The following is a 72,089-nucleotide window of genomic DNA, read 5'->3' as shown; positions in this document are numbered from 1 at the left end:
ATGAACAAGACTTACCCTCCCCTCCCAGCCACTGGCCTGAGGCAGGGGTGCAGGCTTTTGTTCTCAAAAAGGAGTGGGGGATGTTTTAAAGAGACAGAAAATATTTTTGCCCTTTTTTCCAGGCCATTCCCTATGTTACACATTCCCCACTCTCAATATTTCCCTTCCATGTCTATGGGAGGAGGGGTGACTACTCTGTTATAGTGTCAAACTCCTAGACTCAAGCAACCTGAGCCACCATGCCCTGCCTGATATTAATCTAATCTAATCTAATCTCTCATTTGTGTACACAAGGTTATATACACAAGGAAATTCATTCCAGCATTGTTTGTAATAGGGAGAAACTAAAAGTAACCCAAAGGCAATAGTTGATTGGTGAATATATTACAGAACAGCCATACTTAGTAAAAGTATGCAGAAATTTAAAAAGAAAGAATGGGAGCCAGGTGTGGTGGCACATACCACTATTCCCAGCTACTTGGCAGGTTTAGAAGGGAGGATCTCTGGGAGAAAAATTGGATGAGAGAAAGGAGGTGGAGGAAAGGGAACTTTCATTTTTAACCCCATAGACTTCTGCAAAAAAGTATAAGTTGTGAATTTTCAATAATTAAAATTAAAGAAAAGACATACTATTTAAAACTTAGGGCATGGCCAGGTGTGGTGGCTCATGCCTGTAATCCTAGTACTCTGGGAGGTTGAGGTGGGAGGATCGCTTAAGGTCAGAAGTTTGAGACCAGCCTGAGCAAGAGCGAGATCCCTTCTCTACTGAAAATAGAAAGAAATTAGGTGGGCAACTAAAAATAGAAAATATTAGCTGGGCATGGTGGTGTGCGCCTGTAGTCCCAGCTACCCTGGAGGCTGAGGCAGGAGGATCACTTGAGCCCAGGAGTTTGAGGTTGCAGTCAGCTATGATGATGCCACGGCAATCTAGCCAGGGCAACAGAGCAAGACTCTGTCTCAAAAAAGAAAAAAAAAAAAGACTTAGAGCACAATGGAAATTTTGTTATTTTATATTATCTGGTATTTACTTACTAACATATAGCATGTTCCACAGATTTAAGTTGAGAAAATTTCAGTAAAATAGGTATAGCAGAGGGATTGGCATGGGTCTTTGAGTGTCAAAAACTTTCTTTCTTTCTGAGTTGGGTTTTGTTAAACTAAATAAAAAAAAAAAATAAAGAAAAAAAAATAAAAACTGTCTTTCTACATGCAACAATCTGGGGCAATAGTCACAGAGCTAGCTCTGCAGGAGCCTGTGCCATAACATTCCACAGCAACAGCATCAACCCTGGACAGGCTGGCCTCAGGCACGGAAGGAAGAATGTGACTCTGCATGGAAATGTAATTTAGGGTATAGCCAGAAAATTGTGCAAACACTTCCATACTCATGGATTTGACTACTCAGTAAGGTGTAGAGTAATTTTCCTTATTATTTTAAGACTCTAGCTTATCTTACCCCCACTGCTTGTCTAGACTGCATAATCTCTCACATAGCTCTCAATTTATATCATTACAGAAAACACCGTTCAAGTCCTCCATTTACTGGTCAGTCAGAACCTAGGAGAAAATATGTGTCATTAAGCTGCCAGAGAATATGATTGGTCCACCAACCTTGCCTTCAGAAATCCCACAGAATAATTCATTTCTCTACCAAGAGTATACTATACTGTAGAAGCTCTGGCTCTATACTAGCAACTTGCTCATATTATCACAAACCCAGCAGGAACCACAGAGCCTCCACCAACTTTTTTGTTTGTTTGTTTTTGAAACAGCGTCTCACTATCATTTAGGCTGGAGTGCAACGGCATAATCATAACTCACTGTAATCTCAAACTCCTGGGCTCAAGTGATCCTCCCACCTCAGCCTCCTAATAGCTGGGACTATAGAAGCGCGCCACTACACTCGGCTAATTTTTTAAAACATTTTTTCTTTTTTCACAATAGGACTAAAGCTCTAGTTAAAACATTTTTTGTAGAGACAGGATCTCGCTGTGTGGTCCAGGCTGGTCTCAAATTCCTGGCAATCTCGAAGTCCTTAAGTGATCCTCTTGCCTCTGCCTCCCAAAGTGCTGGGATTATTACAGGTGAGCCACCATGCCTAGCCTGAGCTAGCACATCCAGCCCCAACTTTTAGAAGATGCTTGATATGTTGTAGCACAAAATAAAAGCATCAGGCACCAAGAGATGATCTAAGCTAGAGACATTGACTGGTTTGCTTCTTGATATGTCCCTCCTATCTATTCCAGCCCAAATAGAAAAAAACTGCCCCTTTTCTTTTTTTAAAAATGCTACTTAAGGTGATATAGGTACTAAACTCTTTGGATTCTTCTTTTCAACAACCTCTCTCTAATCAGATATCCCCTTCCTGGCTCTTCTCGTCCACAAACCAGCATCCAGCCCCAGTAAAGGTGAGAAAAAGAGTAGGTACTTGAGGAAGTACTGGCTTTCCTCTATCTCCTTGGCTGTCTCTGACACTTGATGCAGGGGGAAGGGCATGTGACTCAAAGGAAGGTTCTGGGCATTTGCACTCTAGAGCTGGGTGCACAAGAGTTACTTCATTCCATGTGGGTATTCATGTTCAGGGGTGATGTCTGCTTTATTCCTGCATCTGTAAATAATAACAACTCACTAACACATGCATCCACATCCTGGCTAATAAAGACAATCACCAAATATTGCCAATGCCTGCCCCCAAACAGGACACACAAGATCATGGTGGCAAAGGGGGCCAGGAAAGAGGGGAGAGTCCAAATCGGGGCCCACAAATGGCGCTCCTTCGGACTCACCCCCTGTTCTTCTGGATTCCACTCCATATCCTGACCTAATAGACCAGGAGTGGAATCCGCCTCCTCCTTATAACCCTGCTGCAGCCCCCCAGCCCCAGCTGCTGCAGCTCCTCCAGTGGACGGCCCGGTGGACGGGACCGGCAGCGGGCCGCTAGGACGCCAGACCCAAAACCAGTAATGGTTCTCCCCCTGCGTGCAATAGGGCCCCCGAGAGCAGATGGGGAGCAGGCTTACCAATATTGGCCATTCTTGACTAGTGATCTCTATAACTAGAAGTCTCAAAACGCCAACTTCTCGGAAAACCCTAAAGATCTGATTAACCTCTTAGATTCTATTTTGTTCACTCACCAGCCCACCTGGGACGATTGTCAACAACTACTGAAAATTCTTTTGACCACTGAAGAAAGGGAAAGAATACAGGGGGAAACACGGAAACTGGTTCCAGGAGATGACGGCAGACCCACCACTAACCCAGGGATCATAGACCAAGCGTTTCCACTCGAACGACCCCCCTGGGACTACAACGAGGCTGAAGGTTGTAGGAGCGTCTCCGGATCTACCGCCAGACTCTAATGGCTGGTCTCCGGGCTGCGGCACGAAAGCCGACAAATTTGCCTAAGGTAAAAAATATTCGCCAGGGGCCGAAGGAGAGCCTGGTGGCCTATTTAAAAAGGCTAATAGAAACTTTTAGGCAGTATATGCCTATGGATCCCACTGTGGATGAGAGCAAGGCGGCAGTAATAATGGCCTTTATAAACCAGGCAGCCCCCTATATAAAAAAAAAAAAGTACAGAAGATAGATAAGTTATGTAAAAAGACACTGCAGGATCTATTAGAGGTGGCTGAGAAGGTCTACAATAATAGAGAGACCCTGGAAAAAAGGCTAAAAAAAATTAGATAAGAAAATAAAAAATTCCAGGCTGAGAAAGCTAAAAAAGCCAACAAAGAAATGGCCAAGATTCTTCTGGCAGCTACAGGGAGCACGTTAAAAAAAAAAAAAAAAAAAAAAATTCGGCGAAGAAGGGCCGCCCCCATAGGGGAAGGGGAAGGCTAGAAAAAAATCAGTGTGCATGTTACAAGGAAAGGGGACATTGGGCTAAAAAATGCCCCCCAAAAAGGGGGGGCCCAGGGAGGAGAACATCGCCTAAGAGAGTCTTACTAGCAGGGCAAGGAGAACATAACAAATAAAAAAGATGGGGTTCAGACCCCCTCCCCGAGCCCAAGGTAACCTTAGATGAGGAGGGGAGCCCAGTCAGTTTCCTGATAGACACAAGGGCAGAACATTCAGTAATTACTGAAACCACTGCAAAATTGTCCAACAAGACTAGTTGGGTTCAGGGGACAACCAGAACCAGGCTCTACCGATGGACTACCCAGCGAAAGTTAGACCTGAGCTCAGGGCAAGTGAGCCATGCCTTTATGGTCATTCCGGAGTGTCCCACCCCCTTGTTAAAAAGAGACATACTCACAAAACTAAGAGCCCGTATCTATTTTTTTTTTCTTTTTTTCTTTTTTTTTCCCCAAGGCTATTCCATTCAGAAGAGCCCGTATCTATTTAAAATAATAATAATAATAATAACCGATGCTAAGGGGAACCTTATCAGCAGCCCTCGGGTTACTCAAGTCCTGACCCTGGCCCAGGCAGATAAATACCGACTATATCAGCCCATCAGGAAAAAGAGATAGACCACTGGCTTCGAGTTTCCTAAAGCCTGGGCTGAGACAGGGGGAGCAAGATGGGCAAAACATTGGCCTCCTCTCTACATTAAACTGAAACCAGGCGCTGAACCAGCCCGAGTCAGGCAGTACCCCATGCCCCAAGAAGCTAGAGTGGGAATAACGCCCCACATTCGAAGGCTCCTAGATGCCGGGATTCTCCGGAGGTGCCAGTCAGCCTGGAATACTCCCCTGCTGCCAGTGAGGAAACCGGGTGGAAAGGATTATCGGCCTGTGCAAGACCTCAGGGAGGTCAATGCGTGTGTCCTAGACATCCACCCTACGGTTCCCGACCCCTACACCCTACTAAGCTCCCTTTCTCTGACACAAACCTGGTATACCGTCCTAGATTTAAAAGATACTTTTTTCAACCTGGCAGTGGCCCTGCGCAGCCAGGAGATATTTGTCTTTGAGTGGCAGGACGAGGAGAGGGAAATCCAGGGGCAGTTGACATGGACAAGACTACCCCAGGGGTTTAAAAACTCACCCACCTTGTTCAACGAGGCCCTCCACGACAACTTGGGTGAGTACCGTGCCAGCCATCCGGAGGTGACCCTGTTACAATATGTAAATAATCTACTACTAGCTGCCCCAACCCCACAGACCTGCTTAGAGAGCACCAAAGACTTACTCGGGGTGCTGGGGGAGATGGGGTACTGAGCTAATACTACGAAGGCCCAAATCTGCAAGAAAAAAGTCACCTCTCTAAGATATAAAATAAAAAACAGTCAAAGATGACTAACCAAGACAATAAAACAGACTGTGTTAGAGATACCCACTCCTGGCCGAGACCCAGATGGCCCGGAGGGACCTACAAGACCGCCCCCTTGTGAACAGCAACCTGACCTGATTCACGGACAGGAGCAACTTTGTCCGGGACGGACACAGGTACGCAGGGGCGGCCATAGTAAATGGACAAGGCAAACTTATCTGGGCTACACGCCTTCCACAGGGAACATCTGCCCAGAAGGCTGAGCTGGTCACATTGACGGAAGCCCTTCGCCGGGCCCAAAGAAAGAGACTGACAATGTATACGGACAGCTGCTATGCCTTCGGGGCAGTACATATACACGGAGCCCTCTATAAAAAAAGAGGCTTCATCACGGCAGAGGGCAAAAAAATCAAACATAAGCCTAAAATACTTCAATTACTAAAAGCCATCCTGTTACCAAAGACAGTGGCTGTAGTCCACACTCCGGGGCACCAGAAGGGGGACTCCCTAAAAACTCGAGACAACCGGGCCGCGGACACCAAGGCCAAGAGGGCTGTAGAAAGACCTACGCTGACAGATGTCCTACACTTGAGCCTGCCATCCCCAGGGATGGGAGAGATACCCACTCAACCGGACTATTCCAGTACACACATGAACTGGGCCAGAAAAAAACTGCGGGTGACATAAGATAAGGATGGCTAGTTCCAAGATGGAGAGCACCACCTAATAGTTCCTGAAGCCTTGGGGAACCACCTACTGGGACACTTGTACCAGACAACACATCTCGACAAAAAAAAAATGTTACAACTGCTGGACACTACACAACTCAGATTCAAATCACAAGAAAAAATAGCAGAAAACATTGTCAAGAACTGTCGTGTCTGCCAGGTTATGCAGCCGGGAAAAATCTGAAGGACCCATGCAGGTACCAGGGAGCAGGGGAGGCAGCCAGGATTATTTTGAAAAATAAATTTTACGGAGATAAGACCGGGAAAATACAGATACAAGTACTTGCTGGTTATAATAGACACCTTCTGAGGGTGAGTAAAGACTTTTCCTATAAAAAAAAAAAACAAAACAAAAACCCTACTTTCATAGTGACAAAGAAAATGTTTAAAAAAATAATTCCCAGGTACAGACTGCCAGAGAACATAGGGTCTGACAACGGGCCAGCCTTCACAAGTCAAGTTAGTCAAGGGCTCGCCCGGCCTCTGGGGGCAGATTAAAAATTACATTGTGCATATAATCCCCAGGGCTCAGGGCAGATAAAAAAAATTAACAGAACCCTAAAAAAGACTTTGACTAAATTTGTTCTAGAGACTGGCGGGGACTGGGTGACCCTTCTTCCCTTCGCCCTGTTCCAAGCCTGGAACACCCCCTACCATTTAGGCCTAACCCCCTTTAAGATAATATACGGTGCTCTTCCACCTGTGATACCAAAAATAAAATCTGGGGCTCTGCCTAAAAACCCTAAAAAAGTGTTACAGGCTGTACAAGCCCTACAACGGGTTCAGAGCCAGATCTGGCCTGCCCTCCGAGCCATTTATCAAGTCACCCGACAGGAGGGAAAAAAGGTTAACGGACATCCCTACCAGCCGGGAGATTAAATAGAAATAAAACGGCATAATAACAAAACCCTAAAGCCCAGGTAAAAGAAACCTTTTCAGACTATTCTTGTTACCCTCACTGCCCTAAAAATTGACGGAGTAGCGACCTGGGTACACCACTCCCACGTAAGACCTGCCAACAAGGATGAGCAAGAACAGCAGCAAGTTCAGTGGAGAGCCTCGGCGGATCTAGAAAATCCGCTAAAGACCAGACTGACTCTCGTGACAACCAGACCGCCACAGGACCAATGATAAAGACATACGGAATAAAATTACTTGTGGTGACTGTTATATTCATAACCCTTATGAAAAAAACAATGACTGACCCAAATCCCCACATGCCCCATAACCTCACCTAGAAAATCACTAACTTAACAAGCCATAAAGTTTATAATAAGACTTCAAGAATGGCCCCACTAAACACTTGGTGGCCAGACCTATATTTTAATTTAAAAAAAATTAGCCCTCTAAAAAATAAGTAAATAAATAAAGACAAAACCAGAGACAAATATCCATGAGCCGGAATAAGTTTTATGCATGTCCAAGGTTTAAAACAGGGAAAATAAGACTCGCGTGTGGGGAGATCAAGTCTCTCTACTGTGCAGCCTAAAAGTGTGTGACCACCAATGACGAAAAATAAAAATGACAGGTACAACCTCTTTTCATCAAAATATCTTATGTCCGGCCATGCTCGCCAACCAGGTATGCCGCTGACTATAACCTGATACATGTAAAGTTCACAGATAAAAAAAAAAAAAAAAAAAAAGACAGACGGTAAATCTCGGGATTATCCTGAAAAATATATCTCTATCAGCGCCCATATTTTGACACTATGATACAGCTTAAACTAAGAGTTTCTCCCATCTCGGACGCTGTGAGACCCAATCCAGTGCTGAAAAAAACCAAAATAGCCCACGCCCAACGATCGCCCCACTTTCACTTTCAAGGACCCCAGTGGCGGAGGCGACAACACAAGTAACACTCAGAGCAAAGAAGTCAGGAGATCCCTTATAAAAAAATGCTGACGGCAGCATATGAGACATTAAACCGCTCCGACCCCAATGCTACGAAAACTTGTTAGTTATACTATAATATCAGACCCCCTTTCTATAAAACAGTAAAAATAGATGCCCCTTTCAACCGTTGGGGAAAAGAGGCCCCCAGGTCCTACATGTGAGACCGCAAAGGCTCAGGCAGTCACCGGAAATGGAACTTACATAAAAAAAGTGCCCCCTAGCCATACACAGTGTTGTGCCGAAGTCCACCCGTCTGTAAACCAGACTAAAAAAACAAAATGGGTGGTTCCGGCGCTCAATAAATTTATTCTAAAACAGGCCTGACTCCATGCCTCAGCCTGTCTGTCTTTAATGAGTCAGAAAAATTCTACATCATGGTGCTAGTGTTCCCTAAGGTTATTTACCACCAAAAAAATACAATATGTGATACATAGATAAAAGGCACAAAAGACGCAGGGTTGACTAAAAAAAAAAAAAAAAAAAGAACCCTTTACAACAATAACCTTAGCCACCCTTTTTGGCCTGGGCGCAATAACAACAGGGAGAGATATCTCATCCTTAGCGGTACAGCACAAGGAGTTCAATAGTCTAAGGGCCGCCATAGATAAAAATATAGCCAAAAATCAAAAAATCCATCTCCCATTTAAAAAAGTCACTAACCTCACTGTCTGAGGTGCTGCTGCAGAACCAGAGGGGACTAGACCTAATATTCCTCCAACAGGGGGCGCTATGTGCGGCCCTAGGGAAAAAGTGCTACTTCTACACTAACCATAGGGGGATAATAAAAATGTCCATGACTAAAGTCAGGAAAGGACTGACAAAGCAGAGGCGAGAGCATGCATAAACAAACAAACAAACAAACAATAGCTTAAGTCATAGTTCAATAGCTCCCCTTGACAGACTACCTTACTTTCCACTTTATTAAGACCCCTAATTATACTTCTGCTCATCCTCACTTTCGGACCATATATTCTAACTAAATTAATTACCTTTATTAAAAAACAAGCCAATACCGTGCAATTGATGATACTGCAACACCGGTACCAAAGGCTGAGCCGCGATTCCTGCTCAAGAATAAAAAAATACTAGACCCCATATACGAGCAAGAGTGCTCATAAAAACAAAAAAAAAGAGAAAAATATAAAACAAGAAAGAGAGCAGGGGTCTGAAATAGGCCTAATTTCGGTCTCCCTGAGGCGGGTCCTCCCCTTCCCGGAAATGACTCTAATAACAACTAAGAGGTCCTGAGACTCGGAACCAACCAATCAGAGCCAACACGACCTTAGAGCCAACCAATCAGGAGCCAACATGATCAGCCACTCTTAAAGGAACAAATAAACTAAGAGAGGGAGGGGGATAGTGTGCCCAGCGTATATAACCTACTGAAAAATAGAAAAGCTTAATTTTTACCCTAGTGTGGGGTCCTGGTTCACAGAGAAGCCACTGCGTTGGTACTCTGGGCCTTGGATCCTAGCTCCAGCTAGCCAATAAACTCCTTTGCCTTTTGCAGCCTCGGTGACTCTGCCTCTCTGTCCCTGGGCCGAGGAAAACCGGTTCTAACACAGCAAGCAGGGTCTGTGTCGTTCAGGATGGAGGGACCGAAGAGGCACCCCTTTGGCCATCGGTAAGCGGCATCCAACAGGGAACTTGCGGAAAAAAATGGGGAATTCCTCCTCAGCGCCAGAGCATAAATATCGAAAGCTAATTTAGGGACTTTTGCACTCTGTAGGGGTGGAAGTGAAGGAAAGTACTTTAAAACAATTATTTGCTCTGGTGCAGCAGCATTGTTATTGGTTTCAATGTCAGTCAGAAGTGCAACTAAATCTTCATAGCTGGCAGCAAGTAATTAAGGCCTTTCATGTCGCCCACCAGCAAGGTGAGACTATTGACTTAAAAATTTGGACAGTCTGCAGCGCGATCACTCAGGCATTACGTTTGTTGCAGACCGAATCAGAAAAAGCTTATGTGGGTGAAGAACCTGAAAAGGAGCCCTTGCCATCCCGGGCCCCTTCCCCTGAAGAGTTCGGGGATGGGGAGGAGCTACCAGATAAGGATCCTCCCGATGAATTGCCCACTCGTGCAGATATACGAGAATTAATTTCTTTGCTTAAAAAGAGTAAGGTGACTCCAGGCCCTTCACCTTCACCTTCTTTTTCAGCTTATCCAGTTCGGCCTTCTGCCCCTCCAGTGGGACGAAACTTTAGAATTCCTTTTACCCAAGGGCCAGATGATGATTTCCCCCTTCCCCCTGACTTTGATGATCATCCTCTGAAACCAGATCCTAACGTTATTCCCCGATCCTTTGCCTTTCCCATTACTCGTCAAGAAGTGCCTCCCGGCCAAGATCCTAATCTCCCTAATGGAGGATGGAATGTACAATATCAGGCTTTGCAATACAAATTTTTAAAGGATCTCAAACAGGCTGTTCAAGCATATGGACCTCAGTCCCCTTTTGTTACTGGCTTGATTGATGCTTATTCCGGTGCTAATATTTTGTTGGCTATAGATTGGGAACAGCTGGGACAATGGTTTTGGAAAGCCCACAGTGGCTACAATTATGTAGCTGGTGGATGGAAGGGGCCAGAGTACAGGCTCACCTTAACTCGCAGCAGCTGCCTCCGGGGCCCACGGAGGAGCAGCTCGCTGGGACAGGACAGTATGCTAACTTAGAAGCCCAGGCAGCCTTGGGTGATCCAGCCATAAATCAGATTAAATTGATTTTCTTAAAGGTTTGGAGAAAAATTGAGACCTCTGGCTCTTTGGCCCCGTCCTTTGCTAAAACTATACAAAGACCCGCTGAACCTTATACTGATTTCTTGTCACGGATAAGACGCTGTTCAGTGCAGTGTCAGCTCCACCAAAGCAGCTTCTCTTATAATTCAGTCCTTAGCTGTAGAAAATGCCAGTCCAGGTTGTCAGAAAATTTTATGCCCTCTAAAGGCTAGCGGGGCTTCCTTAGATGAATATGTCCGCGCTTGTGCCGTGTTGGTGGCGCTGTTTATCACGCTGCCTTGCTGGCGGGAGCTATTCAGAAAGGCAACAGTAAACTCACCTGTTTTAACTGTGGAAAGGTTGGGCATATAAGGAAAGAATGTAGGCAAGGAGGACATCATAATTCTGGTCCTTGCCCACGAGCCCCTAAACTGTGTGGCAGATGTGGAAAAGGACATCATTGGACTAATGAATGTCGGTCAAAATTTGATAAGGATGGCAATCTGCTCCCACCCATTACTGGGACAAACGGTGGCATGCAGTCGGGAAACTCCCCAAGGGGCCCCTGGCCTCAGGGCCCCAACAACAACCATATGAGACTGCAATTCCAACAATACCCAGTGAGCGATGGGACTGCCCATCAACTGAGCAATCTTTAAAAGTAACTCAGTTATACGCTGCCATGTCTGGTAGTGCAGCTGCTGATCTTTCTGTTGCACAAACCTATACTCTAACCCCTGCTGGTGGCGTTCATAAGTTATCTACACAAGTCTTCGGGCCTTTGCCTGAGGGAAAAGTTGGATTGGTCATAGGGCAGAGCAGCTGCACAGTAAAGGGAATATTTGTCCATTTAGGAGTCATTGATTCAGATTATACTGGTGAAATCCAGATCATGGTCTCTGTTTCCCATACTACTCAGGTTTTTGCTGGCACTCGTATAGCCCAACTTTTGCTGCTCCCATATGTCTCCTTCCCTACCTGTAACATTGAGCGAAAAGGGGGTTTCAGCAATACTGGAACTAAAGTTTTTTGGGAGACTCTTATTCAAGATCCTTGACCTTTTCTCTCTCTCACCATTGGTGGCCGTACTTTTAAGGGTTTAGTGGGGCTGGCGTTTCTATCATATGTTCTGCTCAGTGGCCCCCTGACTGACCCAAAGTTGCGGTTCCTACTGTGCTGTCTGGATTGGGACAGGCTCAATGCGTGTTCCGCAGTAAAGATGCCTGTGATTGTTTAGGACCTAAAGGCCAACAAGCTTCTTTACAGTTTTATATTACTGATATTGCTGTGAATTTACGGGGTCGAGATCTGTTACATCAGTTTAGGACATTTGTAACCATCCCTCACTTATCACCTAATGTTAAAAATATGATGCTAAAGATGGGTTACAACCCCATCCAACATCCTGATGCACAGGATTCTTTAATCGCCACTGCTCAAGAAATTCCTCGAGCCCTCCCCCTGCGGTAGAATACAGATAAGCCTGTAAGGATTGAGCAGTGGCCTCTTGCAAAAGAAAAGCTCCAGGCGTTAAAGTCTTTAGTAGCTGAGCAGCTTGCTGCCGGTCATATTGAACCCTCCACCTCTCCTTGGAATTCTCCTGTTTTTGTTATCAAGAAGAAATCTAGAAAATGGCGATTTCTCACAGATCTTCGGGAAATTAACAAATGTATCCAACCTATGGGCCATTTATAGCCCGGTTTGCCTCTGCCCTCTATGATTCCCACTGGCTGGTCTTTGATGGTCATTGATCTTAAAGATTGCTTTTTTACCATTCCTTTGCAGTCTTCAGATTATGAGCGTTTTGCTTTTACCATCCCAGAATATAATAATGGCCACCCTACTGAGCATTATCAGTGTAGGGTGCTTCCTCAGGGGATGTTAAACAGTCCTACGCTATGTCAGGAATTTGTTGATTGTGCCGTTAATCCCGTTTGTGGCGGCACCCACAAATTGTACTCTATCATTATATGGATGATATTCTTCTTGCAGCACCCTCTTGAGAGATACAGGATACAGCCTTTGTAGATCTTAAGGAGAGTCTCAAACTTTATAATTTAATAATTGCCCCTAAAAAGGTTCAGGACACTCCACCTTTCAACTTCTTAGGGTATTGTCTCTCAGAATCCCAAATACAGCCACAAAAGTTACAAATACGGAGGGATAATTTAAAAATGCTAAGTGACTTTCAAAAACTGTTAGGAGATATTAATTGGCTTCGGCCCTCACTTGGTATACCCACTTATGCTTTACAACATTTGTTTGCTATTTTAGAGGACGATTCTGCTCTCGACAACCCTCGTTGTCTCAACCCTCAGGCTGAAGCTGAGTTGCAATTTGTGGAGCAACGCTTGAGCTCTGGTTTCCTTACGTTTCTTAAACCCTCTCTCCCCATAACTCTTTTTCTTTTCTATACGTCTCATTCCCCTTCAGGTTGTTTGGGGCAGTCCCATGGAATTCTTGAGTGGATATTTCTCCCTAACCAACAAAACAAAAGGCTTTTGCTTTATGTGGACAAACTAGCACAACTAATTACTCAGGGACGTTGGAGCTGTCAACTCTCAGGAATAGACCCTTGCCGAATTGTTACTAATTTGAGTTCTAAGGATATTCAAACTAAGTTTGATTTTTCCACTGCTTGGCAGGTGGCCTGCGCAAATTACGTTGGGACTTTTGACAATCATTACCCCCCACATAAATTATATTCCTTTCTGCAAACTCACTCAGTTCTTCCTGTTTCTCCCATTGTTTCTAGCCCTCTACAAGAAGCCACCTTTTTTACTGACACTTCGAGTTCTTATAAGGCCAGTTATTGGAGCACAGTGAGCCAAAAGGTTGTTATTTCTCCTTTTCCATCGGTGCAGCAGAGTGAGCTTTATGCTATCTGCCTTGTTTTACAAGATTTTTCCGCTGAACCCATTAACATTGTTAGTGACTCACAGTGTGCTGTTTATGTTACCTCTCGCCTTCCTACTGCCTCATTGCCTCTTAATCCCCAAACTACGTTACAACGTTTGTTTACCCATTTTCAGGCACTTTTTCATATGCATCATCATCCTGTTTTCATTGTTCACATTTGATCACATTCCAGACTCCCTGGACCTTTGTCCAAGGGCAACAAAAACATCGACTCTTTACTCATAGCCTCTATTCAACAGGCGTCACAAGAACACGACCTCCATCACACTAACGCACACGCCGTTTTTCTCTTCCGCGTAACCAAGCTCGTGCTATCGTGCGTTCTTGTGCTTCTTGTGTGCCCTTAACTCTTCCTTCTTTACCACCAGGTTATAATCCACGAGGCTTAAAGGGTAATCATATTTGGCAGATGGATGTTACTTATGTTACATTTTTTGGCCGTCTTCGTTATGTTCACCATACTGTTGATTACTCATTCTCACTTTCAGTGGGCCACTGCTCAAAGTTCTGAAAAAGCTGATGCTGTTATCACTCGTCTATATTCATGTTTTACAGTAATGGGCCTTCCGGCTATACTCAAAACAGACAATGCCCCCGCCTATACCTCTAATAAACTTGCTACCTTCCTTCAGCTATATTCCATACGCCATGTTACTGGAATCCCCTTTAACAGTCAGGGTCAAGCCATCATTGAACGGGCCAATCGCACCCTAAAGCTTCATTTACAAAAGCAAAAAGGGGGAGTCCCTGAGTCTCCTCATCGTCATCTCTTACGAGCACTCTTTACCCTTAATTTTTTAAATCATTGGCAGACTTTGAATTCCTCTGCAGCAGAACGTCATTTCACGGCCTCGTCCTCTCCCCCGCTTAACGTTTGTGATCCTGTGTATGTGTCCACACCGAATGGAGAATGGAAGGAGGGAGAGGTTCTACAGTGGGGTCGGGGCTATGCTTATGTATCCACAGGACAGGGCTGTGAGTGGGTCCCCACTCGTCGTCTTAAGTGGTGGTATGGCAAAGAGGACCAGGACCGAGGACTTCCTGAAGGAATTCGAGAATCTGAATGCGCAAGCCAGGGGACCGACGCCCGGAACGATAAGTGCGGTTCCACCGACGTGGGGCCAACTCAAAAAGCTGACTCAGGAAGCTGAGACAGTCATCTCCCAGGCTAAACAACCACGTAACCCGAGTACTCTGTTTTTGGCTATGTTAGCTATTGTCACCTGTCAGGTAGGGTCTATGAACTCTTCACATGTTTATTGGACTTATGTGCCATATCCTCCCTTGTTTAAAGCTGTCTCTTGGGGGGACCCTGAAGTTCTAGTCTATACTAATGACTCCACCTGGATGCCGGCACCATATCAGGCAGGTTTCGCCCATCCAAATGAGGAGGGCTGCCTGGTTAGTAACTATTCTGTTAGTGCAGAAGGCTTTCCCATTTGTTTTGGATATGGTCGTCATTGCTTAAACATTTCCCATGAGGCATGGGGCTTGCAATAGAGTACTTCAACCTTTGCGGCCTTCACCGTATTGTTGTCAGTCAGAGGGCTTAAAGGTAAACCTACTACTTGGTCTGAGGGACAGCCTCAAATACCTCATTGTTCTATGCCTCATGTTGGTCCTTCCCTGTCTCGTTTGGAATGGAAATGGTGCCGGGGATTGACTCCTAAACAAACACATGATCACCCTCAGATTGTAGATTAGAGCCCTTGTGGTGATTTTCATGAAAAATTTACCAACCACTCTTTACGATGGCATCGCCAGGGGAACTGTCTAAGTGCCAATGCTAATGAAACCATTATATGGTCTGACAAGGGTCTAGCCCCCCCCCCCCCCCGACCTCATCTTTTGGGAACGTCACATGTTCAGGGTCATCTATGGAAACTATTAACAGCTGGGGAGTTAGTTAATGTATGGATTGCTAATATGTCACTTAACCATTCAGCCTCTGCTCCCTTTCAGGTTAGTCTTCATATTAATGTCTCTTGGCCTTTATTGGCCTGTGTGTCCTATCCTTATTTGCTACTGCTAGGTTCTGTTCGGTGGGATGAGTCCACAAGAAATATCTCCTGTCTTGGTAATTGCTCTTTATATACTTGCCTGAACCGCTCTTCATGGGCTAACTTCAATGCTAGTTCACAAAGTTTATATGTTTTAAGGGCTGGGACAGAGCTTTGGATTCCAGTTAATTTATCCCGGCCTTGGAGTGAATCTGCCTTAATCACCACCTTTTTAAACAAAATAACTTCCTTGAGCCACCGAGTTAAGAGAGCTATCGGTTTTATAATCGCCGTTGTGGCTGGGTTAATATCTATAGCTGCCACGGCGCTACAACAGGAGTAGCGTTGCAACAGTCTGTTCAAACCGCTGACTTCATCCATAAGTGGCATGAAGACTCCAACCGACTGTGGCAACACCAACAGGAAATTGATAGCCGCTTAGAAAGAGAAATCTTACACTTAGAAAATATTGTCCAATGGCTGGGAGATCCAATTCAAGTCCTCACGGCCGGGCGCGGTGGCTCACGCCTGTAATCCTAGCTCTCTGGGAGGCCGAGGTGGGCGGATCGTTTGAGCTCAGGAGTTCGAGACCAGCCTGAGCAAGAGCGAGACCCCATCTCTACTAAAAATAGAAAGAAATTATATGGACAGCTAAAAATATATAGAGAAAAAATTAGCCGGGCATGGTGGTGCATGCCTGTAGTCCCAGCTACTCGGGAGGCTGAGACAGGAGGATCACTTGAGCCCAGGAGTTTGAGGTTGCTGTGAGCTAGGCTGACGCCACGGCACTCACTCTAGCCCGGGCAACAAAGTGAGACTCTGTCTCAAAAAAAAAAAAAAAAAAAAAAAAAAAAAGTCCTCACTACTCAGTCATTTTTGCGTTGAGATTGGAATTCTTCCAGGTTTTGTGTCACGCCTATTCCTTTTAACAGTAGCAAACATTGGTGAGTTCTACGCCAACTGCTAACTGGAGGGCACAACCTGACGGCTGATTTACAAAGCCTAGAACAAGAAATAACCAGTACATTCCAGGAGAATTTGCCAGAATTTAATGAACAAGATTTCTTTCAAGGTTTGGCAAATGGCCTGTCATAAGCTAATACTTTAACTCCTTTTAAATCTTTCCTTAATAGCATAGGAACAAATGTTGAAATTTTAATTGTTTTTATTCTTTGCCTGTTTTTAGTCTACAGATGCTGGCCCTACCGAAAAATAAAAATCAACCAACGTAATCAAAATATCATGACGGTCTTTGAGCATATTCCATCTCAAACTTAAAAGAAAAGGGGGAGATGTAGGGACTGTCCCTGGGCAGGAATTGGCTTTTGCCCAGAGTCAGCGAAGCTGGACGTGCTTCTTGTGGCCAGAGGTCAACAGGTCCCAACTCGGCCTGTTGAAAAAAAAAAAAAACTGTTCCCTATGGCAGATAGCCAAGGGCCTGAGGTCTTGCACACAAGCCAAGGTGTCTCATTGTCCTGCACACGGTGAAGAGGTTAAGATGCAAACATCCGCCTCCCTTGAGCAATTGTCCAGAAGGAATGGAACACGTTTCCTCAGGGCTCTAAAGATAGTCATGTACCAGGAAGTAGCTGCTGGACAAAAAGAGTATAAAAATAAAATGACTGGTGCTTTCAGCACTGCAGTCTTGTACCATCTCTGTGTGTCTGTATGTTTCTTTCTGTGTTCATCCCCTGTTCTGCTATCGGGCCGCAACACAGAAAGTTGTAGCATGCTCGGAATTTATGAACCTCAATTTGAAAAACACTGCTTTAGCCAGTTTCAGAAGATGCCTGTTCTCAGCAAGTACAGGGTCTCGGTGAAGCTAAGATTATCGTTAACATTGGACACACAAATGGCACCTTCTTATTACACAGTGTAAGCAGTGTGGACTTTCTCTAGGCGGGTCAAAACCCATCACCCAAGTCCATACACAGGTGCACCCATCTCTGTGTTCACTTACACTGAGGTATAGGGGACAAAGAGGTAGGTATTCAGGAAATGACTCAAGTTTATTTGTTCCTCTGTCCCCAGGTCCTGTTGTATTTGTTGACTCTTTAGCAACCAAGCAGGGAAGCAGGGTTGTTCAGGCTGACAGAGATTTCTCTGTCCCAGGGAATTCATTTTACGCTTTTTTTTTTTTTTTGAGACAGAGTCTCACTCTGCTGCCCGGGCTAGAGTGCTGTGGCATCAGCCTAGCTCACAGCAACCTCAAACTCCTGGGCTTAAGCAATCCTTCTGCCTCAGCCTCCCCAGTAGCTAGGACTACCGGCATGCACCACCATGCCCGGCTAATTTTTTCTATATATTTTAGTTGTTCAGCTAATTTCTTTCTATTTTTAGTAGAGATGGAGTCTCGCTCTTGCTCAGGCTGGTCTCAAACTCCTGACCTTGAGTGATCCTCCTGCCTTGGCCTCCCAGAGTACTAGGATTACAGGCGTGAGCCACCGCGCCTGGCCCAAGGGATATTTTTGAATCGTAAAATCTGGAGGAAAATAGATCTCATATGTAAAGAAAGTTGTAAAAAAATGCTCTTTTTATCACAAAAGACTGCTTCCTCTTTAGTGAGGCAGTATAGTGGTGTGAGAAAGAACTTAAGCTCTGAAGGCAGAATGGCGTAAGACTTAGTAGCTACATGCCCTTGGTCAAAGCATTTGAAACTTTGTCTCAGTTTTCTCATTTATATCTTTTTATTTATTTATTTATTTATTTATATTTAGAGACAGGGTCTCACTATGTTGCCCAGGCTGGAGTACGGTGGCTATTCAGAGGTCAATCACAGTGCACTGCGGCCTCAAACTCCTGGGCTAAAGCGATCCTCCCACCTCAACCTCCTGAATAGCTGGGACTGTAGGCTTGAGTCACTGCACCTGACCAGTTTTTTTATGTATAAAATGGGGATAATAATAGTAATGGGGATAATAATAGTACTTACCTGATGGGGCAGTTGTTAAGATCATATGAGTTCCCATATAGAAAACACTTCGTACCTGGTACATGATTGGTATCATATATGTGTTTGCTGATTTTACTGTTTCTCCCATTCAACTCAGTACATATAATCATGTATATACAAAACTTAATTGTTCCTATTTGTTTAGAAGTTTCCCTCCACTGATTACACTGAGAGTACCTTGTAGGTTTCCCAAGCATTCATGACACATTTGGAGGAAAAACCACTTAATCTGTAACTTTGTTGCTCTGGGAAAAGGGGAGAAAAAAACCTTCCAGATTAGAGACATAGCTCTGGAATGATGAATAATAATAGCTATCATTTATTGAGTGCTTCTTATATTCCAGGCAGTTCTAAAGCTTTATATGTATTATCTAATTTGATTCTCACTACAACCCAATGGTGTATTTTATAGAGGAGGGAACTGGTGCACAGACAGGTGAAGTAACTGCGCAAGGTCACACAAGCAGGAAGTCACAGAGCTAGGATCTGAGCAGCCCCTCGGCTCCAGTCTGTTCACTTAACTACCGGAGTGTGCTGAAAGACGTCGTTAAACTATCAGAATACTTATGTGTTATAGGTTGGACTGATACTCAGCCAGTACGACAGAGTGTGAGCAGACTGGCTGTCTACCTGCTTGATACCTGTTCTGATTTAGGTGATGCTCAGATGACACTGCCAAGGCAGCTTCTGGAGGCTGCAGGCCTTCCTTGGCGCAGCTCCAGTCTCTGCCTCCATCCTCACCAGCCTTCTCCTCGGCATGTCTGTGATGCTTGCCAGTTCTTGACCCTAAAAACACTCTTCCACACTGCTTCAATGCTCCCCCTACCCCCATGCTGGCTCAGTGTGGAGAATTCAGTAGAGGACTCCAAGGCCTGACATTCCCACCCAACTTGCATTAAACTGCAATGAGAGCAGGAAATAAATCTGTTTTGTGTTAAGCTACTCAAATTTTGGAGTTAATGTCATTGCAACAATAAATCATCCTGTAAATTCTGATGAATAAATCATCTATTAAATCTTATGATGTTCTAATTCAGAAATAAAAATAAATGATACCTTGTCCTTTGTTGTTTTTCTAGCTGTGTTCTTAGAAATTGGTTCCATGTACTTTTTTGTCCTGAAAACACAGAGAAAGTCCCTACAGGGAACATTCTAGATGGCTTCCAGTGATTCTCATGTCCTGAGATTCAGGTCCTTGTGTATAGTTCCCTCCTGCAGAGTCATGGCTGGCCTCAGTGACCAATAGAATACTGTAGAAGAAATGAGATATGATTCCAAGACTAAGTCATTACAGGCATGGAAATTTCCACTTTGGTCTCTCTTAGACCACCTGCCCTGTAGGAAGCCAGCTGCCCTGTCCTGAGGACATTTAAGCAGGCCTGTGGAGAGGCTGACGTGGCAAGAAACTGAGACCTTCCACCAGCCACTAGCACCAACTTGGCAGCCATGTCAGTGAGCTACCTGGGAAGCACATTCTCTAGCCTCAGTCAAGCCTTCAAATGACTACGAACCTGGCTGACATCTTTTTTTCTTTTTTCTTTTTAAAGACACAGTCTCACTCTGTCACCCAGGCTGGAGTGTGGTGGTGCAATCCTAGCTCACTGAAGCTTCAGCCTCCTGAGTAACTGGGACTACAGGCGTGCACCACCACGCCCAACTCTTGGCTGACATCTTGACTGCAACTACATGGGAGACACCGAGCCAGGAACACACAGATAAGTTTCTCCTAAATTCCCAACCCACAGAAACTGTGAGAGATAATAAATATTTATTGTTGTTTTAAGCTACAAAGTTTTGGGGTAATTTGTGAACATTTCTAGATTCTTAATGGCATTCACTCTTTAGTGGGTCACCATGGTTTGTGCTTGAGACAGTACAGGCAAGGAATCATTCGATTCATCTCCAAGTCACAGAAGGCTGAATCAACCCTGTGGCTAAAAGGATGTGGGGGGGAATCGTTTGGTAATGGCAATTTTGAAGAGTAAGTCTGAAAAACGTAAGCTGATTTTGACATCTTCTTGAAATCTTTAAGCAGGGTGGAAGACTCTGGAATAAAAGAGGATTATATTTAATTCTTAGGATAAATACTTTAATTAATACTATTACTACCATGAACATTTAAAATGTCAATTGGAAGACCACTGAACTACTTTCAAGAGACTCCAAATGAGACACCTGCATTTCTTCAATAAGATGACACATACCAATAAGGGAGAGGACAATATTTGAAATACTATAGAGCCTTGTGTGTTGTAGTAACAACAGTTATAATGATAAAATGGAATAAATGAGGGATCCACATATATCTGAGACAAGTTTACGCAATTCCCGTTTCCCACTTATTTCCCACAAAGAGATTATCTTGTTCTCAAGTTTTCTTAAGATGGACCAAGTAGTTAAATAACTCAATCTCAATATAAATGGCCAAAAGATAATGAAAAGAATATATCTCAAAATTCTCAGGAAAGAATTTTGGCAGGGTGCGGTGGCTCATGCCTGTAATCCTAGCACTCTGGGAGGCTGAGGTGGGAGGATCCTCAAACTCCAGGAGTTTGAGGTTGCTGTGAGTGAGGCTGATGCCACAGCATTCTAACCCAGGCAACAGAGCAAGACTCTGTCTCAAAAAAAAAAAAAAAAAAAAAGATTGGGTACGGTGGCTCAGGCCTATAATCCTAACACTTTGGGAGACCAAGGCAGGAGGATCACTTGAGGCCAGAAGGGTAAGGCCAGCCTGGGCAACATAGTGAAAACCCATCTCAACAAAAAGCAAAAAAAAATACTGGGGCGTGATGGTGAGCACCTGTAGTTCCAGCTACTTGGGACGCTGAGCCAAGAGGATTGCTTGAGCCCAGAAGTTGGAGGCTACAGTGAGCTGTGATTACGCCACTGCACTCCAGCCTGGGTGACAGAGCGAGACCCAGTCTCAATAAAAACCAAAAAACAAAAACTTTGAAGAAGGATGCCTCTTTTTGCATTAGAATCTTTTCCCCTTAAAGTAACTTACCAGGATTACGCAATGCAGTTCCAGTGCATACAGCATCACCCACAGAGGTGGGTATGTTGGACAGGAAGCTTCTTTCCCAGGTGGGTAGTTGACAAAATTCCTCCAGCAGTGACAATACTCTAAGGAAACACAAATCTGGATCATTCGTAAGCACAATGGTTAAATTACTTAAAGAGAGCCCCAACGTGAAAGTGTACCATACATAAAACCTCTGACCTATTTGCCGCTGGAGCTGGGCTAGACTCCCTAAAAAGAATGGAGCAGTTCATGTGAAGATGGCTGAGAGGCCACAGTGGCAAGACTGAAGAAAGGAGTTGTTATTTTCAATACTATCCTTGCCAGGGATTTCAGACCTAGTCCTTTCTCACATTATTCCAGACTTTTATTTCTGAGACTTCCCATCTGAGGTAACCAATCTTCTGGCCTACAAACAGCTCCTACCTCCACAGTGTCTCATGAACAATTAAGGTTCTTTGTGTACTGTTTTTACCTGAGACTCTCATAATCTGGACAGTGACCCCACTGTTGATGAGGTCCCTGAGTCCTTGCCGGTTTTGTTGATCCATGTGCCAAAAAAGACGTGCTACGTAAATAACCAGAGTCACACTAGGGTGTTGGCTCAGAAATTCTCTAATAGCCTTGGAACATTCCCAACAGGGACTCCAGGACAAGAACCAGGTGATGGAGCAGCTGATGGGAGAGTCAGAACGTCTTTCTGAGGTAAATTTTTCTATAAAGTTTACTTCAACGTGAGTGGTGGTGCTTTTGCCTGTGTTTCTCCAGATCTTGTGGCTTGCGCCCCACTTGATTTCGTAAAGCAGACAGGCCTCTTTACGCAGTTCTCTGGGGTCAAAGAAGGCTTCAAATTCCCAGGGCTCAATTCTTCTCCTGAAATATAAAAAGTACCTCCACGTTGTCACACAATCCTTCGGGGGACCTTAGACATCATTTCCTAGTCCCTCCCCTCTTCTATCAGGCAGATCTGAAACATGACATCGCAGGCAACGTTTTTTTCTCTTCTATGCCTCAAAGTTAGCTAGAATTATCAGATTTTCTCCTACAAACACAGTGAAGAGGTCTTTTTCCTAGTCATGTTATTTGGAGACCACTCTCTAATACCATTGCATTTTAGTCTTGAATTCAGGCATAAGTGTATCCTAGTTTCTCTTTTAAAGCTGTCTTCGTTAAATTCTAATCTCTTTTTTTATTTTGTTTTTGAGACAAGGTCTTGCTATGTTGCCCAGGCTGGCCTTGAATTCCTAGGCTCAAAGGATCCTCCTACCTTAGCCCCTTGGGTAATTGAGACTACAGGCACGTGCCACCACACCTAGCTATACTCTAATCTTTCTATTTCATACCGACAGGTACCATGTCCTAATTCTTATCTTTGCTATTGCTCAATGATGGGCTCTACTCAGATTTTTTTTTCTTTTCTTTTCTTTTTTGAGCCAGAGTTGCAATCTGTCACCCAGGCTAGAGTACAGTGGCATCATCATAGCTCACTGCAACTTCAAACTCCTGGGCTCAAGGGATCCCTCCTGCCTCAGCCTCCCGAGAAGCTGGGACTACAGTCAAGGGCCAACACACCTGGCTAATTTTTCTATTTCCAGTAGAGACGAGGGTTTTGCTCTTGCTCAGGCTTGTCTCGAATTCCTGACCTCAAGCAATCCTCTAGCCTCAGCCTCCCAAAGTGCTAGGATTATAAATGTGAGCCACCATACCCGGCTTTAACCAGATTTTAACTGTTGAGACTTCAAATTGCTGACAAGATCCCATTGTTGAGTCTAAGCAAAGAGTAATTTGGCCTCAAGATTCTTCTACATTAGAATTCTGGATACTAATTCCTCATAAGAAAGAAATTCAAATGGCTGTCAATGGTATCTTTAGATTTAACACTATCCATGTCTGTGACTCAAGGCAAACAGGATTGTGCTGAGGACTCCTCTTTGGAATGTGGTTAAGTTGTAAGCTCATTACATCCTAATAGTTCCCACTGTCTCTAAAGTATCACATTCATTTATCACATAGCTCAGTCCTTCCACTTCTCATGAGATAACACATTCCTTAACGTGATCTCCCGTTATAATGATACGTCTGGAAAATGGGCAGATAGTATGAAAAGAAGTCAAAGTCACAAATGAGTTCCCAAGACATTGCACTAATGGCTATAAAAACATATGATTTAAAGAGAGAAAAAGAATAGTAAAACTATAACAGATTGAAGCAATCTAGAAGGTAATTTATTTAAACAGAAACCAAAGGACACAAGAACAAAGATACAGAAAGCAATAATCACAGAGAATGAAGTTGGAAAAGGTAAAAAGGAAGAAAGAATGGAACCATGGCAAAAGCAACAATAAAGAAAGCTGTAGTCCTGCTGCTCTTAAAGACCCATTTAGTCTTGATTGAGTTCAGTGTGCACTGTGATGGTTTCATTCTTACCGCAGAGTGGGATCACCAGTTGAAGGACCTGTTGACCAAGAGATGATTACGTCAAATAACATCCAAATACCAACTGAGTTACTAAGAAAAAGTGCTCTATTCTTCTAAACCTGCAAATCGTAGCAGAAAATGGAATCAAAAGACTCTCTCCTGGATCAATTGTATTGAACCAGCTCATTTTGCCAAAGCAAAACAAGATTTTTAAGGGCTCTGCTGAAATCTATTTGCACAGACACCCAATCCCAAACCAGGTAATCCTCCTTAAGGCTCCAACAGAAATGATTAAGTGCAATGGGAAAGTCACTTCTCACAGGCTCCTGAGTGTAATTTCTATGTGACCTCATAGTCTCCCGTACTTCCTTCATCAGAGCAATTATCATGCTGTATCATGATTGCCTATTTACATGACTGTAATAACATTAAGTTGTAAATTATATAAGATATGGATTATGTGTATCTTGTTCCGGACACTATCACACTGCCTGAAATAGATATTTATTGAATAAATGATTGAATGACCTTCACTACTATCCAGTACAAACATATTTTCCCCTTCCTTATTTTTCTGCCTTATTTAACTTCTCTCCTTTTTGCTTATGCCTTAGACCTTATGATGGAACCCAACGGCAGTAGCTTCTTTATTTACTTCACAACCCATTTAGCCATTAAAATATTTTTGTCACCTAATTGAGAAATAACAAAACTCTAATGGAACAAGCCCAGGACATGTAATCATTAATACCTAAGCAATAGTAATTTCAGATCTAGCATGGTGGCGCATGCCTGTAATCCCAGTGCTTTGGGAGGCTGAGGTGGGAAGATTGCTTGAGGCCAGGAGTTCAAGACCAACCTGGGCAACATAGTGAGACTTCCCCACCCCCCACCGTCTCTACCAAAAAAAAAAAAAAAAAAAAAAATTAGCTGGGCGTGGCAGTGGGCCTGCAGTCCCAGCTACTCAGGAGGCTGAGGTAGGAAGCTGGCTTGAGCCCAGGTGTTCAAGGTTACCGTGAGCTATGATTGTGCCACTACTGCACTCCAGCCTGGGAGAGAGACTCTCTCTTAAAAACAAAAAGGAAAAGAAATAGTATATATATCTGATGCCAAAGTTCCAAAGTTCTTTTCACTATACCAGATGTTCTCTTCATAAAAGAGTAAATTTTCGAAGATTAATTTTACCAAATCAATAATTTAAAATCTTATTTTGTAAGAAGTTAAATTATGAAGAATAAAGTTGATAGTAAACTAATATAGTATGTTCAACTTCAGGTATTTATTTAGAAATAAGTAGAAAAATAATCTGAAGAAAAATTGGCTAGTGTTAAAAAAAAACTGAAGAAAAAAGACAGTGCAAAGAAAAAAAAAAAAGGATGTCAGTTGAATGCCGCTTGTCCATATGCTCAGTCAGAAAGTGAAGGTCTAGTACTTCATGTAATCTGGATCTCTGAAGCACGAAACAGTTTGCATACATAGGGAAGGAACTAACTAGCGTTAGATCAATCACCAAGAAAACATTGCAAGGTACCCAAGTAGCCCAGATTACCAATCTCTCCCTGTGTGATGAACTGGAAATCCAGGAAGTGCATGTTATGACATGATGCAGAGGCCTGATCTGGACATAGAAATGGGCAGCTTTGGGTACCTTAGGGACTGGTGCAGATCACGGGTGTAGAGTAATTTGGAAAACAGGAAAAGGAAAAGGTGTTGATGGGACTTTGATTTTGTCTAAATGCACAAACGGAAACATGTATATTTGAGGATTTATATACTGCAGTCCTGTGACTCCCATGGATGACACTGGTCACATCACCATCCACTATCCATGCTTATGAAATTGTGCCTCACCTGGCCTACTAACCAATCAGCATCACTACCTGCACGAAAGCCTGGACTGGAAAGGACAGAGGCCCTGAGTTTGGGGTGACCTAGGCAGTACTTTGCTTAGATGGCTCTCCTGGACCTTACCCTCCATGGAGGGTGGACCCCATACCCCAGAGGAGGCAGAAAACCCAGGCATCAACAATCTTCATTTTCAGCCGAGCAAGGTGGCTCACGCCTGTAATCCTAGCACTCTGGGAGGCCAAGACGGGAGGATCGTTTGAGCTCAGGAGTTCAAGACCAGCCTGAGCAAGAGTGAGACCCCGTCTCTACTAAACAAATAAAAAGAAATTAGCCAGACAACTAAAAATATATATAGAAAAAATTAGCCAGGCATGGTGGCACATGCCTGAAAAAAAAAAAAAGAAAACACCCAAGAAAACAATCTCCTTCATTTGGACTCTTGAGGGATATTATGAACTTAAGAGATCCATGAGCCTTAGCATAGTCTGAAGAAGCAACATAGTGTTGCAATCAAAATTCTAACCTCTAGAATCAGAAAAAAAATGGGCTATAATCCCAATTAGCCAATTACTCTCTCCAACACATTTGGCAAGTTCCCTAACCTCTCTAAACCTCAGTTTCCTAATCTGTCAAATACAGACACTAAGAACACAATGATATAAAACATTTGCATGGTGTCTGACACAGCAATGCTTAATAAACAGTAGGCACTATTATTATTGCATCAGAATCCTAGAGTGTTGGAAAGATGTCTGTTTTATATCGTATTTACTACAGTAGCAAAAACATCATGGCATTAAATGTCAAGTTGAGGGTCTTGAGGACTTGGTCTTCTCTATGCCAATCACTAGGTAAGAGCCTTCTCTGTAAGAATGCTTTTCTTTCTTATCTCTACTATCTGGTTTGCCATGCCCATGCCTATGAATTTTTAGTTTGGGTTGCAAAAAATGCCCACTCAGTGTCCTAGCATGCTGTGTACATATATGAATGTGTGTGTGTGTGTGTGTGTGTGTGTGTGTGTGTGTATAAATATTTAACAGAGGAAAAGGGAAAGCAATAATACTTGTAACATAAACATCTAAATTTGGCATCCCAGCCAGGATCATTTGAACTAACTGCATTTTGTACTAAGTCATTACTCTTGAATTGAGCCTAGCACATATGTATCCTAACCATGAGTGCCAAATTGTTAGCCGAACGGTTAGTTGCATGACATAGAACTCAAGTTGAACTGGTCCTTGGAGCAGGACTCTTAAACTCCTGACCTCAAGCAATCCTCCCGCCTCGGCCTCCCAGAAGGTTAGGATTACAGGCGTGAGCCACTGCACCCAGCCTCAAGGTAGTTTCTTAAAAAAAAAAAAAAAAAAAAAGGTAATTAACTGAAAACACAACTACCACACTACCCAGCACAATTGCACTCTTGAACATTTGTCTCAGAAAAATGAAAACATAAGTTCACACAAAAGCCTGAAACATGAATGCTCACAGCTGTTTTGTGTGTAATATCTAAAACCTGGAATCAGCCCAGATGTCCTTTAACAGGTGAATGGGTAAACAAACAGTCTGTGGTATATCCATACCATGGAATTCCCCTCAGCAATAAAAACAACAAACTATTGCTGCATGCGACAACTTGGATGACTCTTCAGGAAAGCATGCTGAACAAAAGAAAACCAATCTCAAACGGTTGCAGACTGTATGATTCCATTTATATAACACTTTAAAATGACAACATTTAAGAAATAAGGACATATCAGTGGTTGTCAAGGGCTAGGGACAGGAGTGGGGCAGGAAGGAGGAGGGTTTGGTTACAAAAGGACAACAAAAGGTGTCTGAGCCGTTGGAACTGTTCAGTGTCTGGCTGTGGTGGTGAGTGCGTGCACCTGCACAGGCAACAGCATCGCATGGAACTGAGCACTCTGACACACACACACGAGTGCAAGTCAAACTGGTGGACTGTACCAATGTTGAAATCCTAGTTGTGATAGGATTCTATAGTTTTGTAAAATGTAACCATTAGAGGGAACTGAGCAAAGTGTAAGGAATTTCCCCTCTAGAATTCAGTAGTTCAGTGGTGTCACCATAGTTCACAGCAACCTCAAACTCCTGAGCCAAACGATCCTCCCGCCTCGGCCTCCCAGAGTGCCAGGATTACAGGCATGAGCCACCGCGCCCGGCCCGAGACTCCATATTATTTTTTAAAACTGCATGTGAATCTATGATTATCCCAACTAAAGTTTCAATTTAAAGAAAGGATGTTTGGTAGTGTGCAGAGAATCCACGACTCCTTTGACTTAATACACACACACACACACACACACACACACATATATATATTTGTTGCTTTTTTTTTTTAGAGACAGGATCTCCCTCTGTTGCTCAGTGGCTCAATCATAGCTCACTGGAACATCAAACTCCTGGGCTCAAGTGATCCTCCCGCCTCAGCCTCCCAAGTCCTAGTATGTAGCTAGGACTACACCTGTACACCACCTCGACAAGCTAATTTATTTATTTTTATTTTTATTTTTTGGAGACAGAGTCTCGCTCCTTTGCCCAGGCTAGAGTGAGTGCCGTGGCGTCAGCCTAGCTCACAGCAACCTCAAACTACTGGGCTCAAGCAATCCTTCTGCCTCAGCCTCCTGAGTAGCTGGGACTACAGGCATGTGCCACCATGCCTGGATAATTTTTTCTATATATTTTTAGTTGTCCAGATAATTTCTATTTTTTAATAGAGATGGGTCTTGCTCTTGCTCAGGCTGGTCTCGAACTCCTGACCTCAAGCGATCCTCCTGCCTCGGCCTCCCAGAGTGCTAGGATTACAGGCGTGAGCCACCGTGCCCGGCCTAATTTAATTTTTTAAATTTTTTGTTGAGACAGGGTCTCACTATGTTGCCCAGGCTGGCCTTGAACTCCTGGCCTCAAGTGATTCTCTTGCCTTGGTCTCCCAAAGTTCTGGGGTTACCAGCATGAGCCACTGTGTCTGGCTATATATATATATATATATATATACATACCACAAATCAAGAGAAAGGAGACAAGATATCTTTATAAGTAATAAGAGTAAAATGACATTGCCAAGAGCAAGACCTCACTGAACCAGCAAAAGAGAACCAGGCTTCAGCTGGAGCCCATGGTTACTGAAGACATTTACGGCAAAATCCTGCTGCATAGGGGATCTCAAAGGTGGCACAAATTCTCCCTTTGAATCCTGTTAATTTGGAAGGAGAAAGAAAAGAAGGAACAATCACTGCTCTTAGGAAAAGAAATGAACAGTAGGGTCAGCACCAGAATCGGGAGCTGGGAAGTGAAAGGTGATGTGGACATGAACAGCAGTCTGGGTTCCTGCCGAACAGGGCCTCGGGGAGTGGGGATAACCCTGATCCCTCCTGTAGTCAGAAGAAGCCTTAAAGTAGCCGAGAGCCCTGGCTGGTCCCTGTGCCTATCAGTTTGCTGTCACACAGGGGCATATTACCAAGAACAGCCAAGGAGAGGATACCAATGACCAGCAATTATTAAGTCACTCCTGGAACTTGGCAAATTATAGTCTGCATGGGGGTGGGGGTGGATGTACTTATTTATCCTCTCATCCTTTCAAAAACAGTGTTGAGAGCCTACTAAATGTGACGCATTCTTCTAAGTAGTGGAGATACAGCAGTGAACAAAACAAATCCCTATTTTCATAGAGCTTATATGCTTAAGAGGAAGAGCTGGGCGCAATAGCTCTCATCTATAATCCCAGCACTTTGGAAGGCTGAGGCAGGAGGATTGATTGAGGCCGGGAGTTCATGACCAACCCCCTGCCTCTCCCCATCCCTACAAAAATTAGCTGGGTGTAGTGGTGCACCTGTAGTCCCAGCTACTCAGGAGGCTGGGGTGGGAAGATCATGTGACATCTAGGATTTTGAGAGGTTGCAGTGAGCTATGATGATGCCACTGTACTCCAGCCTGAGTAGCAGAGTGAGACCGTGTCTCAAAAAAAAGAGAAAGAGTGACAATAAATACATATATAATATCAAGTTGGGGCCGGGCGCGGTGGCTCACGCCTGTAATCCTAGCACTCTGGGAGGCCGAGGTGGGAGGATCGTTTGAGCTCAGGAGTTCGAGACCAGCCTGAGCAAGAGCGAGACCCCATCTCTACTAAAAATAGAAAGAAATTATATGGACAGCTAAAAATATATATAGAAAAAATTAGCCGGGCATGGTGGTGCATGCCTGTAGTCCCAGCTACTCGGGAGGCTGAGACAGGAGGATCCCTTGAGCTCAGGAGTTTGAGGTTGCTGTGAGCTAGGCTGACGCCACGGCACTCACTCTAGCCTGGGCAACAGAGTGAGACTCTGTCTCAAAAAAAAAAAAAAAAAAAATATCAAATTGGTAGTGACAGTGTTATGAAAAGTATTGGAAGAGGAAAAACGTGATGGGGGCACTATCTTGGAGATGGTGGTCAGAGAAGGCCTCTGTGAAGAGGAGTATTAAAGCTGAGATGTGAATGTAAAGTTAGGGAGTGAGATGTGGACATCGGGCAGGGGAGAGCATGCCAAGCACAGGGAACAGCAAGTGCAAAAGACCTGAACTGAAAGGATCTTGGCTTGTTCAAGGAAGAGCAAGCAGGTCACCATGGCTAGGTCAGAGTGACCAAGATACGCGATGATAGGAGACAAGCCAGATCACACAGGGCCTTACAAGCCCTGGGTATTATTACAAGTGCAAGAAACCTCTGGATAATGTGGGGATGATTCAAGGAAAAGGACTGGATTTGAGAGGGCCCTGCCCCTCAGGACTCAGAGCCCTGGGGATGCCCCCAGCGATGAAACGGCACTGGCCAGGCCTGGACTCGGAATACTCATGGTGCAGAAATCCAAAACACAGAGGGCAAAAATTCAACTCATTTGTTTTATTTGGGTGAACATGGACATTTATTTTGACAATGAGAACTCCTGTTAATAGAACCTGTAAAGGTGATATAAAATAATAATAATAATAATAATAAAAAGAACTCATGTTAACGACTTGCCCTGGTTATTTGGAAGCTTGTTTGGGAAGGCAGGAGGAAAGCCCATAGATCAAGAAGCTCAATTACCATCACCAATCTCTCTTTTCCAAGGAAGCAGATATCCACGATGTTTGAGACAGAGAGCAGAAGGTTCCCCCACGTGAAACTCTTTCTCAAGGGGTCAGAGACAGACACCAAAGTCAGCCGCTCCCCCATCTGAAGGAGAAGTGGCTACGGGGGAGTTGCAGACAAGAGATTCAGCCCCCGTTTTAGCCAGACCTGAACTCTCAAGTGCTGTTTTCAACAAAGAGTCACAAGGTCTGGGACACATTTCCTCTAAAACAGGGTGTGCTTCACCCAAGCCTGAGTGTATGTGTGTGGTGTGTGTGTGAGTGTGTAACATCTGTGCATTTGCATGGGAGAGGAGAAGGATTGCAGAGAGGGGGCCCATGCATGGCACAGTTTCCTGTAGATGGAAATCAGTTCTAGCTGGAAAGAAGAACCAAAATGGGAAATTAGCCAGATATCTAGGGAATAGGACAGAGTCAGGAAACACTATCCTAAGTGTGACCTGAAGAATAAATCTCATGGTCTTAAAAAAAGGAACAGGGAATTTGAGCGCTGATATGAAGGAAGAACAGAGTGCCTGACATCTTGGAATGGGCACTTCTCAGACCTTAGTGCAAATTGGGGCCCTTGAACCAGTGATCTGCTCCAAGGGGGCCTTACAAATACAGAGCCCGTATCTATAGGAGAAGGGCATATTAATGATGAGAAGCTACTTCCTTTGAAGGAACTGAAGCGGCCGTAAGAACTGCAGAAAAGGAGAGTGTGATATATGCTCACTGTCTACCTGATCAATACTATCCCTGGGATGCAAGACAAGGCCAGCAGCCACATGATTTAGGGTGGTCTGAGGCATAAAACACACCATCTTCATAGGCAAGTCCAGGGAAAGTACCCAGATACTTCAGCGAAATAATGTGCTTTGTGTTCCCTTCAATATGCCACTTAAAAGAAAATTTTAATAAAGGGAGAATATAATGGAGAAAAATATATTGTTACTTGAGCCCCAAACTGCTGTGTATATTACCACCTGTCTTACCATGCCCATCACCATTGCAAGTCTTCTAACTGGTCTCTTTGCTTCCAGTCCAAAACCCATCAAATACCATGTAAATGTGTCTGACGCACTATTTTAGTTATATCTCTATGCTATTCAGAAATTCTCCAAAGACTTTCTCTCCACCAAAAGGATAAACCTCCATTCTGTTAGCCTAGCATTCAAAGCCGTCTGTAATACCACTTCAAATTTGCTTTCTAGTCTAACTGCAGATTATTTCCATAAATTCTTCTCTAGCCTAATCATTATATTCCAAAAACAGGTCTCTGTAAATTCTCTCAAATTCTGTTTGTCAATAGGATTCAATCAACCTGGAATCTCCTCCTCTTCTTGTTCAATCTAAATTCTACTCTTCTTTTTTTTTTTTTTTTAATTTTTTTTTTCTTTCTTTTCTCTATTTTTTTTTTTTTGAGACAGAGTCTCTCTCTGTTGCCCAGGCTAGAGTGAGTGCCGTGGCGTCAGCCTAGCTCACAGCAACCTCAAACTCCTGAGCTCAAGGGATCCTCCTGTCTCAGCCTCCCGAGTAGCTGGGACTACAGGCATGCACCACCATGCCCGGCTAATTTTTTCTATATATATTTTTAGTTGTCTATATAATTTCTTTCTACTTTTTTAGTAGAGATGGGGTCTCGCTCTTGCTCAGACTGGTCTTGAACTCCTGAGCTCAAACAATCCACCCACCTCGGCCTCCCAGAGTGCTAGGATTACAGGCGTGAGCCACCGCGCCCGGCCTCTACTCTTCTTTTAGGATTCGGCTCAAATCTTACCCCATCGGAAATCATTTACTTACACATCCTGAAGTGTTCTCCCTCTCCTGTGAATCTTTCTAAATACCCAAATAATTGCGCATTAATTTATCAATTAATCATTGTCAATTCATTTTTTAGTTAACAAGTTGCCCTTGTGCTATTACTTCTGTTCTTATCTTAAACTGTTATTGAAACAGTTGTATTTTTAGTTAACTTTTTATTTCAGTGAAACAAGCACTGATTTATTGTCATTTGGTCAAAATCACTTGGAGATGTAAATATTTTATAATAATGATACATCTTATTTAAGAATAATAATATATTAATCAATGATAGGAAAATTACAAAATACCAAGGACACAAGCATGAGCAGGACACACACACACACACACACACACACACACATGATTTTTGATTCTCTGTTCAAGAATACAGAGTTTGCCAGGCCCGCAGAGCTATTTTACCTTTCTCAGAAGTCATGGCGCTCTGTCTCTGGACTCCTTCACCTGAAACTGTACGTTGTGCTGATTGCTCCTGCCAGCAGCATGCCTGGACTTTGTTTCTTCAGGTGTGCCCACTGTCACCTGCTTGGACTGAGGATGACTCATTCCTGAGTCTCAGGCGGCAGACTAAGAGGGAAGTTAGCCTGGGCATGTGGGTCTTTAGTGACCAGGAAGCCTATGATGCAAATAACACTCACCCTGTAGAGTAGATTCCTGGGGATGCCAAATTCCAAAGTTCTTCTCTGATGACATCTGAATTTTGTAACATTTCTCTTTCCTTTAAATTAAGGTTAAGGCAAGATAGACACAGCATTGGTTAATGGAGAAAAGAGAGGAAGAACAAAGTTAAGAGAGAGCTTGTTACTATAACCTGAAAGTTTTTATGTTACATGGTGGGGACACTGTGGCCTTGACCGTCAGCTACTACTTGTCTATTTCTCACTTCGTCTCACTTTGCTCTTTGCTATAAATCCCACTTGGAAAGGGGAGGGGCACTGATAGATGGAAAATCAGAAGGCCCTTGGCCTCTGAGTCAGGTAACTAGCATGCAAGTCTTTGGGGTTCTCTCTCCTTGAAGCTAAGGTTAAGTGTGTGGACAAGACCACCTCTGCTTTTTTATCCTTCTTGAAAACGTGAAGGCTAAACTTCCCTATTGCCATTGCCCTCTGCTACCTGAACCCTGGGTGAAATTCAAGCTGCACATTCCTCTGAGTCTCAGCACCTACTCCCGGAATTGAGGTCACTCTCTCAAGACCTAAGTCTCCCCGTAGGGTCTCAAATCTAGAGCTTCTGAACTTTAAATCTCAAGACCTCATGAACCTCAAACCTGAACCATAAACATAAGGCTTTATTTAGCAATGAGAGTCAGCCTCCAGCCTCCACAAGATAAAGCAGTTGTTTCGAACAATGGCAGATGAGGCTTTTGAAGAAGGGGCAGATAACCCACATCATAAATAAAGGTCCTTCAGAGACCACGTTTTTCAAGTAAGGCAAGTGTAGAATAATGGTAGAATAAAGGTGGAGTAACATCTCTCCAAAATATCCATGCCCTAACCCCTGGAATCTATAAATATGTTACCTTATGAGGCAAAAGGGCCTTTGCAGATCTGATTAAGGATCTTGAGATGGGGAGAGGATCCCGGATTATCCAGGCGTACCCAATCTAATCACAGGGTCCTTACAAGAGGGAGGTGGAAGAGTCAGAGTCAGGATCAGAGATGGAGGTAGAAAGATGGCAGCAGAGATCTGAGTGACGTGATTGCTGGCTCAAAGGGGGCCACGCTTCAGGGAATGAGGAAAGCCTCTAGAAACTGGAAACGGCAAGGGAACTATTTCTCTCCTGGAGACTCCAGAAGAAATGCAACCCTGATGACACCTTGATGTTAGCCCAGTGAGACCCATTTTGTACTTTTGACCTCCAGAACTGCAAGATAATTTGTGTTGTTTTATGCTAGGAAATTCCCCAGCTGACAGGGTGGAAGACAGGGCATTGTGCAGGAATAAGAAACGAGACAATAGAAGAGAAAGAGTGGGGTCAGGGGACTCAAGGTTTTCCAGACCAAGGGTCCCAAGAGTAATTCCTCACTTGTATTTATTCATCCCAAGAACAAAAGATCATCGTAAATCATACAAACAAACATGTTCTAAAGACATCCCACAGGCAAACAATGTTCTATAGATTTCCATAAAGACTACATATCCTAAAGATATCCCACAGGCAAACTTTAAAGATTATTTATAAAGATTAAGATATTGAGGTGCATAATGATCTCAGCAAAGCTATTTCTAGCCTAAAGCTAAACAAAAACATAAATTTGGGATTGCGGCCAGGTTAGTTTTCCAGCAGGTTGGGCAGTCCTGATTGCAGCCCTGGAGCGGTTTTCCACCCCAGGAGAGAAACGGTTTTCAGTTCCTCCTGCCCTTGGAATGTCCTTACCATTTGGAAAACAGCCACACCTATGCAGACTGTCACATCCGCAGAGGGTCTTATGCCAGCCAATACCCCGAGGTCACCCTAACATGTCGAAGCTACCCCAACAGTTTTATACCATTAATTGTGTGTTAATCTTTTACAGCATCAACAGAAAACTAATACAGTAGGACATACTCACAGGAGGTACTAAAGTGGGTGTACAATTTGGGTTTGTTTTCTACTAGAACTCCTATCAAGCACTTTATCCATCTTCTGCTTTGTTTAAAAACACTTGGGGCCGGGCGCGGTGGCTCACGCCTGTAATCCTAGCACTCTGGGAGGCCGAGGTGGGCGGATCGTTTGAGCTCAGGAGTTCAAGACCAGCCTGAGCAAGAGCGAGACCCCATCTCTACTAAAAATAGAAAGAAATTATATGGACAGCTAAAAATATATATAGAAAAAATTAGCCGGGCTTGGTGGTGCATGCCTGTAGTCCCAGCTACTCGGGAGGCTGAGGCAGTAGGATCGCTTAAGCCCAGGAGTTTGAGGTTGCTGTGAGCTAGGCTGACGCCACGGCACTCACTCTAGCCTGGGCAACAGAGTGAGACTCTGTCTCAAAAAAAAAAAAAAAAAAAAACACTTGGAATCATGAGATATGATAGACTATCATGACTTCGTTTGTAACAGAGGTTGAAGATAATCAACTATAAAATATAACTATTCAGCTTAGGTCAGTATCCTACACCTGGAAATTTATGAATTTTGAAAAATGTACACATACATTTATGTAACTACTCCACAATCAAGATATTTAAAATTCCCATCACTCCCCGCCACCAAATTCTCTGTGTCTGTTTGCAATCAATCCTCCTATTCCCAGTCCCAGGCAACCACTGACCTTTTTGTCTCTATGGATTCGTGTTTTTTTTTTTTTTTTTTTTATTTTAGACAGAGTCTTGCACTGTCGCCTGGGCTAGAGTCCATGGCGTCAGCCTAGCTCACAGCAACCTCAAACTCCTGGGCTCAAGCAATCCTTCTGCCTCAGCCTCCCGAGTAGCTGGGACTACAGGCATGTGCCACCATGCCCAGCTAATTTTTTTTCTCTATATATATTTTTAGCTGTCCAAATCATTTCTTTCTATTTTTAGTAGAGACGGGGGTCTCACTCTTGCTCAGGCTGGTCTCGAACTCCTGACCTCGAGCGATCCTCCTGCCTCGGCCTCCCAGAGTGCTAGGATTACAGGTGTGAGCCACCACGCCCGGCCCCCTCTCTTAATCTTGGTTATTTTCTCTCTCTCTCTTTCTCTCTCTCTCTCTCTCTCTCTCTCCCTTTATCCCTTGAAGCATCTACAAGACCTCTGCACAGAAATAAACCCACACATCTATGGTCAATTGGTTTTATTTTATATTCGTTGTGATAAAAACACACAATACAAAATTCACCATCTTAACCATTTTTGAGTATATAGTTCAGTAGTGTTAAATATATTCATATTGTTGTGCAACAGATCTCCAGAACCTTTTCATCTTGCAAAACTGACACTCTGTACCCATTAACCAACAACTCCCGTTTTCCCCTCAGGCCCTGGCAACCAGCATTCTACTTTCTGTTTCTGTGAATTCAACTACTTTAGATATCTCAACTAAGTGGTATCATACAATATTTGTCTTTTTATGATTGCCTTATTTCACTTAGCATAATATCCTCAAGATTCATCCATGCTTTAGCATGTGACAGGATTTTCTTCCTTCTTAAGCCTGAATAATATTCATTGTATGTATATACTACATTTTGTGTGTCTACTTATTGGTAAATGGACATTTGGGTTGCTTCTACTTCCTGACTATTGCCAATAGTGCTGCTATGAACATGGGTGTGCAAATATCTCTTTAAGATCCTTCTTTCTGTTCTTTTGGCTAAACCCAGAAGTGGAATTACTGGCTCATATGGCAATTCTATTTTTATTTTTCTGAGGAACTTCCATACTATTTTCCATAGTGGCTGTACCATTTTACATTCCCACCAATAGTACACAGAGTTCCAATTTTTCTATTAATACGTCCTCACTAACACTTGTCATTTTCTGTTTTTTTTTTTTTTTTTAATATAGTAACCTTCCCAATGGCTATGTGGTCAACTGACATTTAAGAATGGTGGGGGGGGGAGGGGGGAAAGGGTAATATACGTAACCTAAACTTTTGTACCCCCATAATATACTGAAATTAAATAAAAATAATAAGAAGGGTGGCAAGACCATTCAGTGGGGAAAAGAATACTCCTTTCAACAAATGGTGCTGAGATAACTAGATATCCACATGAATAATAATAAATTTGGACCCCTACTTCAAAAGATACACAAAAATTAACTCCAAATAGATCAAAAACCTAAATGTAAGAGCTAAAACTATCAAACTCTTAGTAGAAAACATAGGTGTTAATCTTCATGACTTTGGATTAGGCAACAATTTCTTAAATATGCCACCTAAAGGACAAGTAACAATGACAAATAGATAAATTGGACTTCATCAAATTACAAACTTTTGTGCTACAAGGAACAGTATCAAGAAAATGAAAAGACAGCTCATGGAATGGGAGAAAGTATTTACAAATTATATATCTGATAAGGATCTAGTATCATCAGTATAAAAAGAACTGTTACTACTCAACAATAAAAAGACAACCCATCTGGGAGGCCGAGGTGGGCGGATCGTTTGAGCTCAGGAGTTTGAGACCAGCCTGAGCAAGAGCAAGACCCCCGTCTCTACTAAAAATAGAAAGAAATTATATGGACAGCTAAAAATATATATAGAAAAATTAGCCGGGCATGGTGGCACATGCCTGTAGTCCCAGCTACTCGGGAGGCTGAGGCAGGAGGATCGCTTGAGCCCAGGAGTTTGAGGTTGCTGTGAGCTAGGCTGACACCAGGGCACTCTAGCCCGGGCAGCAGAGCGAGACGCGGTCTCAAAAAAAAATAAAAAAGCAGAAAAAAAAGAAGAATGTGCTCTTCAGCATTCTATAGTTTATCCATGAAGCCACTGAAAATTATATGAGAAATCTTGTGTGTTCATCTGTATTGTTTTCTGGGGGAGTGTGTGTGTTTCATCAGGTTCCCCACAGGTCCTTTTGTCTCCCAGATGCAAGGAACCAGGAACCGTGTTTTCATAGATTTGCTCTTCCCTGTTTAAATCAGCAGAGGGCAGAAAAGCAATACAATTAGCAGAGCCAACACCTGCCCCCGACGCCCCCCAATATATACATTCCCGTAATTCAAGTCCCTCTAGATTTCTGCCGTCTATTTCCTGCTTTTGCTCTGGCTTTTCACCAGGCTAAAATTTCCTAACACCGTCCTCTGTCAAAATAATACTATCTCTAAATAAGCATATCAAAAGCAGCCCTTCTTTTATTCAGTAGAATTCACTTTTTTTTTTTAGTTTTAGAGACAGGGTTTCATTCTTGCTCAGGCTGGTCTCAAACTCCTGAGCTCAAGGGATCCTCCCACTTTGGCCCCCCAGAGCGCTAGGATTACAGGGGTGAGCCACCGCGCCCAGCCTCCAATTCTTATTTAAAAATAAACAAAAATTAGGCCTGACCTGATTTTGGAAAACATCATTTTATGGTAAACTACCCAGAGGCAGAATCTGTGCCTTAGCTGTTGTTCTACATTTCAAAGTAATAAGGTTCAGGACACATTACCCCAAAATATGACACTTTGGCATTTGAAGAAAGAGCAGAAGCAGGAAGGTCACTCTCACCTTCTGCCCTTCTGCGCTGAAGCAGGCCGTAACAGAACTCTGCCATTCCTCTGAAGAAAACCTTCACTCCAGAGGTACCACCCATACCCAAAGGAAAAACATGCCTTTATCCTTGAAGACAAAGAGATGCCAAGAACCTGACCAAACAGGCCTTGCTAAGTTCTCCCCAGCTTTTCACCACTGGAACATGCCCCCTTTGTCCAATCATGCTTCTGCAGGACTGTCCCCTCATTATCAAACTTAGCATAAAATTATACAGGTTCCCCTGCATCTTCCTTGCTGAAGGCCCTCATGTCATATAAAACTTACATGAAATAAATTTATATGGTTTTCTCTTCTTAATCTGCCTTTTGTCATATATCGTAGGTGCCTCAGCCATGAACCTACAAATTAGTGAGGAAAGAAGTCTCTTTTTTCCTCACAAAGATATTCAATGAATGCAAAATTGAATAGAAATAAATCAAACTGACGGTCTGTGAGTTCGTGGACAGGCCTGCCTTTAAATAAAATCATGAGTCTTAAAATGCTCTGAAATAGCTATGCTCAGGCGTGGTAGCATCTGCTTATAGTCCCAGCTATTCTGGAGGCTGAGAAAGGAAGATTGCTGGAGCCCAGGAGTCGGAGGCTGCAGTGAGCTAGGATCATGTCACTGCACTCCAGCCTGGGTGACAGAGCAGGACCCTGTCTCCTCTAAAAAAAAAAAAAAAAAACATAAGAACTTGGTACAGTGGCTCACGCAGTAAGCCACTGTAATCCCAGCATTTTGGGAGACCAAGGTGGGAGGATCACTTAAGGCCAGGAGTTGGAGACCAGCCTGGGCAACACAGCAAGATGTCTTCACAAAAAATTGTTTTAAAAGTTAGCTGGGCATGGTGGCACACAACTGGAGTCCTGGCTACTCAGGAGGCTGAGGTGGGGAGGATGGCTTGGGCCCAGTATTTTGAGATCACAATGAGCTGTGATTTGGGCCACTGTACTCCAGCCTGAGTGACAGATCAAGACAGTGTCTTTTAAAAAATAAAAAAAATTGAAATAGCTGTGCTATAACACCTGCAGCATTTATTTATGTTTTAGAATAAAAAGTCCTACCCTGCGCTCTCCTGCCCCAATCACAGCACATAACTTGACCTACAGCAGTGGTCCCCAACCTTTTTGGCACCAGAGACCGTTTTCATAGGAGACAATTTTTCCATAGACCAGGTAGAGGGGGAAAGTTTCCGGATGATTCAAGCTCATTACATTTATTTTGCACTTTATTTCTATTATTATTACATTGTAATATATAATGAAATTATACAACTCACCACAGGTTGGGGAGCACTGACCTGCAGGGCACATACTCTATTTGTAGACTAGTCTGACAGACATAAAGAAAAAAAATAGGATACTGTGGGTCCCAAAGCCATGAAGGTGGTTATGCGTGTTGTCTAGCCTTGGGCATGAGAATAGCTTCAGGAGATAATCTGGTTAATTCAGAAGCAGAACAAATCAGCCAACCACAGAACTACTAGAAGAAGGAAGTAGCCACTATCCTTTTAATAATTTTTTAAATGAGATGAGGGTATTAAACACATGGACACAGAAATTGAAATATATTTATTAGACTAAGGAAATCTAGCAGTAAAAATTCAGTCAACATAAATTTACTAATGCAGCCCTGATCAGTAGGCTTTCTGGCATACACTTGCAATTTTAGAAATTAGCCCAAAGAATTCAAGGTTTAAGATAAGGAAGGCCATGGAAGGAAGGCAAATCAACATCGGGCTGGAGTCAGAAGATCAGGATCATTTAAGTCAATGTCATAGTAAACAGGAGCAAAGTCAAGTTCCTGACAAAGCAGAAGTCTCCAAAGCAAGATGCACACAGCCTGGGGGATGTGCACCTTGAAACATCCCAGTGGGAGAAGGAAAACTTTAGAACTTCTTGCCTGAAGCACTGAGGCAAGAGAAGAAAATATGAATCTAAAACTAAAACTTTAATGTGAAGCATTTTCAAATATGCACAATTTATTAATATTAGTAAAATAATGCATATAATTTACAAATAATTAAATAAGCATATATTGAGGCATGTGCTATTTTTTAACTTGTATATATTCAAGTAATTTATAGTCAAATGTGCTAGATTTTAAGCTCTACAATGAAAGTGACCATTTATCCTTATATTCCAGGACCTAGGACAGTAATTGGCATATAATAGACAATAATTATATGCTGAAATTATAAATTTCATCAGTTGGATGAAATAAAAGTGAAACTGTGGAGAGAATTTGCTTCAGAAATAACCTGCACTATAAGATGATTTGTAATGTTTGGCTAATGTGATTTGGGATCAGGCCAGTCAATATAAGCAGCTTGCTGACTCAAGGAAGCAGGTTTGGCAGGTAATATTAATAAGGAAGCTAGAATCCAATGGAGCATATTGTAGGCTGATTAGAATATTAATCATTGAGATAAGGTCTGAAATGACTAGAAAAATTTCTCCAGTGTCTGGTCCTGGAGGTTAATAAATCTTGCCCTTCAGATCACTTAGCCTAATTCCCTTCCTCTGATTTCCCAATACACATTCAAATGAGAACTTGATTTCCATCTGTACTTGTTTTTTGTTTTTTGTTTTCCGAAACAGGGTCTCACTCTGTTGCCCAGGCTAGAGTGCCATGGTGTCAGCCTCGCGCACAGCAACCTCAAACTCCTGGGCTCAAGCAATCCTCCTGCCTCAGCCTCCCGAGTAGCTGAGACTACAGGCATGTGCCACCATGCCTGGCTAATTTTTTATATATATGTTTTTAGTTGTCCAGCTAATTTCTTTCTATTTTTTTAGTAGAGATGGGGTCTTGCTCTTGCTCAGGCTGGTCTCGAACTCCTGAGCTCAAACAATCTGCCCACCTCGGCCTCCCAGAGTGCTAGGATTATAGGTGTGCGCCACCATGCCCAGTCTCCTGTACTTGTTTATATCAAAGAGAATGTGCTGGCTAGCTCTCTTCCCTTGGCATCTTATTGTAAACTCTGATTTACAGAAGACATTTTATGAATTTTCCTTATGCTAATCAGGCCCTCTTGTTCAAGTCCGAGTGCACTACTAAGAATCCTGGGCCTGGCTGGGCACAGTGGCTCACGCCTATAATCCTAGCACTTTGGAAAGCCAAGGTGGGAGGATTGCTTGAGCCTAGGAGTTTGAGACCAGCCTGGGCAACATAGTGAGACCCTATCTCTACAATTTTTTTTTTTTTTTTAAGACAGAGTCTCAATCTTTTGCCCGGGCTAGAGTGGCGTCAGCCTAGCTCACAGCAACCTCAAACTCCTGGGCTCAAGTAATCCTCCTGCCTCAGCCTCCTGAGTGGTTTGCACTACAGGTGCGTGCCACCACACCCAGCTAATTTTTTCTATTTTTAGATAGAGACAGGGGTCCCTGGCTCTTGCTCATGGTGATCTCAAACTCCTGAGCTCAAGCAGTACTCATGCCTCGGCCTCCCAGAGTGCTAGCATTACATGCGTGAGCCACCGCGCCCAGCCCATCTCTACAAATTAAAAAAAAAATCCTGGGCCCACAAAACACAGGGCAGTGCTGGTACCACAGTAGCCCCACCAAAGCTCTGCCACCTTTACCAAAACAACTACTCATCTTTCTTTGATTACATTAATTTTTTAAGTTTTTCTTCAACAAACATCCAAAAGTGCCTTGTAAACATATTGATATAGGTTATTACTGTCAACATAATCCCAGTTAGTAATAGTTCCACTAACTTGTTCTAAATGATTAGTCCAAAGTCAATCTCCCACTGGTATCTGTCAGAATGGTGTTTCTCATTCAAATGATGCATTTGACAAGGTGAGTGCTTTTTAAAGATCAGTTTCGTTTGTGTTCAAGGACATATATTTAGAGTAGCCACAAACTCCATAGGCTTTTCTCCATTCTCCTTAAAAATTGCCCATGCCAGACGAGGTGACCTGTAGTCCCAGCTACTAGCAGGCTGAGGTGGGATGATCCCTTGAGCCCCAGAGCTGGAGGCTGTAGTGTGCGATGATTTTGCCTGTGGATAGTCACTGCACTCCAGCCTGGGCAACAGAGTGAGCCCCTATCTCTAAAAAAAAAAAAAATTGCCCACATTCACTGCTCTCCTGCACTGAAGCCCTAGCTGCACAAATAGATCTCATGCAAAGAGATTCTGTGTCCATTCTACAGAAACGACTCTTGCAATCTGTTTGAATGTCCTTGGTGTCCAATAATTGCATAGTCGATAAATAAATTGTGGAACATGCATGTAATTGATTACTATTAAACTGGGAAAAAAATTAATTATAACCACACCTATCAACCTATATGAATCTCAAAAATAATAAATTGAGGAAAAAGTGGTAGAAAAACATATTCCAGTATTATTTGTATGAAGTTCACATATTTGTGAAACAATGCTTTGTACTATTTATAGATACAAATATACATAGTAAAATTTTAAAGAAATGAATGGGAAAGGGCTGGGCAAGTTGGCTCGCACCTGTAGTCCCAGCTACTCAGGAAGCTGAGGCAGGAGGATCGCTTTAGCCTAGGAGTTTGAGGTTGCTGTGAGCTAGGCTGCCACCACTCTAGCCCGGGCAACAGATTGAGACTCTGTCTCAAAAAAAAAAAAAAGAAAGAAAGAAAAATGAATAGAAAAGATATACACCAAATTCAGGATGGTGGTTTCATTGGGAGGATGGGAAAAGAGACTGGGAAGTTATGCAGGAGTCTTTGCGTATATTTATAATATAGCTAAGTTACAATCTATATTTTTAAAAAATTATAAAAACAGAAGATCAGGTTACAAATTGTAGAAACAATCCAGGTGAGAATGGAGACGTTGATTTAACGTGGTGACAACTGACATTAAAGAAGGGAGTAAGGCCGGGCGCGGTGGCTCACGCCTATAATCCTGGCACTCTGGGAGGCCGAGGTGGGCGGATCGTTTGAGCTCAGGAGTTCGAGACCAGCCTGAGCAAGAGCGAGACCCCATCTCTACAAAAAATAGAAAGAAATGATCTGGACAGCTAAAATTATATATATAGAAAAAAATTAGCCAGGCATGGTGGCACATGCCTGTAGTCCCAGCTACTCGGGAGGCTGAGGCAGAAGGATTGCTTGAGCCCGGGAGTTTGAGGTTGCTGTGAGCTAGGCTGACGCCATGGCACTCTAGCCCCGGCAACAAAGCAAGACTCTGTCTCAAAAAAAAAAAAAAAAAAAAAAAAAAAAGAAGGGACTAAATAAATCAGTGATTCATTAACTTTTCCACTTTAGTTCTCCCAAAGGGAGTGGTAAGCAAACTCATACTTCCTGAGATAACCCAAAGTATTTTACCATGTCTAGAGTTTCATATTTGAAATCTATGTGAATTTTCATTTTACCCCAAAATACACCCATATTTGTTTTAATATCAATATATTTTAATTATACAGGAGTCAGCTTATGCCTTGAACTCCTGACCTCAAGTGATCCTCCCTCCTTGGCCTCGCAGAGTGTTAGGATTACAGGCGGAGCCAAACTTATGCCTTTGACTCTATAATTCTATGTCTGAAAATTTTCTAAGGGGATGGGGACAAAATATGAACAATGACAAATAAACAAAGAGTTATAATACTATCATGAAAACTGCAAACTTCATAATGTCTAATGATAAACCTTCTCTTAATTATGATATACCTAAACAATCACATATAGTGCAGCCATTATATTAGCTGTAGATGTTGGCAATAGGAAAAAAGTCCTACGATGTAATGTTAAGTGAGAAAAGAAAGCTATACAAATTATATCTACATGTGATCTGAGGTATAAGAATCATATATAACATCAACAAAAGACCAGAAGAAAAAGTAGATATTAGGTTTCTCTTGGTTTTAGAGTTTTCTATATTATTTATATTTTCTTAAAATAATTTTTTAAGTCACTGTTAGCATATGAGATCTGCCAGGGAAAACTGGTGACCATAAGAAAATTTGTTATTTAGCTTCTCTAAACCTCAGCTTCTTCATCTTTAAAGCATAAATGACAATGCCTACCTCAAAGAACAGTGAAATAATGTTTGTAAACTAACAGAGAATAATGCCTGTCCATACGAGGCCATCCATAAATGCCAGTTTCCTTCTGTCTAGAGTCTACTATACTATCATATACATAATGAATATGTTAGAGCAGAAATTAGCCAAGATCATTAGGGCTCCAGCACGTGTGTGTGTGTGTGTGTGTGTGTATAATTATAGGCATAATCATGATAGATTTTCCAGGAAGACAAATTATAAACATAGGTATATTTTCATTTCACATAGGTAGTTTTATTAGAAGATTTGCCCTAGGGATACTCCTATTCCTATTTCTGACATCCTACCCACAGCCACATTCATCAACTACCATGTCTTCGTGATGTCGTAGAATGACATTGTCATCATTGTCGCGGAAGAGCATGGAAATGGGGGACAGCTTGGTGGGGATACAGACGGCCTGGGGGATCTTTGGGTCAACTATATGCATCATTGCTTGCACGAAAGCATAACTGGAGCAGTTGAGAGAGGTGGTCAGTGAGAAAGGACAATCTCCATGACAGTAATTTGCCATGAACCCCTTGGGGGCAATGATCCACTTGTGCCAGCCCAGGTCCTGAAAGTTAATGTATAGCTGGTGACGGTGGCAGAGGTTCTTGCAAGAAGCCCTGAGGGCAGGAATGGCTGCCCTCCTTTTTCGGGAGGAAGGCGGGCACTGCCCAGGGTTGAAGGTCACCACCAGCAGGGAAGCATGAAGGGAACTTCTCACTCTGGCACAGGTGTCCTCAAGCTGAAAATCCATCCCAGAGTCTCTGTCTCCTTTGACCAGTATCTCCAGGAATAAACCCAAGTTCTTCTGGGGGTTGCTGTTCCAATCCTTAGCTACATCCAGCAGGTTGAAGTAAAGGGCACCTTGTGGCGATGGTACTGACTGCAACGCAAATATTTTACCTGGCCTGGGGCTGGACTGGCCCCACACGTGAGGCTCCTGAACCAGGAACAGAGCCAATTCCAGTTCTGGTCCCAGGTTATAGTAAGAACGCGGCCCTAGGTCCAGGCCCAGCTGGGCCATTGTTAACTGTTCCTTTTCTTTGATGGCAGACAGGTTAAAGTAGAGGAGCTTTTGTAGACAAGGGGAAGCTTGGGAAAGTTTCTTCGGGTAAAGAAAGAAGCCTAGACAGGAACAGAGACATGTGAGAGCCACCATAATATATCTGACTTCACATTCCACGATATGATATAAATCTCAAATGGCACATATACAAGAGACAGGTAGAGAATTATCAGTTATACTCGAGGCCTACCATTTGGGAGGATTTGTTTCTCCCTTTCCTCATTCAAGGACAGAGATTCTTTTTCTTTTTTTTTTTTTTTTTTTTTTGAGATAGAGTCTCACTTTGTTGCCCAGGCTAGAGTGCCGTGGCGTCAGCCTAGCTCACAGCAACTTCAAACTCCTGGGCTCAAGCAATCCTTCTGCCTCAGCCTCCCGAGTAGCTGGGACTACAGGCATGTACCACCATGCCCGGCTAATTTTTTCTATATATATTTTTAGCTGTCCATATAATTTATTTTTATTTTTAGTAGAGACAGGGTCTCGCTCTTGCTCAGGCCGGTCTCAGGCTCCTGACCTCAAGCGATCCTCCTGCCTCAGCCTCCCAGAGTGCTAGGATTACAGGTGTGAGCTACCACATCCAGCTGTAAGGACAGAGATTCTTATCTTCACATCTACAGGTCCCCAAGGGGGCCCGAATAGAATTTAGAGGGCTGATGAACTTGAATGGGAAAAATATTTACATTTTTATTTCCTCTAAACTCTAAATGAAATTTAGTATTTCCTTCAATTACGAATATAGGTAACAAATCCCAGTAATATTATCATGGCCTATGACATTGTTATTAATAAAAATCATAGGTATGTTCATACACTAAGTTATGCTATTGCTACCTTGAAATTATGATAGTTATAGTCCCCTCCAGGACTTGTTATTTATTGCATTAATAAAGCATCATATATATTATTATTATATACATTTGGTTTTAAAAATATTTTAAAAATATATTTCAATATTTAATTGGTTTCCTTTGAAATCCTAAATATTTTATTTCAGGCATGTAAACCATTAGTTTGAGAAGGGATCCATCAGCTTCAATGGACTGCCAAGGAGACCCAGGGCACAAAAAATGTTTAAGAACAGTCTAGACTGTCAGGTGTTGCTGGCCAAAGTGCAATCACTCAGATTGACTTAACACAAATGCCAGCCATCCAGCCAAGACTGAACCTCCAGAAACCCCTGATATCTCATCCTTAGGCAATTCCTTACCTGAGGACCACAGTTGTCAATGTCAAAAATTTCCATTCTTGTATCTCTGAATATTTCGTCTCCCACCTCACTGATTATTGAGGAACACTGTGATTCTTCAATGTCTCCCCATATAATGTCCTTCTTTGGAAGTAGATGTACTCCCCTGTTTTCAAAGCTAACTTTCCTGCCTGAATTTTCAAACCTCACCTATTCCACAAGGACAAGACCCAAGAGAGTATACCTTTACTTTTTTAATTTTTTGCATCTTCAATTTCTCCCTTTCCACAAATAACTTCTTTGGCCTAATCCCACCATTTTGTTTGGCAGAGGGACTCCACCCTATGTAGGTATTTTTCTAAGGTCATTCAGTTTGTGGAGAAATTACAACCCAGAAATGAACATTCTAGGCACCCTACTATCATGCCTCTTCATTCTCAAGCCTCTTAAAACACAACAACGTTAAGACACATTTAAAATTACCCAGTTTCTTCTTCAAGCCCACTGTGTCATCTGTCCCTTTCTTTTCATTGCCCATCTTTTAAAAAGATTGGTTTATATTTGCTGTCTCTACTTCTTACCACACACTCTTCTGTTATTTTCTAACTCTTACTACTCCACTGAAACTGCATTCTCAAAGGTTGGCTAACTGTCAAAGGCAGGGATGTTTTCAGTCTGTATCCTCAATCTCTCTGAAACAGTCGATCTCTCCTGTTCACAGCTTCTAATTCTAATGCATTTACCCATATCACTAAGTCACATTCTTAGGCATGAAAAGAAAACCCAAATTCCAGAAAGGAAAAGATGGACAGATTTGACAGTGTGAAAACAAAAAAGTTCTACATTCAAAAGACAAAAGACCATGTAATAAAATTAAAAACACAAAGAACAACTAAGAATACTTATACAAGAAGAGATAAAACCTCTGGTTATAAAGAGCTCTTACCAATGATTAGGAAGCCTTGCAAATCACTAAGGAAAAGAAGAATCCTAAATAGAAAAATGATCAGGGCCGGGCAAGAGTGGCACACACTTGTATCCTAGCACTTTGGGAGGCCAGGAGTTCAAGACCAGCTTGAGCAACAGGGAGACTCCATCTCTACTAAAAATAGAAAAAAAATAATTAGCCACACAACTAAAAATAGAAAAAATTAGCCAGGTGAGGTGGCACATGCCTGTAGTTCCAGCTACTCAGGAGGCTGAGGCAGCAGGATTGCTTGAGCCCAGGAGTTTGAGATTGCTGTGAGCTATGCTGATGCCATGACACTCTAGCCTGGGCAACAAAGTGAGACTCTGTCTCAAAAAAAAAAAAAAGAATGGCTGGACGCAGTGGCTCTCGCCTGTAGTCCTAGCACTCTGGGAGGCCCAGGCGGGAGGATGGCTTGAGCTCAGGAGTTCGAGACCAGCCTGAGCAAGAGCAAGACCCCATCTCTACTAAAAATAGAAAGAAATTATATGGACAGCTAAAAATATAAATAGAAAAATTAGCCGGGCATGGTGGCACATGCCTGTAGTTCCAGCTACTCAGGAGGCTGAGGCAGCAGGATTGCTTGAGCCCAGGAGTTTGAGGTTGCTGTGAGCTAGGCTGACACCATGGCACTCTAGCCCAGGCAACAGAGTGAGACTCTGTCTCAAAAAATAAATAAATAAATAAATAAATAAAATAAAAGTTTAAATGGGTCTACTCTTTCATTCAACAATCTCCTTCTAAGAATTTATCCCAAGGAAATAATAGAAAAAGCAAGTACCCACGCACCCAAGTGTATGTAAAGCAGCACCATTTATATTAACAATACATCCATGCCCATGAATGAGGCACCAATTACATAAATTATAGCATGTCTGTATACTGGAATATCATGCAACCATTAAAATAAAGATAAGGAGACCATTTTTCTTCTGACGTGTAAGAGATGTTCATGATACTGGAAGAATGTATAGTATGACCCCATTTAAACAAAAAGATTCCAAGTTAATAATCTATATATGCAAAAAAGAAAAATCTGTAAGAATATGCACCAACTATTAGTGGTAGTTTTCTCTCACAGGACTGGGGAAGAGTGATAGTGAGATTATGTCCTTTTCCTGTATCATTTGATAGAATTAAGATCATCTCAAAATCAAAGTTCCTTCCAAAGAGGGAGCGGGAACATTCTCCAAACTGTATCCTGCGCTGTTCTCCACTCTCCACAGAAAATCCTTCAACAAGCCCTTCACACTCCTCCTACCTCTTTCCCTCAAGGAATTTTCCCCGATGCCTCACGTTCAGAGCCCTGAGCTTCTATCATAATACTTAGCACAACACATGGAAGTTGTCTATTTTCTATCTCGCCTTGTACAAACTCTTTAAAAGGGCAGCCTTTCTCTCAAGTGTTCTTCATATTCTCAAGGCTATCCACAGTTCCAGGCTCACTGTAGATATCCAATAAAAGCTTTTTGGACAAATATTCATATTTTCTCTCTGGTAGCTGTAAAACTAACTAATGCCGCTCTCAATTCTGCATCTGAAACACCTAGGAGGCTGTATAGACATGCAGATCCTCAGAACCCATCTGAAACTTTACATAAGAATTGGGTGGGAGAGGCAAGGGCGGAACCGGGCAGGAGAATCTATCAAAGGAAGACCTGACTAACCTAGTGGGTGGTCGGTTTCGGAAACTATGGGATGGATCCTTATGTGGTGGACACGACAGTGGCATGTATTATTGCTCTGTAGTTACAGATCAAGAACAACCTTTTCCACCCAACAAAGGTAATGGAGAGCTGTGGAGAGGGTAAGCAGGACTCCTGGGAAAACTGAGCTCAAAATCGTCCCCTGCTTGCCGTACCACAGGTATCAGGCTGTGTATGTTGTGGGCTGAAGAGTGGCAGACCGAGTACTGAGGCCACCTCACCACTTTAACCTGAGCTGAAGCACAATGCAGTTGATTCAGAAAAAAACTTAGGAATCCTGACTTTGTTCACGCACCAGCTGAATGGTCTTGAATAGATTACAGGTTACCTGCTGTCTGAGCCTTAATCTCCTTATTGTTAAAGACTTGATAAGAATAACTAGCTTCCTCTCAGGATTGGGATGAAGTGAGATAAAATATGCAAAATGCCGGCACAAGGGCTTCCACGAGCCATCAGTAATTATTATTTCTCCTTCTCCTTTCCTTTCTTCACACCACTCACTTCCAGGTTTTTCTCTGGAAAACACTCAAAATTTCCTTACCTTGGTCTGAGAGAAGTCGAAGTACATTCCCAGGGACGCCCAGCTGCTTTACGTAGCATAAGTCTTGGGGGGCCCCAGCGGTTGCTGCCGCCTCTTGATCCTGGAAGATTTTCTTCAAGATATAAGGCACAGGTTGGAACTTCTGGGGCGAAGGCACCTTGTCTAAGCCCAGAAATTGGAGAAAGACATATTCTTGAAATTGGAATGACTGGCTCAAGGCCAGCGTTAACAGGTAGCCCAGAGCCAAAACTGGCAGGGGAGGAAGCATGGCCTCTGCGGTGGCACAAACCCACAAACCTGGCTCGTCAGGCCGGGGAGAGCGCTGAGGCCAGACTGCCGGCAACTCAGGTGTTGCTAATGTACCTGATGTGAGATAATCAAGTGTGAATTGCTCTCTTCCTAGCTCCTCAAAGGTAATTGGATATGAAAAGACAGAATTTTTTTCTTTTCTCTTGCTCTATTTTTCCAGAAAAAAAAGTTCACAAAACAGATTAACAAGGCACAGACATAAACTCTACAACAAACTGAGGTTGTCAACAGTAGACAGAGTGAAGAGGAGACGTGCATTTATTTATTTAACAAACAGTAAGCATCTATTTTGTGCAAGGTGCTGAGATAGGTGCTAGAAACACAGTATCAAGTAATTCATAGTTTTATACTTCATTAGTTTGATTAGACAAATACACAAGTAAATTTCTAACAGATTATATCTGCAAGGATGTGGAAAACCAAACCAGGGAGAGAAAACTCTTCCCAAGGAAGTTAATCTACACTCTCCGTCAATTTTCAGCTCTGAGAGGGAATAAATTTCATTCATCTATCTTTGCCCTTTGTAATTAAACAAGAATCAGGCAGGCTGGGTTAATTCTGTTTCCTAAGGCATTGGGCACGTCATTTAACCTTCCTAGATTTTTGTTTTCTCAAATGAAAATAAAAACAGACCTCCTAATTTGGCGTGGGAATTTGATGAAATGATGTGTTTAAAGCGGACAGCACAATGTCTGCCAGATGGTAAGCACATACAAAATGTTTGCAAAGGAGACAGCTTCCAAGTTTAAGCAGACATATTTCAGTAAGACAGTCAGGTTGCGGGAACTACACTGGAATAAGCTTGGAGGTTGTAAAATGAGCCCTTTGGCAAAAAACAAAAAACAAACAAACAAACAAAAACATGTAGGTTACCGAATTTAAACTTGGCAGCATCTATTGTTTTCTAGTTTCGATTTTTGTTTGTTTTATTTTGTTTTGTTCAAACAACTAGACGATTTTCAAATGCTAAGAAGAATTAGTTTGCTTGTTGCCAAAATAATTTTCAAGTTTTTTGAGAACAGGAATTTTATCATTTTACATTATTTTATACCACCTATGGTAAGAATTTGTTTCCCCCAAAGGGAAAACAAATGTTGTGTCTAATATATAATAACTTCTCATCACGTACAGAATAAAATCTAAACTCTAGCTTGGCACCTAAGGACATTCTTGGTCTGGCACCCACCTCCCCAGCCTGCCTCATTTCCTGCCACCCACCATCCTCACTGGGGATGCTTTAATGATATTGACCTACTTGTAGTTCTGTGAACTCATTTTATCTCAGAGTCTTCGCACAGACCAAGTTTAAAGGTCACTTCTATTGCAAAGACTTCCTTGACTCACCAAAATAGGTTGAGATACTTCCTCTTTCTCCCACTGAGCCTCGCATGAGCATCCATTATAGCACTTATCACAGTGCCCTTTGCTGTGTTTGTCTTCCTCCTCCCAAGACCAGTCACACCTTAGGGATCAAAACTGTCTATCCATGTAAGTCTCTTCACTTTGTCTTGTCACAACTACAGTCTTTTCATCTAAGTTTCTCCACTGTGTCTTTTTCCTCAAAGTATTCCCACTGCTGAGGAAAGTGTCGAGCAGGTAGGAGACATTCAATAAATAACAGTGCGATAAATAAATGAACAGGTGAATTGGTGCTATTTCTACAAGTCTTACCCCTCTAGATAACCAGGTTTTCTCCATTCCCATGCCTTTTTTTTTTTCTTTTCTTTCTTTCTTTCTTTCTTTTTCTTTTTTATTTATTTATTTATTTATTTTTTGAGACAGAGTCTCACTCTGTTGCCCAGGCTAGAGTGAGTGCCGTGGCGTCAGCCTAGCTCACAGCAACCTCAAACTCCTGAGCTCAAGCGATCCTCCTGTCTCAGCCTCCCGAGTAGCTGGGACTACAGGCATGCGCCACCATGCCCGGCTAATTTTTTCTATATATATTTTTAGCTGTCCATATAATTTCTTTCTATATTTTTTTAGTAGAGGTGGGGTCTCGCTCTTGCTCAGGCTGGTCTCGAACTCCTGAGCTCAAACGATCCGCCCACCTCGGCCTCCCAGAGTGCTAGGATTACAGGCGTGAGCCACCGCGCCCGGCCTCTTTTTCTTTTTTAGAGACAGGGTCTCACTATGTTGCCCAGGCCAGAGTACAGTGGCTATTTATTTGTAGGCTCTATCACAGCACACTACAGCCTCCAACTCTTGACCTCAAGCAAACTTCCCACCTTAGCCTTCTGAGTAGCTAGGACTACAGGTGTGCACCAGCATGCCTGGCTAATTTTTAAAGACTTTTTTAGAGATGGGGGTCTTGCTATGTTGCCCAGGCTGATCTCCAACTCCTAGGTTCAAGTGATCCTCCCACTTCAGCCTACTAAGTAGCTGGGATTACAGGTGTGTGTCACTGTGCTGGGCTCCCATTTCTTTTATCTCTTTTTACTTGTATCCTAGTTAACACTTTTAAATTATTCCTGCTATGTTGCCCAGGCTGCTCTTGAATTCCTGGCCTCAAGCAATCCTCCTGCCTCAGCCTCCCATAGTGCTGGGATTATAGGCTAAGCCAGCACACCCAGTCTATTATTATCATTTTTATTTATTAAAGGCCCAATGCAGTTGCAGGCCAGCAGTCCCAGCTACTCAGGAGGCCGAGGCAGGAGGATCACTTGAGCTCAGGAGTTCAAGGCTGTAATGGGCTATATTCCTGCCAGTGAATACTCATTTTGCCCTAGCCTGGGCAATATAGCAAGACTCCCCCTCTAAGAAAGGGATTTTGATCAAGGGATAGTGTTATAGCCTAAGATGCAAGAAATGACCACCTAAAGACCAAATTGAGCCAAATTAGGAGTCTTTATTAGCTGGCCAGCGACCACCCCTGTCCTGGGAAAGTCCAGAGACAGAGAATGGCCTCGATCTTAAAGTGGGCAGGGGTTATACATCTTTACCACTAATAATACTGACAATATACATACGGCTGAGAACATGTTGATTATAATAATTCATAAGCAAGCAAACTTACAGAAGCAAATAGCATCTGTTAAATTAAGGAACATTTCCTTGAGGAACATCCAAGGAACATTTTTCCAAGGAACTGCCAAGCATAGTACAATGTAACTATACACACCTAATGATTTTAAACAATCACTTACAAGTTAATCATTGTATAATTTTTTTTCTGTTATTCATGTATTCTTTTTTTAACTTTACACAACAGTGAGTCCGTACACAAGATGGCTGCACTAGCCTGCATACAAGATGGCTTCACTGTGGCTCACAGAGCTATAGTGATTACTGTGCCTCATCACAGATAGAAAGAAATAATTGCAAGTGTGGCAGTTGCCTAATATAGCAGAAAAAGTGCCAAATCAAGGGATCTGAGTTAATCACAGCATAGCTAATGACCATGTAATCTTGGACAATCCACTCAGTCTTTTATAATACATACTCAGGCATGGAAATTTTTTAAATAGAAGAATTTGAATGATCTGAGATATCATAAAGAGCTAACTCATTTGGGCCTCACTTTCCTTACCTATAAAATCATAGGGTTGAATTTCATTTGTCTTTAAGGATTTTACAAACAAAACCACTGAATTCTGGACTAAGCCCAAATTAGAAAATTAAAATCAAAGCAATATGGCTAAGTATATAGAACTGGTTCTAGAGTCATAGACTTAGATTAAAATCTAAAATTTATCACTTATTCGCTGTAGGGTACTGGACAAACAAATTGTTTCTCTGGTCTTTGGTTTTCTAATCAATAAGAAAAATATCAGTCCAGCAGAATTATTGTCATCATAGGCATAAAAAATATTCAACTTCACTAGTAAGAGAAGAAATGCAAATTAAAACAATGAAATGTCTCTGTTCAATTAGCAAGATGAAAAAGACAATAACTTGTGTAAATGAAGGAGCAAGGAAGTAAACACTGTTGTGCATGGCTCTGGGGTATGTGTTAATATTATATTTTCTGAGGAGGAAAAGTTTGCAATATATATTAAAAGTTTAAAACCCATTCATATCTTTCTTATATAAGGTACCCAGAGTAAACTCATAGAGACAGAAAGTAAATGGTGGTTGCCAGGGTATGGGGAGGGGAGGATGAGGAGTTATTGTTTAATGTATGCAGGGTTTCTGTTCTGCAAGATGAGAAAGAGCCCTAGAGGTGGATAATGGTGATGGTAGCACAACCTGAATGCATTTAACAACACTGAGCTGTATACTTAACAATGATTAAGATAATAAATTTTATTTTCATTTTACTACAATTTACACATTTAAAAAATTCATGTCCTTTGACCAGTAATTCCACTTCTAGAATATTATTCTAAGGCATTAGAATATAAGCTATACAAAGGCAGGGATAAATGATGGCATCTGATAAACATATATATAATTTTTTTTTTTTTAAGACAGGATCTGGCTTTGTTGCCCAGGCTAGAATGCAGTGGCATCATCATAGCTCACTGCAACCTCAAACTCCTGGGCTCAAGCCATCCTCCTGCCTCAGCTTCCTGAGTAGCTGGAACTACAGGCACATGCCACCACACTCAGCTAATTTTTTCTACTTTTTGTAGAGACAGTGTCTCACTAGATTACTCAGGCTGGTCTCAAACTCTCGGCTTCAAGGAATCCTCCTCCCCTGGCCTCCCAAAGTGCTAGGTTTACAGGCATGAGCCTCTGCACCTGGCTGATAAATATTTGTTGAATGAATTAAGTAATGGGAGTGAACCAAAAATTACAAATATATTCATTTTATTATAGAGAAAACAATCTTATTGTTTAATGGTAAATATATTACAGAATATCCATAAACTAGATCATTACTCAACTGTAAATAATGTTGTAAAAGAATATTTAATGACATGGAAATGTACTCATAAATATTAAAAGCAAAAAAAGCATATTTTGAAACACAATATGCAGAAAATAATCCCAATTTTATAAAAACATGCACAGAAGGAATCTGGAAAGATTGATATCAAAATATTAATAACTGCTATTAGAAATTTTTTACAAATTTGCATATTTTTCAAAATGCTTTTATAATATGCATTCAGTATTTTTATCATCAGAAAATAGTTATTTAAGCTGGGTTTAGTGGTACATTTGTAGTCCCAGCTACTCAGGAGGCTGAGGCAGGAGGATCACTTGAGTCCAGGAATTCGAGTCTACAGTGATCTATGATGATGCCACTGTACTCCAGCCTGGGTGACAGAATGAGACTCCATCTCTTAAAAAAATAGAAAATAGTTACTTAAATAAAACAACATAGTCGTGACCCCTGACGCACAAAGTGATTTGGATGCTTTTGCCACTCAGTCAACAAATATTTATTGAGTGTCTAGAATACTGTTCTAAGTACTAGGGATATAGAAATTGCCCACAAAAGCCTCACAAATAATTGGGTAAATTTTACACTAAGAATCAAGAAGAACTTCAAACGTATAATGAAGATTCTCCAATTCTGACCTCCTTCACACCTTCCTACTGATATTTGAGCCCCTTTTCCTAATAGAGCCTGACTGGTTTTGTTGGTTTTTTTTTTTTTTTTTACCTTATTTTCTCAATTGAATTGTGGATACACTCTCCATCATCTCTAAACACGATAGCAAGCCCTAGCATGAATATGGACATAGAAAGAAATGTTGAGAAGATCTTTGGGAATTAAGGAAAATTCATTGAGATTTCTCATACTAATTATAACCCAAACCCTGGTGACCATTTCTGCCCCTTACTAGTTTTCAGAGGAGAGGAATGAGCACAGGCAATGAGATATTACCTAAATAGGTACAATAAAATTTACTGAGGCTGGGTCAGGTGGGGTGGCAAGAGGCAGGAAGATCACTTGAGGCCAGGAGTTCGAGACTAGCGTGGGCAACATAGTGAGACCCCCCCCCCCACCCCAATCTCTACAAAAAAATCCAGCCTGGGTGACAGATCTAGACACTGTCTCTAACTGAAAAAAAAAAAAAAGAATTTGCTGAGGGTGCCTGAACAGCCAACACACCAAAAATAAGTTTTAAAAAGAATCTGACATTTTAAAAATTGAGATAGACATCAAGAAAAAAACTGGAATTTTTTTCATTTCTTAGATTTATTTGACTACTTTGTGGTATTTATTTATAATTATGCTTAGTGGCTGGGCGAATGGTAAGAACTGTAGTCTGGGTAGGAATAGTAGTGGATGTTGAGTGGAGAAAACAGAAGGTACCGGAGTTAATATTTATAGTATTGCATACATCCTATGAGACCTCATTCTTGCCATTTAACAGCTTGAGCATTTACCGTATTGCTAAAAACAAAACAAAATAATTCATGAAAACCTTTAGAATCACATAATGACTACATAATCATATCACTTTGTATGAATGTGCTAGATTTTACTCATTTGGGATTTTTTTTCTTTTTATCTTTAGACAATAAGTATTAATAATTGTCATTAGCTGCGTTTTATAACACGTCAATTAAACTTTATCTGGGCCAGGCACAGTGGCTCATGCCTGTAATCCTAACACTCTGGGAGGCCAAGGCGGGTGGATTGTTGGAGCTCAGGAGTTCGAGACCAGCCCGAGCAAGAGCGAGACACTGTCTCTACTAAAAATAATAGAAAGAAATTAACTGGACAACTAAAAATATATGTATAGAAAAAAATTAGCTAGGCATGGTGGCACATGTCTGTGGTCCCAGCTACTTGGGAGGCTGAGGCAGGAGGATTGCTTGAGCCCAGGAGTTTGAGGTTACTGTGAGCTAGGCTGACGCCATGGCACTCTAGCCCAGGGAACAGAGAGCGACTCTGTCTCAAAAAAAAAAAAAAAACCTAGCAAACTGATCCTTTATCATAGACAGACTGAGAAGCGCTATTCTATTTTTTTTTTTTTTAAGCCTGGCTAATTTTTTTCCATATATATTTTTAGCTGTCCAGATCATTTCTTTCTATTTTTAGTAGACATGAGGTCTCACTCTTGCTCAGGCTTGTCTCGAGCTCCTGACCTCGACCGATCCTCCTGCCTTGGCCTCCCAGAGTGCTAGGATTATAGGCATGAGCCACTGCGCCCTGCCAGAAGTGCTGTTCTAAAATATTTTTTTTTTTTTTTTTTTGAGACAGAGTCTCACTCTGTTGCCCGGGCTAGAGTGAGTGCCGTGGCGTCAGCCTAGCTCACAGCAACCTCAAACTCCTGGGCTCAAGCGATCCTCCTGCCTCAGCCTCCCGAGTAGCTGGGACTACAGGCATGCACCACCATGCCCGGCTAATTTTTTCTATATATATTTTTAGCTGTCCATATAATTTCTTTCTATTTTTAGTAGAGATGGGGTCTCGCTCTTGCTCAGGCTGGTCTCGAACTCCTGAGCTCAAACGATCCGCCCACCTCGGCCTCCCAGAGTGCTAGGATTACAGGCGTGAGCCACCGCACCCGGCCCTAAAATATTTTTTTTAACTCAGTATATTAGTTTCCTATTGCTGCTGTAACAAATTACTACAAATTTAGTGCCTTAACACAACACAAATTATTTTACAGTTCTGGAGGTCGGAAGTCCCCCAGGGGTCCTCCTGAGTTAACATTCATGTGTAAGTGTGGCTGTGTTCCTTCTGGAAGCTCTAGAGGAGAATCTCTTTCCTTGCCTTTTCTAGCTTCTAGAAAATTCCTGTATCTCTTGACTGGTGTCTTTCTCCTCCATTTGCAAAGCCAGCAGCATAACATCTTTAAGTCTTTAACTGATCTTCTTCTTCCACGTGTAAGGACTCTTACAATTACATTGGGCCCACACATAATCCAGGATAATCTTCCCATTCAAGATCCTTAACTTAATCACATCTGCAAAGTTCCTTTGCCATGCAAGGTCACATGTTCACAGGTTTAGGGGATTTTTTTTTTTTGGAGACACAGTCTCACTCCATTGCCCTGAGTAGAGTGCCGTGGCGTCAGCCTAGCTCACAGCAACCTCCAACTCCTGGGCTCAAGCAATCCTCCTGCCTCAGCCTCCCTAGTAGCGGAGACTACAGGCACACACCACGATGTATAAAATGTATTTATACATTTATGTGTATTTTATCCAGCACGTGTATAAGATATTTTGACATATAATCTAAAATGCTTTTCTAAAAGGATGTACAACTTACATCCTGTTGTTTGGGATATTAACTTGATGCAATGGTAACCTCCAAATATACTGCTGGTACGCCATCCCAGAGGTCAGGGACAGGCAGGCTCACAAACCAAATGAAGATGCTCAATCCCTGATGGTCTAGTGACTAAAAAAAATAAAATAAAAATATGCTCAAATCACCTTTATTGAATGAACTGGAAACACACTGAGAAGCAAGGGGAAATAAATGGGGTGGGCTAAAGTGGGGTTTGCACCCCACTTTGCACTTGAAATGGGGTGCAAAGTGGGGTGGAGGGACCACACTGCCTGACGCTTGGATTACTCAGTGTTCACATGTCTTGTCTGTCTCTCTCTCTACCACATCAGCCTTTTCCGCTGGTGATACAGTTATGAGAAGCAGAACTGAGCTTTAAGCAAGGGGGCTCTGCAGATGCAGGGAGCCAACATACACTTGCCCTGTCAGAGGGATGCAGAGTCAAGTATCACAGCTATGGCTGCCACTCAGCCTGGTAAACAGCTGTAGGATCTGTCTGCATTTCCAGAGGAGAGCACGGTGGAACAGAATGGAACCATGATGGCTGTTATCACAGGTTCCCAATTTAGGGTTGACATAGCTATCAGCCTCTATAAGTAACACTTTTGTTTGTTCCATCATATATTCCATTTATTCTATTATCTTTAATGTCTTACTAACTTACTCTATATTTAGCACATCTTATGAGTTCTGCCTGTGTCTCACAAGCTTCTTGCTTGCTCATTATGTATATTTAACCATCCTCTGAGTCTTGCCCGTATCTCATATACTGCTGTAAGTCATGTATGCATAAACTCAGGTTACATACTGTGAGCTAATCATAAGTGGCTATCTGTCCTTAACTCTGTTTATCAGCTTCATGCATTCCATTTGTTTTTATTTTGTTCTATGACACAAGTGAATATTCTCAAATAATGCAGCAAACACACACTGCAGATCCCATTAACAGTGCATTTAAGTACCATTTTTCCCAACATATACTGCCACTGCTTCACTAATCTTTTTGTTTTTGTTTTTCCTAATCCATTAGGGAGAATAAATAAAATAAACTCAGTCATTTTCATCTCTCTCTTCAATCTCATCCATGTTCTCCTCTTTACTAGGTTCTTCCTAGCAATATACATTCTTTTCCCCATCTTAAAATTTTTTTTTCACTAAAACAGATCACATCTTTTATTTCTTCAGGAAAGAACATCTATATTAACACAACAAAAAAGCACCTCTTCTCCATCATCTGAGGGATTAGTTTGTTGCTCCTTTAAGAGGAACCTAAGATCATGTCTTTATGATTTCCTCAAGCATTTTTTGAGAAAACTTTACACCTCCAATAACAAAGGATAAGGAGTCTATGATATTTTAAAGGACCATTACGTTTTATAAGCGTTGCCAACCATGAATTTAGTAAAATCTTAAAAAAAAATTTTATAACCCTACTACTCCATTTTCTACTCCCCTTTGCAGCAAAGCTTTTTGAAATAGTTGATCATACTTGCTACCTCCAATTCTTATTCTTTAATACTACAACACTATTGTCCAAGTTACCAATGACACATTGCCAAGTCCAATACCCAGTTCTGTTTTTTTTTTGAAACAAAGTCTCACTCTGTTGCCCAGGCTAGAGTGCGGTGGCATCAGCCTAGCTCACAGCAACCTCAAACTCCTGGGCTCAAGCAATCTTCCTGCCTCAGCCTCCCGAGTAGCTGGGACTACAGGCATGTGCCAGCATGCCTGGCTAATTTTTTCTATACATATTTTTAGTTGTCCATATAATTTCTTTCTATTTTTAGTAGAGACGGGGGTCTTGCTCTTGCTCAGGCTGGTTTCGAACTCCTGAGCTCAAACGATCCACCCACTTCAGCCTCCCAGAGTGCTAGGATTATAGGCGTGAGCCACCGCACCCAGCCCAATACCCAGTTCTTAACCTTCATCTTACTTGACGACAGCAGCATGTGACACAGTTGGTCACTCCTTCCTACTTTCTGTACTCACTTGGTTTCCAGGATAGCGGTTTTCTAGGTGTCCTGCCAATCACAACAGTCACTCTTTCTCAGGCTCCTTTTCTGGTTCCTCTTCTCACTGGTCTCTTAGACTTGGGGTGTCCAAGACTCAGGCCTTGTGTCTCTTTCTTCCCCAACTACATTCACTACCTTGGTGATCTCACCTAGTATCATGGCTTCAAATGCCATATAGTATGCCCATGACTTTCTAGTTTATATATCTAGCTCAAACTTTCTCTGAACTCAAGAACCCTTATCCTAGCTGTCTATGCATCTCCTCTTGGATGTTTAAAACGCACTGTAGGTCCTGGTGTGGTGGTTCGCGCTCCTAAGAGAACCCGAGGCAGGAGGATAGCTTGAGGTCAGAAGTTCGAGACCAGCCTGAGCAAGAGTGAGACCTCATCTCCACTAAAAATAGAAAGAAATTAGCTGGGCATGGTGGCGCATGCCTGTAGTCCCAGCTACTTGGGAGGCTGAGGCAGGAGGATGGCTTGAGCCCAGGAGTTTGTAGTTGCTGTGAGCAGGCTGACGCCACAGCACTCTAGCCTGGGGAACAGAGTGAGACTCTGTCTCAAAAATAAATAAATAAAATAAAAAGCACTGTAAACCAGGCACAGTGGGTCACGCTTTATAATTCCAACACGTGGGTAGGCTGAGGCAGGAGGATCCCTTAAGACCAGCCTGGACACCACCTTAACCAAAACTTAAAAAAAAAAAAAGTTATCTGGGCACGGTGGCACACCTCTGCAGTCCCAGCTACTTCGAAGGCTGAGGCAGTAGGATCATTTGACCTCAGGAATTCGAGGCTGGCATGAGCCACTGAACTCCAGCTTGGGTGACAGAGGGAAACCCTGTCTCAAATAAATAAACAAACAGATAAATAGATACATAAACAAACAAATAGCATTGTAAAAGTTTATTTTTGTCCAAAATGGATTTCCTGATCTACACCCTCTACCCTACCGCATCCCACCCCTATAATCATTACTGCCTGCAGGCTTTTCTAACTCATCTGATGCTAACCTTGTCCTTCCAGTAGTTTAGGACAAAGCCTTGGACTCATCTTTGACTCCTTTCTGTCTCTCATTCCCCATATGCAGTTCATTGGTTAATTTTATTCACTCTATCTTCAAAATATTTTCAGAATGAGATCATTTCTTATCATCTCCACTGCTACAACCCTAATCTGAGACACTATTTTTTTGTTTTTGAGACGGGGTCTGGTTATGTTGCTCAGGCTGGTCTCAAACTCCTGGGCTCAAGCGAACCTCCTGCCTCAGCCTCCCAAGTAGCTGGGACCTTGGGGGTGTGCCGCCTCTCGTGGCTGAGACTATTATTTCTCATCTGAATTATGCCATAAGCTTCACATCAGTCTCTGCTTACAACCTTGGTCCCATCCTCAGCTCTGCCAGTCCGATCTCAACACATCAGCCAAATTCCTCGCACCGTTCAGTGAACTCATTCCTTCCTCTCCTCAGAACCCTCAGTGGCTCTGTATTGCACTCAGAGTAAAAGCCAATGTCTACCAGACCCTACCCCAGTTACCTTATCCACTAATTTTATCCCTTGCTCTCTCTGCTCCAGCCACGCTCGTTTTGCTGCTACTTCAATTCTTTTTGTACTTGCTGTTCAGTCTGCCAGGAAGACTCTCCATAGATATCCCCAAGTCTGACCTCACCTGCTTCAAGTCTGTGTACATTCCTCACTGTCTTGTTAAGAGTCATCTTTGCCATTCTATTTTAAATCCCAACATCTCCTCCTCACCCACAATTTACAATCTCTTACCCTGTTGTATTTTGCTCCTAGCATGTTATCTTCTAACTCACTAATAATTTCATTTATCTATTCAACAATATTTGTTTCAGCCTTTAAACATTGTTTAAGCATTTGGGATATATCAGTGAACTAAACAGATAAAAAAAAAAAATCTCTTGAACTCAAGCAACTTACATTCCAGTGTAGTAGGACAGTCAGCACACAATAAATATAATAAATAAGTAAATATTATTTGTTGAGTAAATAAATGGATTTATCTTTGGACACTTCCCCAAATACTTCTATAGAACAAATTTCCAGAAATGAAATTGTTTAGGCAAAGAATATGCACATTTTAAGTTTTTGTACACTGTAGCCAAATTGCTTATCAACAACCAAAAGGAAAAATTGGTCTCCACATTTATGTACATACATATAGATGCATATATTCACATATAAATATTTGTCACAGGAGTACTATCTTTTCTAAGTCTGGCCTTTAACAATCTGAAAGCATGTCTTTTATCTTTTATGAAACGATGTTAAGAGTAAATAAATGGTGGTATTTTTCATTAACATTCTTTTCTTTATTAAGCTTTAGACAGTACCATTCTTACTAGAAAAAAATTGGATTTTTTTAGAAGGTGGAAATGGTATGGTTTTTTAAATCACAAAGTATGATAATCACTGACTTAGAATAGTCAGTATGACATTTTTCTGTTCATAACTGACATGGCTGGATCTTAATGACAAGTAGTAAAAATAAATAAATATTTAAATAAAAATAACTTAGATGGATTTTAAAAATTAAGACATCCTGGAAGTTACTATCTTTAATTTATAAATTTATATATTCAGAAGACATACATAATGAGGACAGCCTACCTCAAGGTATTAGGCATTTGTGAAAACTTGTCCAGGAATAAAAATAAATATAAGAATTTAGCAATAGTCAATTATATATCCTAGACAGGGTAAGTAAAATTATAAAATATTCATTGGAAGGACATGTAAAAAGAAATTATAAAATAAAAAATATTTAACACATAGTTTAATAGCTTTATAAACTAAAATTAGATAAAAGATAAAGTATTACATTATAAAATTTAACATGTAATGTTTTGTATATTTTGTAAACTATGGTTAAGAAGCCTTTTTTTTACTTTCACAGCACTTTGCTGTGAAACTGAAAGAAGCAGGTTTTTTGTTTTTTTTTTTTAAGACAGAGTCTCACTCTGTTGCCCAGGCTAGAGTGCCATGGCGTCAGCCTAGCTCACAGCTACCTCAAACTCCTGGGCTCAAGCAATCTTCCTGCCTCAGCCTCCCAAGTAGCTGGAACTACAGGTATGTGCCACCAGGCCCGGCTAATTTTTCTATATATATTTTTAGCTGCCCATATAATTTCTTTCTATTTTTAGTAGAGACAGGGTCTCGCTCTTGCTCAGGCTGGTCTCGAACTCCTGAGCTCAAACAATCCTCCCACCTCGGCCTCCCAGAGTGCTAGGATTATAGGCGTGAGCCACCACACCCAGCTAAGAAACAGTTTCTTGAGTGGAAATTTAAAACTAAATATCTCTAAACAACTTCTCTTCTGGATAACATTTGTGAATCTTTTTGATTTCTGCAAAAGCTAGGATAATGAAATATTAATGCTTAAATGTCTAAATTGTCTTTTTTAAATTTCAACAGACTTACTTACGGGGTACAAGTGGAGTTTTGTTACATGGATATATTGTGTAGTGGTAAAGTCTGGCCTTTTAGTGCGTGCATTACCTGAATAGTGTACATTGTACCCAATAGGTAATTTTTAATCCCTCAGCCCACCCTAAATCGTCTATCTTATCTAAAAGATTACTTTTTTTTTTTTTATTTTTTTGAGACAGAGTCTCACTTGTGGCCCTGAGTAGAGTGCTGTATCATCAGCCTAGCCTATTGCAACCTCAAACTCCTGGACTCAAGTTATTCTCCTGCCTCAGCCTCCGAAGTAGCTGAGACTACAGGTGTGCACCATTATCCCTGGCTAATTTTTCTATTTTTAGTAGAGACGGGTCCCACTCTTGCTCAGGCTGGTCTCCAGCTCCTGAGCTCAAGGGGTCCTCCCGCCTCGGCCTCCCAGAATGCTGGGATTACAGGCATGAGCCACCTGGCCTGGCCTAAGAGATTACCCTTAAATGTCTAGGCCCAGAGCAAAGAAAACAAAAAGTAGGCCCCCATTTCTTCCAAGAGTATAGATCTGTAGTTGATAAGGATTGGTGGGGTCTTTTTTATCTCCTTGGATAACAATGTTTTGTGCGTCTGGAATTCTTAGATAAGGAAATCTGAAAGGTATCATTCATTGTCTAAGAGGGTCAGAAGAGGAGGTAGAAAAGTATTGCTCATGACCTTTACTCTCATGGTTACCCTCTTTTGTGATTTAGGAGCTCCAAGTTTATCTTTGTTATTTCAAAACTAGTAGCAGAATTTACAAGTTTTCAGGGAGACAAACAAACAAACAGAAAAAAGAGCAAAAACCAAAATAACCTCGAAAACAAATATGCCTATTCTTCCTGAATACTTATGACTTGATTAAAGGGTATGAAATATGCATGCCTAAATGATTTAGGAATGATTTATTGATTTAACAGATATTTATGACACATCAACTTTGCTCCAGGCAATGCACTAAGTTGGTGTTTTTTTAAACTGTTCTGACTCATTAATGAACAGTAAAATAAATTTTGTAGGTCTCCACCAGCATTAAATAAAAGAAAGAAAAGGAAATAGAACAGTATGGAAAATCTCAGAGTGCATTGTGCAACTGTGAATAATTCCTTCCTGAAACTTTTTAGCTATTAATATTTATATCAGTGAGCAACTCTGAAGGATGAAAAAAAAAGAAAAAAACTATCTGTACATATTACTGGGTATATTGCTTAGTGTGGGTCACTGTCAAGACTGTGTGAATACCACTGTGCTTGTGGAATTTTTTTAAAAATTTATTTTCATTTGATTAAAAAAAAATTTGTCCAAGATGCCTGTAGTCAAAGCAAGACCACCCCATCTCAAAAAAAAAAAAAAAAGAAAAAAGAAAAAAAAGACTAGGGTTATGGGTTATTTAGAAGAAAGACCACAGAGGTAAAGCATCATTTTCATAATATCATAAGTACATACTACCAACATAACGTTGTCATTGGCCTTGATCACCTGGCTGAGGTAGTGTCTGTCAGATTTTTCCAGTGTAAAGTTATTTTTCCCTCTTTCCACACAGGAGTCGCTATATGCAGCCCACACCTAAGGAGTGGGAAGTTATGTATGCTCACCCATTTTGGGCATATATTATTTAGAATTCTGCACAGGAGATTTGTCACTTCCTCTCCATTTATTAATTTGTTCAATCATTTATGTATATAAGGATGGATTCAGGGATATTTACTTATACTTTCAGTTATAATACAATACTATTTATTTTGTTGCTCAAATTGTTCCAAGTCTTTCAGTTGGCTCCTATGATCCTTTTACATACCTTATTAACGTGTGTGTTGTTTGGTTTGTTTTTTTTTTAAACATGTCCTTATTTTCTGGCACTTCAAAATGTTCTAGATTTATTATATATAATATCCACCCAGTTCTAGAATCGGCCATTTCTCCAAGGATCCTTGGTTTCTTATACTGAAGAATGTTATTAGAAAATACGATCCAGGCACTAGGTATGCTCACTACTACTGGGTTCTCATTTTTTTTAGGCTCTCTGGGCTGACAGAGCAAAACATATATGTTTATAGCAATGCCCATATACAAGTCTGTAATTTTGTAATTACGCAAATGTAATACACAAGTCTGTAAATTTTAAAACTGGGTTATTACATATGTCTTTTTATTCTTAAGTTGTATGCACAAGAAGTCCTTTGGGAATAGTAGACCAGAGGAAAGACAATGCTTGATCCTTGGATTTCTTTTCTTTTCCTTTTTTTTTTTTTTTGTTTTGTTTTGAGACAGGGTCTTGCTTTGCTGCCCAGGCTGGAGTGCAGTGGCATCATCATAGTTCACTGCAACCTCCAATTCCTGGGCTCAAGTGATCCTCCTGCCTCAGCCTCCCTAGTAGCTGGGACTACAGGCATGAGCCACTATGCCTGGCTAATTTTTTATTTTTTGGGTCTTGCTATCGCCCTGGCTGGTTTTGAACTCCTGACTTCAAGGGATCTTCCCATCTTGGCCTCTCAAAGTGCTAGTATTACAAGCATAAGCCGCCTCCCCGGGTCATATTTCCTTCTCAAAAGAACAGGAGCACTGGGCACAGGGGCTCACGTCTGTAATCCTAGCACTCTGGGAGGCTGAGATGGGAGGCTCACTCGAGGTCAGGAGTTCGAGACCAGCCTGAGCAAGAGCGAGACCCCGTCTCTACTAAAAATAGAAAAAATTAACCGGGCAACTAAAAATGGAAACAAACAAACAAAAAATTAGCCGAATTGACCAGTTAGCCATAGTTCCAGATATCCTCACTCAAACCGCACATTTTGGGAAATCTATCACCCATACTTCCCTATTCCCATCACAACCACCATCCGTTCCAGCACGCTTCTCTTCAGTGGGCTGTCACAGTGCAAAGACGTCATTTAGTGTTTTCCACTAACCCATTAAATAATCGAGGCAGGCTTCCACCCCTGGGAGTACTGATTTCTCACTGTGGAATTGCAAGAACCAAGGTGGACTCCCGGAAAGGAGGGCAACTATGGGTGGTGCGGAGAGAGCAGGATGCGACCAAGCCAGGGCCTGTTCCACGCACCCGCGGCGTCCCGCGGGGCGAACGCTGGACCCCCGCCCCTCCCCCCCCCTGCGGGGCTGCCAGACCCCACCCTGGCCATAGAGCTTCCGCTGCATGAATCCAGGGCGAATAACCTTCAAAGCCTGGTGGAAACGTCGCGTGGGTACAGCACAAAGCTCGGGGGGGGGGGGGGGGGGAAGTGAAAGCGAGAGCAAAGGGAGCTTGAGTTGGGGCGGAGCCGCGGGGCAGCCGGCCTCGGCTGGAGAGCCCTGGAGCGAGCAAGTGATTCCTTAGCTGGGCGTCTGGGAGAATGTTCCACAACAGCAGCCCTCCCCTTTCCCCTTCCCCTTCCCCGGCTTTACGTCTCTAAAACACCTATCACTTAGATTGATGATTGGTTGTCCTTGTCTTCACCATGCTCCTTGAAGGCAAAACTTTTTATTTCGCTTGCGGGTTTCACTCCCTGATCTGAGACCAGCCAGGTGTAGTAGAATGAAAAAATTTCCGAGTTAGAGAAGGCACCTGGAGAGAAAAGGTGGGTTCAACTGATTAGAGAGAAAGTTGAGCCACGATTTTGACATCAACATTAACTTACATTCCTGGGGCAGATTAGAATTTTAAAAGTACATTCAAGGGACTCTCCCTGCGCGCGCCCCCCGCCTCCCAATCTGGCTCTGACGCCAGTGCAGCGTGCAGTGGCATAGCCAAAGTTCACTACGGCCTTGAACTCCTGGGCTCAAGCGGTCTTCCTGCCTGGACTTCCCAAAGTGGTAGGATTACAGGTGTGAGCCGCCACACCCTGCCGGTAGGATTACAGGTGTGAGCCACCACACCCTGCCCCGTTCACCAGGTTGTATCCATGTTCCTCCTCCTTCAGTCCTGCAGATTAAGCCATTTCACTGTTTTTTTTTTTTTTTTTTTTTTTTTTTTTTTTTTTTTTTTGAGACAGCGTCTCACTCTGTTGCCTGGGCTAGAGTGCCATGGCATCAGCCTAGCTCACAGCAACCTCAAATTCCTGGGCTCAAGCGATCCTCCTGCCTCAGCCTCCCGAGTAGCTGGGACTACAGGCATGCGCCACCATGCCTGGCTAATTTTTTCTGTATATATTTTTAGTTGTCCATATAATTTCTTTCTATTTTTAGTAGAGACGGGGGTCTCGCTCTTGCTCAGGCTGGTCTTGAACTCGTGAGCTCAAACGATCCACCCGCCTCGGCCTCCCAGAGTGCTAGGATTACAGGCGTGAGCCACCGCGCCCGGCCCCCATTTCACTGTTGAACATGCCTGAAGGGTCAATTTGGCTAGAGAGTCCACCTTATCAAGGGAGAGGTTGGTCAGAAGTTAACAGTTACGAGGCCGGGCGCGGTGGCTCACGCCTGTAATCCTAGCACTCTGGGAGGCCGAGGCGAGTGGTTTGCTCAAGGTCAGGAGTTCGAGACCAGCCTGAGCGAGACCCCGTCTCTACTAAAAATAGAAAGACATTATATGGACAACTAAAAATCTATATAGAAAAAATTAGCCGGGCATAGTGGCGCATGCCTGTAGTCCCAGCTACTCGGGAGGCTGAGGCAGTAGGATCGCTTAAGCCAAGGAGTCTGAGGTTGCTGTGAGCTAGGCTGACGCCACCGCACTCACTCTAGCCTGGGCAACAAAGTGAGACTCTGTCTCAACAAAAAAAAAAAAAAGAAGTTAACAGTTACGACCTCTGAATTTTCTTTTTCTTTTTTTTGGAGACAGAGTCTCCCTCTGGGTAGAGTGCAGTGATGTCATCCTAGCTCACAGAAACCTCCAATTCCTGGGCTCAAATGATCCTCCTGCCTGCCTCAGCCTCCTGAGTAGCTGGGACTACAGGCATAGGCCACCAAACCCAGCCAATTTTTTTTTTTTTTTTTTAAGAGATGGGGTCTCACTATGTTGCTCAGGCTAGTCTCAAATTTCTGGCCTCAAGTGGTTCGTACTCCTGCCTTGGCCTCCCAAAGTGTTAGGATTATAGGTCTGAGCCACCACGCCAAGCTTAGCATTGTTATTAAGGAATCTGAAGCCATTCTAATTCCTGATCCTAGATTCTTATTTTCTTGTATTTTTCCCCTTTTATTTACATCTTTGTGTTTTTACTCTTTTTTCAAGCCCTCTTTTAAGTGTTTTTGTTTCTAATATCAAACTTCTAATTTCCAAGTACTCTTTTTTGCTCTGAGTTTTCCTTTCTTGAACATCCAGTTTGTTTGAAAAAGATTATGTGATTTCTGAAAAAATTAGTAATAGTTTTCTTGACCTGTTCTTTTATAGTGTTTTTTTCAAGTAGCTTCATTCTGTTTGGCTTTTTGTCTCATCTTTTATATTATAAAGAAAACATGTTAACTAGAATGTTGTGTCAAAAGGCAAAATTACAACAAATTTAGTTATAGATCTAATTGGCTTTTACTTATGATTCATCAGTAGAGCAGCTTCCATTCTACAAAATAGAATGAGAGCTCCCACTGGGCAATAGCAGAAGAATGGGTTTTGTAAGATTTGAACAAGAAACAGAAAAATAGAAAAAACTGATTCATTAACATTAGGTTATATTAAGTTACTTTTTTGTAAGAGTTAAAGCAGAGGGACTTCCTTATTACATTGACTCAGGTAGACTGGAATCTTCTGTTTTCAGGAAAAACTGGTCTGTTTGGGGATCCATCTGCTTCCCTAAATTTTTAGTTTATGTGGCTTTTAGGAGGAGTGACTTCATTTTTGTTTGGTCTGCTCTGTTCGGGGCCTAATGCACGAGCTCAGTCAAAACAATGTCCTCCCATAATTTTTAACAGTTATAAATTTTTAAACATTTTAATCTGTATCTGACCCTTTAAAACATGTAGACATTGTGCTGTCAACCATCCTCACAGTAAGTTTATGTTCTGCCTCTTTTGGCCCAGTTTCTGCCATGTTGAAGCCAAATGAAACTCCACCATCTGTGATGAGGCACAGTAATCACTATAGCTCTGTGAGCCACAGTGAAGCCATCTTGTGTACGGACTCACTGTTGTGTGAAGTTAAAAAAAAAAAAGAGTACATGAATAACAGAAAAAAATTTATACAGTGATTAACTTGTAAGTGATTGTTTAAAATCATTAGGTGTGTATAGTTACATACTACACTTGGCAGTTCCTTGGAAAAATGTTCCTTGGATGTTCCTCAAAGAAATGTTCCTTGAATTAACGGTTGCTGTTTGCTTGCTTATAAATTATTATAATCAACATGTTCTGAGCTGTATGTGTATTGTTAGTATTGTTAGTGGTGAAGGTATATAACCCCTGCCTACTTTAAGATCGGGGCCATTCTCTGTCTCTGGACTTTCCCAGAACAGGGAGTGGTCGCTGGCCAGCTAATAAAGACTCCTAATTTGGCTCAATTCGGTCTTTAGGTGGTCATTTCTCGCACCTTAGGCTATAACACCATCCACATCCCATTTCTTTCTCTAGCTATGAGTCTCTCACCTTCTTAAACATCAAACCTGACTTTCTCAAATGAGAGTCTATTTCAGCCATTTTTGCTGTCTCACCTCCTAATCATAAATTTCCTGCAATCTGATTTTTCACACTCACTTCTATAATGGAATTCACAGAGACTGATCTAAGAGAGGTTCCCAGGGCAAGAGGGAGACAACAGGAGTGGAAAGTTCAAAGGGCCATGAAGCAGGACTGTTTAAACGTTAGCACACCTCAGAATCACCTGGGAGGCTTGTTAAAGCATTGATTGCTGGGCCCCAGTTTCTGATTCAGTAGGTCTGGGTTGGAGCTCAAGAATTCGCCTAACAAGTTAAACAGGTGCTGTTGATACTGCCTGTCTGGAGACTACATTTTTGAGAACCATTTGCATAGTGTGGGGACATGATCTATGTCTATGGCTTCTTAGCCACTACAAACATATTTATTGATCCTAACTTCAATTTTTTTTGCTTTTTACCAAAACCAAACAAGATTGCCTTGGAGTATTTTCTCACAGTTTCCAGCTAAAGGGGGAAAGGGGAAGGATAAGAGGGAACAAGAGAGGGACAGCTGGGGACTTGTTCTCTCACCTCCTGCAGACAATCAGTGGTTAATGTTGACACTCTTTGCCAGAATGCTTTTTCCTTTCTTCCTAACTTTTTTTTCTATTCCCACATGAGCCATGTGTAGAGAGCTTTGACAGAATTCAATACAAGTATCTTTTTGGTGGAGAGGGAGTAGAAATTTATAAATTTAGTTACTTTCAGTTGCTCAAAAATGTTAGATACAATTAAATTTATAGTCTATGAAAAAAACTAAAATTACAGATCAAAAACAAATACACGCCTATAAAACAGCAAGTATGAAAGTGTTCATGTGAGGGTAGGCATAGAAAAAAAATGTTCGTAGTGGATACTTGTTTATTTTTTCTCTACTTTCCCTTAGTGGCAAACAAGGTGGAACAGGCTTCAAAGGTTTAAGATGATTCAGGCGAGGAAAGCTTTGAGGATACTTTCTCAGTTAATTGGGAGTTAATGGGCAGTTGGGGAGAAAACTGCCATTCTCTCTGCACTAGAACACTTAAACCCAGTTCACAAACCAGTAGCCCTCTTGGGGGGGGGGGGGACAAAAACAACAAACTTATATTTAAGGCAGCTTTAGAGAAACAGAACCACTAAAGAGAACTTAGATAAATTTTCCAGGAGTTTGGACAAGGGACATGATTATTTTAATGCAAAGCAGATGAAGAGTTATCCTATTAGTCCAAACTACGCCCATTCACTTTTCATCATTTGAATCCTTTTATCACTGGATCATTAACATTAAAATAGCCTGGAAGATTGGCTTATCTGTAGTTTAAGAGGAAACCGGGCTTGAAGGTTGAGATCAGTTCTCCCAGCACCTTTGGTGTTCCAGTTTTCAGGCTCTTTCTGA

General features: G+C 42.2%; 2 protein-coding genes across 2 annotated transcripts; both read right to left on the bottom strand.

The window, feature by feature from the left end:
* Window positions 1-20,174: 20,174 nt before the first annotated feature.
* APOBEC1 (apolipoprotein B mRNA editing enzyme catalytic subunit 1) lies at window positions 20,175-33,074 on the bottom strand. The gene is made up of 5 exons (XM_069491015.1): window positions 33,033-33,074; window positions 23,868-23,895; window positions 21,916-22,313; window positions 21,426-21,544; window positions 20,175-20,467 (listed from the first exon to the last, which is right to left on the bottom strand). Exons 1-5 carry the CDS (start codon window positions 33,046-33,048, stop codon window positions 20,318-20,320), a joined length of 711 nt encoding a protein of 236 aa, XP_069347116.1. The 5' UTR covers window positions 33,049-33,074; the 3' UTR covers window positions 20,175-20,317.
* Window positions 33,075-45,025: 11,951 nt separating this feature from the next.
* GDF3 (growth differentiation factor 3) lies at window positions 45,026-50,541 on the bottom strand. Its single transcript, XM_069491017.1, has 2 exons — window positions 50,259-50,541; window positions 45,026-45,917 (listed from the first exon to the last, which is right to left on the bottom strand). Exons 1-2 carry the CDS (start codon window positions 50,524-50,526, stop codon window positions 45,088-45,090), a joined length of 1,098 nt encoding a protein of 365 aa, XP_069347118.1. The 5' UTR covers window positions 50,527-50,541; the 3' UTR covers window positions 45,026-45,087.
* Window positions 50,542-72,089: the final 21,548 nt, after the last annotated feature.

Source organism: Eulemur rufifrons, chromosome 16, assembly GCF_041146395.1.
Source record: "Eulemur rufifrons isolate Redbay chromosome 16, OSU_ERuf_1, whole genome shotgun sequence".
Classification (NCBI taxonomy): domain Eukaryota; kingdom Metazoa; phylum Chordata; class Mammalia; order Primates; family Lemuridae; genus Eulemur; species Eulemur rufifrons.
The sequence above is the reverse complement of the archived record's forward strand: the minus strand, read 5'-3'. Positions and strand labels throughout refer to the sequence as shown.

Excerpts from the sequence above, each read along its gene's own strand:
- APOBEC1 (XM_069491015.1), bottom strand. Across the intron at positions 21,545-21,915 it reads CCAGATTATGAGAGTCTCAG|AGTATTGTCACTGCTGGAGG; the intron begins GTAAAAACAGTA and ends GTGTTTCCTTAG. Across the intron at positions 20,468-21,425 it reads AACTGCATTGCGTAATCCTG|AGTCTTCCACCCTGCTTAAA; the intron begins GTAAGTTACTTT and ends CTTTTATTCCAG.
- GDF3 (XM_069491017.1), bottom strand. The coding sequence starts at position 50,526 with ATGCTTCCTCCCCTGCCAGTTTTGGCTCTGGGCTACCTGTTAACGCTG. Across the intron at positions 45,918-50,258 it reads TCGACTTCTCTCAGACCAAG|GCTTCTTTCTTTACCCGAAG; the intron begins GTAAGGAAATTT and ends GTTCCTGTCTAG.